This window comes from Podarcis gaigeae, assembly GCF_964106915.1.
Source record: "Podarcis gaigeae genome assembly, chromosome: 5".
Taxonomy (NCBI): domain Eukaryota; kingdom Metazoa; phylum Chordata; class Lepidosauria; order Squamata; family Lacertidae; genus Podarcis; species Podarcis gaigeae.
Window position 1 is genome coordinate 51,508,554 of NC_139681.1, and position 72,089 is coordinate 51,580,642.

General features: G+C 41.8%; 1 protein-coding gene and 1 long non-coding RNA gene across 2 annotated transcripts; both read right to left on the minus strand.

Annotated features, from left to right (window-relative positions):
• Positions 1-3,606: 3,606 nt before the first annotated feature.
• Positions 3,607-32,343, minus strand: LOC310845827. The gene is made up of 3 exons (XR_014564982.1): positions 32,090-32,343; positions 8,460-10,511; positions 3,607-8,216 (listed from the first exon to the last, which is right to left on the minus strand). It is a non-coding gene; the product is annotated as an uncharacterized lncRNA (long non-coding RNA).
• Positions 28,060-31,940, minus strand: ADRB1 (adrenoceptor beta 1). The gene has a single exon (XM_083741449.1). It carries the CDS (start codon positions 31,018-31,020, stop codon positions 29,734-29,736), a length of 1,287 nt encoding a protein of 428 aa, XP_083597575.1. The 5' UTR covers positions 31,021-31,940; the 3' UTR covers positions 28,060-29,733.
• Positions 32,344-72,089: the final 39,746 nt, after the last annotated feature.

Consider the following 72,089-nt stretch of genomic DNA (forward strand, 5'->3'; position numbering starts at 1 on the left):
CTTTGCAAAAAGAAAGAAAAATGACTCCGACTTCTTAGAATCTTAAGTCAGTCTCTGAAATCCTTTGCTTTTCTTATATGAAGCTACTTGCAGTTAGATTCAGGGTTTCAAACTTTGGGCTTGTCCACATTTGAGCATTGTTTTGAGCTACGTTATATTAACACATACTTAATATATACTACTTGAATGGGACTTCAGAAATTCTAATACACGCATGGAAGTCTGGAACAAATTGCCGTACTCTCAGTGCCACAAACCGTTGCTGGAAATGGGGGCGTGTTCAATCCAAACACGTTTTACCTATTACTAATTTTAGAGCAAAATTCTGCTGTGAAATTTGATGAGGATATTAGAATTTTCCAGCATATTGCCCACTGACTTTCCCAAATAATATTCTAGTTGGGAGTTCTCATGTGGTCATTAGAGAAGAATTCTAGAAGCAAATTGCCACATTCTCAAAGAAAGGGGAAAGGAAGTTCCCGTGAGAGTTCAAAATCAATTCAGATTCTGAAACTCACTTTATAAAGAAAGTTACATAAAAAGAACAGGGAGAGAATCCATAAGATGTCCCTTTATTTAATTGTTTCTAATCAGTCTTAGCTCAATAAATGACTAACTTGGCCTATATGATGACTCCCATCAGTATGTTATTTTCCATATACTCTATTGAAATCTTGCAGGATGGAGATGTAAATTGGAGGACCCTGGTTTTTTTGAAGTACCTCCAGCCCTTTGGCATTATTGCCATTCTAGATGGCTACTGGCGGTCAGCTTTGTCTCTGTTCAGGGCTGCAGAACGACTGAAGCACCAGCAACCAAAATCCAGAAATTTGGCTGGGGTAGTTGAGACTGGCTCACATGTAATTTTATATAGGTGGTTCTACTTAGTTATGGGGGAGGCCTTTTTATTTTCATATGCTGTATGAAATTTTGATGTTTTATATTTATTTTTATCTGTTCCCTCCTCGTGGTATTAATAATTGTATTATATTATTAATAATAAATCTGTTAATCTACTTTCCCCATGCACATATTAATATTTATATATTAAGAGCAACTGCGGTCTTTCCCATGCATATCAATAGGTATTACTTTCTGTGTTTGCCCCCACTTTCTTATTTGTTTATTCTATTATGCTGATTAAATACTAATAGGACATGTGCACAGATAGCCTGCGTGCACACTTTGTTATTTATTTATTTCACCACCCAGTAAGTTCCCCAAAGCACAAAGACAGTTGTGAAAACTCAGCACACACTTTTGCAATTTTCTGGTTTTGTGCAAATCTGAAGAATCAAAATATATAATAATATATATACGGTAAAAATATAAGACTATGCTCTGCCTTTCAGGAGCACACCAGCTGGAAAAGAAATGAAAATGAAACTGTAAATTTTCAGCATACACTTTTCAGATTGCTTTGCAGTATTTGGTGTAGACATTTTTAATGTGGCTTGCTTCTGCAATTTTCTGGTTTTGAGAGATCCAGATGACATGATTGGCCAAGTTGCAGAAGAGCTAGGAGGGATGAAAAAGAATATTATCATCACTGTCAGTAATGAAAGCACTGGACATGGAAGGAGGAGTAGCAGGAAATGACAACTGATCCACCCACCCAAAAACACAGAAACAAATGATCTGCAACTCCAAGTGGAGCAATTTGGAGGCCAGTTCCTTCTACCTTGTTGGATTATCCTATATCAAACTAAGTAACAGGGGCAAAGCATCGATATTGTTGTTGCTTGAGGGTATTCTCATGCGGACTACACAAATTAAATGAAAATGCAAACAGCTGCAAACACATAGTAAACTCTGGTGTGGACAAGCCCCAAATCTGTGTTTTGGGCAACAGGACAGTGGTGACAAACCATATATCTGGTGAATGCCCCCACAGTAATGAACAGAGCATGTGCTGTTGGGACAATTTAAAGACCAGGCTGTCAATTAAGGTTGTTGACCTCTGAAAAAGGCAATTCTGCTGCCTCAGTATTGGGAAAGTTTCTAGGAAATGCTTTATCAGCTAGTGCACAAGAAGCCTGAAGGGAAGAGAACAAGCTCTCCTGGACAATGCCCTTTCCTTCTCCCCTCCCATTCTAGGCTGCCAATTTTGCAATCATGTGAAAACAAATTAGCCGTGTCCAGGAAGCTTCACTTCTATACCCCGCCTCCCTGCTACTTCCCGATTGTCTCCTGCAATTAGGGAGAATTAGCAGCCGTATAATCATTCTGTGCCTAATTTCTCTAGTAAATAATCTGGATTGTGAAACAATACAGAAGCACTTCACGCAAGTCCGTTACTTCCAGTGTAAGCAGGCGATGTTACTCTCCGACTTTACGCTTCTTCTGTTGTCTCTCGGGACAGACAGGTGTCAACAACTAGTTGGTAAAAAGCCAGGATTGGCTTAAGAAGGCCTCTGTGCAAGTCCTATGTTTGTCATGGGATTATTCTATAGTCTTTGGCAAATTTTTCTGTTGCAGAATGGGAATCAGGAACGACCCAAGACATTTTGCTGCCTGAGGTGGAGCAACACACAGCTCCCCTCCCCCTTCCCAAGCCAAGCCATATAATATTGGATAAGTTATTTTGGCAGAAAATTCCCCAGCGTTTTCCCCTCTCACTGGCAGTAAAAATACAATGGTTATAAATTAAGTATCAATTGTTGCGCTCTCATGAATCCCCAAACCAGCCACCTCACTCTGCCTACTGGAAATAATGGTAACGGAAGCGTATTGTGAGGGGAAATATCACAATAACAATAGGAAAACATGTTGTATATTAAAACTACTATAGAACCAAAGAATAGCATTTATTTATTTGGAGGTTTGTACCCCATTCTTCAGCCAAAAAGGCTCAGAGAGTGGCTTACATACAAGGAATTAAAACAAGACAGCCCCTGCCCGCAGGCTTACAATATAAAGAAACATGGCACACAAGGGGAAAGAGACATTGGTGAAATGTATTGTTTGGGGAAATTGCTTGCAAAAGGGGAAAATTATGGCCAAAATAGACAACCAACTCATCCAGTAGAAAGGCTTTATTTTCACCATGAATTTGCTCAGGGGTCAATACTGATGCAAATGTTGTTTGAGGTTTGCCTGCCATAGATTTATCATGTATCCTAAACATTTGGGGGGGGGAAGGGGCCATGAAGCTCACTGGGTGACCTTGGGCCAGTCATGTACCTCACAGGGTTGTTGTGAGGATAAAATGGGCAGAACTATGTAAGCCACCTTGAGTTCCATGAAGGAAAGGTGTAAATTTGGTATTGTTTTCCAAGGTATCCAAGTTGGGAAGGATTTATAAAGTCATTCTGGAGATTACAGTATGGGTAGACTATTTAACCACTTAGACTTAAGCAAATTTTGGAGTAAAAGCATTTCTGTTTGGTCTGTGTATTTCATTTTTCTAATCTTTCCTGCATCTTGTATGCTTCTGTGGTTAGATCTGGGTAGAATATTGTAATAGCTATAGAATCTAATTTCAGTTTGGGAATGTAACATTACTCCAAACAGCAATGTATGCATGACAAGATTTGAGCAAAAGCAAAAAGGGAGGAACTGCATGTGAATATTTCAAAACATTTACAGAATTTGATTTTACTAGAGCAGAACATATTTTTGTCATGTCTGCCAATATTTATTAATTTGATTCGATCCAGGCATTTGTATCTCAAAATAATGCAAACAGAAGCAGTCCATTTATAATATAGCTATACCGGTTTTATTTTTTCTAGTTTACCCCTCACAGATCTAGAGTCCAGCAACTCTTAACAAACCACAGTGCCTAGAATTCTTTGAGGGAAATAATGTGATTTAAAGGTATAGTGCCTGCAATGTGCTCGCTTTGTTCACATCTGGTCTTCCTTAGCTTCTTCTGTTTATATTTTAAGAGAATCCTTTGGAGGAGTCTTTATTTGAGGACAAGCGCCACTGGTTGAATCTGGCATGGCTGAATCATTTTTCCTCTCTGCTTAGAATGTTATTTATTGATTTTCTTATATATATCGTGCTCCAAATAGGTATTTCGAAGGCAGTGTTCATATAAAATAATAAATACTTAAGAAAATGGCAAAGAATCCTGGAAGCTAGTTCTCTACTGCCAACCTACAATTTCCTGCACTCTTAACAAACTAGTTCTTGGGATCCTTTGGGGGAAGTCGGGTGCTTTGAATGTACGGTTCCCATATTCCAAAGAGCAAAAAACAGGACACATTTGTAGGAAGAGGTGGGGAGGAAGAAAAATAGTAGTAATAGTGTGTATGCAGGTGTATTGAAATATTTAATAATGGTAATTAAAAATGAAAATGACATACCCTCTAACATTTTGTGAGCAAAATTCGAGGCTTCCATCGCTCGCCCCTTCCCTGGCGCTGAGCCCTTCCTCGCCTGCCAGCCTGTCCCCTCCTTACCTCCCCTCTCTTACCTTTGCTGTCTTCAGCCTCCTGCTCACAAAACACTGAGTCTCCAGACGATGCGAGGCTGAGCAGTCCCAGAAAGGCCATGCCAGGCCTGGTGGCCGCTGGAAATAACACAAAGCCTAGAGTGGCCCCAGGAAGGTTGTGCCAGGTCTGACAGCCACCAGAAACCACACAAAGCCTGGTATGGCCTCCAGAACCAACACAAGGCTTAGAGCGGCCCACAGAAGGCCACATGAGGCCTCACCAACACGAGTCCTAGAGTGGCCCTAGTAATAATGGTTCATATAATTGCAAAATATTAAACATCTACCCAGATGGTGATTTTACCTGTGGAAAAGAGGACATGTTCAGGGTAATCCGGATGTATGGCAACCCTGTTTGAATGTGAGTTGGTTATGCTTTCAATGTATGGTGTGGATTTGCCCTTTAAAAATAAAAAAAAAATGCATCCAGTTTGGAGCCTGCTAGATGCAGTGTTCAGTTACTATCACACCTAAACTACAAACCCCAGTGGCTGTGTTTCTATGCTTAGCTACTCAAGGAGGCCAGCAATCCTATTGTGCAACTCTAATATCCTGACGGGAACCTTTGCGTGCTGTAAATCATGTTGCAAGCCAGACCCTCTGATTGCCTGTACATTCAGAAGCTGTCACTAAGGTGGCAGAAGACCAAGCAGATGACCTTGAATTAATGAATCTAGACAGAGTGAGATGGATGGAGGAACACAGCTAGTTGCTTAGATGGTCCCAGTTGCACACGTACTATCACATGTGGGATAGATTAAGCCTGCAGTGGTGAAGAGTCTTTTGGTAACTTGCTTGAGATAAGGCGAGTGATGGATGAACTTCAAGAATGTTTGAAGATTATGTGTATGTTATGTGTACACACACACACACAATCTTCACTAGCTAGGCAACCCAAAATTTAGAAACGCCACTGAGGTTTATCCCAGTGATCTGATGCTCTTGGATGTGGAAATGTGAAACATAACTTGTGCAAGAACATGGATTGTTCTGTGTCTGCTGCCCATTGGGACAAAGACAAAACACATGAGTCTTATCCAGGCAATCAGTGACACATTTTATCCTTGCCGGGAAAGTCTACAAGTCCCATTTCAAAGGCAATAGCGCAACATCCGGTGTATGTTAAGGATGGGCAGAATTGCAACATAGTGAAAACAACAAAGCACCTTAATTTATTATAAGCTTTCCTGACATATCATCCACGTCAACAGATACATGGAAATGCCTTGTGCTGAGTCAGATGGTCATTGGTTTATCTAGCTCAGCTTTATCTAAATTCTTTCCTAGCTGTATTGAGAGATGTCATGAATTGAAATCGGGGCCTTCTTTGCATTTACCCTGACTTTGCAGATATATTTCAGCTTGCACACACACACACACACGAGAAAATGTTATAAACACTGGGGTAAAATAGAAAGAGAATGCAACAAATACAATCTGAATTAATTAAATTAAAATATGAAAAATAAGCCTAGTGACCATTCACAACATCAGCCATGATATTTCTTGTTAATGATTGGACCACAGACTTTTAAAAAAAGGCTGTGGACTCTCCTTCCTTGGGGGTTGTAAAGCAGAGGTTGGATGGCCATCTGCCATAAATTCTTTAGTTGAGATTCCTGCATTGCAGGGGGCTGGACTAGATGACCCTCAGTGACTCTTCCAATTCTACAATTCTATGATTCTTCCTAGCGCGTAGTATGAGGAACATGCAAGCTCCAATGGCAAGACTGACAAGAGATGTGCAACAGGGCCACAACACCAATGGGCAATGAGAGAGTAGTGAGTAGTTGTTTTTATAAACAATGTTTTTATATGCAACGGCAGCAGCAAGAATATTATTGGCACAAAAATGGAAGCAAGAAGAATTACCGACGAAAGAAGAATGGCAAATGAAATTAATGGACTATGCAGAATTAGATAAATTAACAGGAAGGATTCAAAACCTATGGGATCAGAGATTCTTAGAAGATTGGAGCAAATATTTGAACTATTTGAAAAGCAACTGTAATAAACAGATTATGCTAGTAGGATTGCAAGAAGTTCTGTAAGGAGGACTATTTGAAAGACTGCAAGAAAGACTATGATGAGAATTATTAGTTAAGGACAATTAAAAGTAATAGAGAAATTAAGAAATGCAGAGCAAGCGATAAAGAATGGAAAATCTTCAGAAGAAGTTGATGGAAAATATTGTATAAGATAAGAAGTTATCATTTCCAACAATCATTTAACATATGTTTAAAAAACCAATAGAAATGTATTAAAGAGAGAGAGAGAGAGAGAGAGAGAGAGTAGTGAGTAGGGTTGAGGTAAATGGGTTGAGAGGCAAAGTTCCTCTCTATGTAAGCTATTTCTGGGGCCCTCGTTTGAGTAGCACAGCACAAGGGAATCAAAATAAGTGGATACTGTTCTCCAGAGCAAAATAGGGCTTCATGTAGAGCAGGTGCAGCCAGAGTGCTACTGGAATGACTCGGAGTAGTGTAGTAGGGCTGAGGATAGAATGGAATAGGATAACAGGTCAAGACAAATCCCTCCTTTTATGTGTTATTCCAATTGTTTTTTAAGCCTTGGGATGGGGAATCAGACAAAGGAGGTTTTGTTCAGCTGCTACTTCCTTCTGGTAGGAGGGGGTGGCTATCAGTTATTTATTTATTTATTTATTTATTTATTTATTTATTTATACATACATACATACATACATACATACATATATACATACATACATGCATACTTACTTACAAATATATATACATTTAAAATACAAAATGCCTTAAAATAAGTATTTCAGTTTACTTGGGTGCTTTGTTTCATTTGGGGATAAAGTAGCAAGCCTTTTTTTTACATAAAAAAAGTATCTTATTAAGTAACAATTGAATAGAGATCCTGCGTGGTACAAGTTAATAATCATATTTTGCTACTTTTGTAGAAAACGCTAAAGAAAATACCATCAACACATGACAGCAAAGGTTGCGTGAACTTTTGAAATTTCATTTAGGTTTTGTGAACAGGATCAGGACAGAAGTTAATTACTCATTTAATACACCTTTGTGTGATGTGGAGAAGTTAAATAGACATTTGTGTGCTGGTAAACAAACCACCATTTATTTTCCGTTCTTTGCAGAACAAAGGCAGCTGCTTTGTGCCAAGTCAGACCTTTGGTCCATGTTACTTTGTGCTCTGCAGAAAGGCGGGTCTCAGCTCTACAGAGTTTTAGACAGGGACCTTTCTCCGCCGTACCTGGAGATGGCAGGACCTGAGCCTGGGAGGAGACCTTCTGTATGCAAAACATGGGTTCTCCTACTGAACTATTGCCCTGCTATGCCACATGTTGTTGTGATCTTGTGTGTTCCCCCCACAAAAGCAAAAAGCAGAGGAATAGGTGCAGAAGCAAGAACTAAGGCAGCAGCAGAAACAGTGTCCCTGGAAACTCGATTGCTACCTTCCAATCCTGACAATACCCTCACATTGCATGAAAGGCACCAGGAGATCAGCTCATGGGGACCACAGCACCCACCGTCATCTTCCTGCCTCATCCTGTCATGCAGCCCCGAAAATGTACAATTGTTCTGCTCGCCACACATCTACAAATTTTGAATCTTAAACAGGTTCAGAAAAAGTCACTGGTTCATTTTTTCTCTACTTTTTAAATCACAGTTATATGATTAGCAATGAGCAGCATGTTAGTTGCTCCTTGGTCTTGAGCGTGCAATGTCACTTTCCCTTTTTGCAATGAGGTGGTAGTGGTAGTGAGAGATTCCTTTACTTAAATTTCCTTCTACAGTGGTACCTTGGGTTTAGTACTTAATTCGTTCCAGAGGTCCGTTCTTAACCTGAAACTGTTCTTAACCTGAAGCACCACTTTAGCTAATGGGGCCTCCCGCTGCTGCCACGCCGCCGGAGCACAATTTCTGTTCTCATCCTGATGCAAAGTTCTTAACCTGAAGCACTATGTCTGGGTTAGCGGAGTCTGTAACCTGAAGCGTATGTAACCTGAAGCGTATGTAACCCGAGGTACCACTGTATTATATTCTGTTTTCAGTTTTGAATAGCAAAATGACACTTTTTTTATTAGGAAAAGAAACGAATGGAAAATCAGTAACTTAAATCCTTATAGTAATAGGGACACTGGAGACATTAAAAGAGGCTATTCAAGTGGCATTTATCACACATCACCTTAGCCAAGACCAACAGGAAGAAATAAAATGAGCTGAAATGTGTATATTAGGGAAAATGTTCTCTAAAATGGAGGTGAATTTTCGTAAGGATTTTTTTAAATTGCACTTCACTGCAAAAATGTGGAGAACTGAATTTAAGATTTGAAAAAGGAAAACACAGAGAAACCTAAACTGAAAGTTTCCTCCCTAGCTTAGGGTAAGATTCCCCCCCCCCCCAAAGCTGCCCCGGAGTGCCACACTTCATTATCACAACCATCACATGTGAATGGGCCATCTTCACTGGTGGTTCTTTCATCTGGCATACTGGGAGGTAGGCCACAGTGGTGTACATGCAGCAGAGTGGCATTGTAGCACAATTTTCTATGGCTCCTCAGCCAACCTTCTGCTGACTGTAGTACTGCACCCTAATAAAGTATTGAATTTTGCTGTCTGATCAAATTGCTTCTTTTACTGGAGAGAGAGAAAAACATGCCTTTCTTTCTTCAGAGAGTCTTTTCAAAGCCTTGCTTTATGTGAATAAAAATGGCAAAAGTCTGAAATTTAGGAAGAAAAATGGCATCTCAAAATGAGCCAGTACATTAAGAGATAATGGTTGCCTTCCTTCTTCCACATAAAACCTCAAAACTGAAGGAAAGAGGTCATAATAAGTTCAGAGCATCATTGTTCTCCTTCCAGAGGTTTTATCTAAGGAGCCAGGCATTCTGCAGAAGTCACCCGAAAGATTATCGACGATGAGTGTTAATGACATGAATGTGACAGTATCAAACCTTTAATTTATGAGGCGCCTCCTAACATAAAGACAAAGAAATGGCCCGACCTATGACAGTCTGTGCTTTGAAAATGAATCGTGTATTCAGATTTTCAGATATCATAGCTTGCAGAGGAAATTCAGTTTGCACTGTAGCATAAGCGAAAACAAGGAGGGGAAAGTAAATTAATTTCCTTTTCATTACTGTTAAACTTCCACAATATTACACAGAATACAACAGAAAAATCCACAATTATTTTCAAGTAATTTTTTAAAAGAAAAATCATGGTCTGATCTAGCAAACAGGTTTATGCACGGACATCCCTAGATAAATAGGGAACTGCCTAAACAAAGGGGAGCTGCTTGTACAGTTCCATTGCCTGGTTCAGTGATGTGTAGCCACATTATTCACAAAGGGATATGGGAGGCTGGAGTAAGTCCCCTGTTCTTTCCCTTTCAGTTGATCATCATGATTGCAACATACTTGACAAACAGTAGACATACGTGACTGGGGCCACCAAAACACAACCAGTTGTATTCAGACTTAACTGTGCTTAGAGCAGATCCTCGACCAATTCAAGTCCCATTGAATTCAACGGATCTGTGCTAAGCGTAACTAAATAAACTGTGGATCAAACCCAATGTTTTAATTTGCAACTGATTCAAGGGCAGAAGTGAATTCTGTCAACTTATTTATACCTGGATGCTTTCGTAAGCAGAGGAATGTTCCCCACCCTGGTCCAATTTACACTGAAGCCAGGAGTGGCAGCACATTGCTTTTGTCAATGTTTGGAAACTGTTACAAGCTAGAAAAGGGTAGACATATGGGATGGAGGGTATTACCTGCTCTTGATGGAGTTACACTCTCTCTGAAGGGGTCCTTCTGGTTCCCTTGCTGTCGCTTGAGGTTCAGATGGCCTGAGTGTCATGAAGTACCTTTAATCAGCTTCAGTTGGTGACCCAGCTGTGCCCCTGTCTGATAACCTCTAGCTTAGATTGCTGCAACATGTTATACACGGAGCTGCCTCTGAAGATGGCTTGGAAACTTCAGCTAATGCAGAAATTGGTGCTCAGGTTTCCTGTGGGCTTTCGTTTTGTTTGCTGGTTTTTACTGTATGCTTTTGATTCTCATATTAGCTGTCTTAGACTGTGCAAAGAAAGGTGGGTGAGGAATATTTTATATAAGTAAATAAATAAGTCCTGGTGGCTAGTAGCCCTTCCAATTTTGAGTTGGAATGCTTCGATTACTTGTTTTATATGGGATTATGCCTCTTTCTCTAAAGGAACAGGTAGACAGTTTAGGAGCTTAGCCTTCACATGATGACAAGGAGTACCATTGCCACTTTCAGCTGCAACGCCATGGCGAGAAAAGTCAACCTGTCAACCATTTAACATACCGGTAGCTGTTGCTGGCAAATGAAGGCATCAGAGGCCCTTTCCAAGATATTGGCAGTTCTGTGCTGAATTCGGATATGCTACACCTCTTGCTTATTCTTCCCTGCTTTGTACACTTCAAGCATTCTTTCATATTGCCAATTTGCCCTCTTACACACTCATTGTTTTGAATAGTAGGTTCATACCTGGCTGTTGCTATAACCTAATTGGTTGGTTTATAGGCATAGCCATGTGCATATTCATGAAGCTAGTTGTGATATCAGCCTATGGACTCTATCTTTCACTCTGTGCATTGATTTTTGCACTGGCTTGCAATGGCTGAGTTTCCCCATTCTTCTTTGAGTTTCTGCATTGTTGCTTCCTTAGAGAATCTGGATGTGGGCTAGGGATCTTTCATAATGCATGTCCCGGACAGATTATCACTAAAATGCCTTCCCATTCCATCTTTCTCCATCCAATCCCATCTCTAAGAATTGTTTACTAAAGGCACATCTCTTTGCTGCATTAGTTCCCAGTTCCCTGGCTGATTGTAATGACTCTTTTAGATTGTGGTAGAAACTGTCTGCTTGCTTGTCTGTCTGTCTGTCTGTCTGTCTCTGTTTATTGCATAATATACTTACTGTACTTAAACACACTCCCCTACTCTAGACATCCTTTCTCTGTTTGTCCCTAGCTGACACAACTCTGTGACACTGAAATTGCTCAAGCTTATTATCTCCACATTCCTCAGTTGTGAGTGTTAATAGCAGGCAGGGCTTTGCTCTACTATGCAGAAATACACAAATCTTGCAATAACACCTGCCTGTTTTTCAGTTGATTTGACCTCTCCTATTTCATAAAAAAAAAAACTTAGCTCCATTGCCATACAATTAGCAATTGAAAAAATGCATGAATTAACATGTTCAAATACTCAACACCCAAATCTGAATGACTTTTGGTTAGATTAGAATCTTGGTCATGTATTCTAGTCTAAAGGAAATATTCTGTGGAAAATAAAATGACAGGAGACAACTCTTCAAACCTATATAGCATTCAGGGTATGAATGGTAGGATATGGCCAACTAGAAATGCAATTATGAAATGAAAACTGAAAGGCAAAGTGATTATATTATATGAACAAAAGGATGCCTGAAGTACTCTGAGTTAACTAATCTGTGTTGACTGATCTCAGTGACAGAGCCTAATGTCTGAAGTAGTGGTTCTTATCCGTATTAGAGATTGTAACAAAGGAATGAGAGTACATTCATTAGAGATTAATTAATCAGAAATCACAGAACGTGTCTTTTTGAATGCCTTTGAGCAATTCGCCCAAATTCCCAGAAGAATTGAAGTGAACCTACTCTTCAAGGCATAGCTACACAGTGATTTGGAAAAGGGGCATGAAGTGGCTTTTATCTGAAGAGAGATACTAAGTGGATGTAACTGATTTGGCCACAGTGGCACACACCTCAGTTACATCACATTTGGATCATTGTAACATGCTCTATGGTGGACTGCCTTTGAAAAGTACTCAGAAACTTCAACTGGCTCAAAAAGCTGCAACCAGATTGCTGACCAGGGCTGGTTATAGGGCTCACATGACTCTTTTACTAGAACAGCTCCACTGACTGCTGGTCTGTTTGTGGGCACAATTCAAAGTGCTGATTATGACCTAAAAAGCCCCATGTGGCTTCGGTCTAGGCTATCTGAAAGACCATATTTGTTCTTATAAATCTGCCTAGGTTTTAAGATGTTTTGGGGAGGTCCTTATCTCTGTCCTGCCACCCTCACAGGCACACTTGGTAGGGATGCAGGACAGGGCCTTCTCAATGGCTGCTCCTAGATTTTGGAACTCCCTCCGTAGAGAAGTTAGACTGGTTCCCACCTTGTTATCCTTCTGCTGGCAGGTCCAACAGGTTTGATCCAACAGGCTTTCGGAAGCTGACTGCTTTTATTGAGGGGGCTGGTGCAGTGCTGTTTTTGTTGAGAAAGATATAGTTTTAATTCTATAAAAGTTTAATTGTTTTTTAATTATTGGGATTTTTTTCTAGGTTTTTAGTTGTTCTTATTCATGTGACCCAGATCATATTGTTAAAACTAAGCAACATCCTTTTTATAATTTTGATTAGCCTGGTTGAATAATCATAGTGGGAGAAGGATTGACACATAAAGATGTTCAAAAGCAAAGGGAGAATTAGGGGGCAGGGTGGACAATGTGGTGGTTCTGAACGTCAGGCAGATGCTGTGCAGCCACTCAATTCAGAAATGACTTCCAGATATTATAGCAGCAGTCAAACTGATTACAGGATCCATTAATCCTGTAATCCTGGTGAAACATTGGAATTTGGCTGCATCAGAAGCAGAAAGCAGAAGAACTGGGATTAAAACGCAGGAAGGGTCTCAATGGCAGAAGATCTGTTTTGCATGCAGAAGGTCTCAGATCCAATTCCAAAAATCTTCAGTAGGGCTAGGAGAGACCCATGTCTGATACTCTGAAGAGCTTGTGTCAGTCAATATAGACAAAACCATGCCAGAAGTCCATCTAACCATCTAACTCTTTTAGACTTGGGTACCCAAAGATGCAATTGGGATATCTTGTTATGCCTAACACACAACTGCAGCTACATGTTTATTCATGTGTGAAAATAATGCAATTTTCTTGTGTGCAGGATAATGACCCCCACCTATTCTGCTGTTGGATGCTCTGGGAAGATCATTTGGGGTTCATGGGGATGATGACTTCTAGCCTGCTCTGGGAATTCAAGTCCTTATTTATAGCTCAATTTTAACAGTAGATTGCATATTCTGTGCTACACATTACATATGAGAGCTAGTGTGGGTGAAGTGTTGAGGCTGTGAGGACTGTGTGAGCTCATGTAAAGACTGAAATAAGTTGTTAAAGGAAGCTGCATTTTCAGATTCAGCAGAGATGTGCATTAATAAGAAGTATGGTAATGGTCATTTCCACATGCTGCTGAGGTTCTTTGCCCAGAGAGCACTATGAAAGAACTTGTAGGGTAGCTTCACATACAGCTGTTGAAGTTTGTGTGTGTAAAAACATGGAGATCGTCTCCATGGAGGGAGAAAAGTAGCAGTACACTGACATTTGTGAAGTGGGATGCAAATGTTTATTTTGCAAGAAGCACCTGGGTCAGGAAACTGATTTGCACAATCCAAGTCCTCGTACTAAAATAAACAGTTGCAGCACACTTTGCAAATGACAGAGTGTGTATTTTTCATGGAGTTATAGCTATGTTGGGGGGCGGGAATGTGTGTGAAGTACTCCTTAGGTAAACTGGTTTCTAGAGAATCAAATCAAGAGTGAGAATAGTAAACTTGTTGACTAGCCTTGATCATTTCACAATAAAGATAAGGTTCTTTATAAGATTCGTAAAATACTACACTCTTTTGGTTTTGGTGGTCACCTGAACTTTTTCATGGAATAATAAGTCTTGAAAGAAGCCATTTCCATTTACCTTACCGCCTCAGCAGTACCTGTTTATCTACTTGCACTGGTATGCTTTCGAACTGCTGGGTTGGCAGGAGCTGGGACAAAGCAACAGGAGCTCACTCCATCATGTGGACTTGAACTGCCGACCTTCTGATTGGCAAGCCCAAGAGGCTCCAGTGCTTTATGCCACAGCACCACCCGTGTCCCTCCTCTGGAATGAACATCATTGGTTCAGGGGTTTGTGATTATGGAGAATCCAGATGACTGTGCTGACAAACTGTTGCATTCCAGTGTTTCCCCGATGTTCTTTTTAGAGATGCAGCATGCCACAAGCTATTTCACTTCAAATGCAATTGTAATACTAGTGTGTCCAGTGTAGACAGGCAGTACTGATGGGAGACATACCTTCTCAAAAGCAGATCCAGTTTATTCACCCGCTCCTCCACCCTTACTGATATGCTTCCTAAAGACTCTCTTCTTTGATCTGTTTATAGAATTTTATTGCAGAAATTTATTTACTTTCAGTATTTATCTATCACCCAGGAACAAAACATTTTCTGGGCATTTATGGGTGATAAAGTTTGCCAAAACAGACCTGACAGGGCTGGTTCTATGACTGAATCTCTCTAAGAAGCCTAACAACAACAATAACAACCACCACCACCACCTTAAATGCACTTAAATGCAACCAGGGAAAATGGAGCGGGGTAATTACAACAGTGACACTAGGGAAGGTGGGAAAAATCCACTCCCCTCTTTGCTGTTTTCTAGAATCCCCACCATTGTGGGGGTATAGGAGGGGGAAAATGCAGGTACCTGTATTGGCTCTGCATTTTAGCAGCTTCAGGGGGTCTAATAGATTTAAAGGCAGAAAATTGTAAAATGAGGAAAGGTTGACACCTTTTCGCCAGCACCACTGTTCCAATCACAAACAGAGCCTTGCAGGACTGCTGCTTCTATGAACAGAAACAGACACACACAGAGAGTGAGAAAGATCCCACATAACATCTGTTTCAGCCCTTAGTGACATTTCATAGATTGGAAGACCAGTAAGGCGGAGGGCAGTCTCATCTCCAGGCTGATAAACAGGTCATTTGTAGTTCTTCTGATGTTGCTCTTTGTTCGCTTGGAGGGATATCCTCCAGCTTTGGCAGTTGCTGTGATCAAAGTCGTGCTCTTTCTCTTTCTCCTTTTCAGTTCAATCTCTCTGGCTTTGTTGGGCACCAAGGGGTTATTGAATTAGGTAACCAACTCTGCTGCTGTTACTGTGGCTGTTTCTTTTGGAGGGATAGGCAGAGGTCATCTGTTTTAACAAAACCATATTGATTTCTTGTGCAAGGCAATCATAACAATCCTGCCGTTAGGTCTTAAAAGAGCCACATGATTATTTACACAAAGGCAAGTGTGCTTACTTCCTCCTTAGCCCTTTAAGATTTGGCAGCTTCTGAATGCAAAGCAGTGAGGCATGCTAACAGTCATTCTATTGGGAGAAAGTGCCTAACACCATTTGGGCAGATCACATTACTATATTTTTTTGACACACTCAAAGAGAGGCGTTTACTAACCTATGGCTTTTTCAGAGTGAAACTGAAATAATTCTGTCTGTGTGTGTGTGGTGGGACTGCGTGAATGAATTTCATATCATTTCACTTGCTGATGTGGCTATGGCAGAACTATTTTTAGCTGTCTAATCCTTCCAGCAGAACATGTCTTCTCCTTTCTGATTAGTACAAAGCTGGCTGCTAGTCAAACGACAATTACATCCCAACCCATCACCTACCACAGGCCAACAAACAAGACGCCAAGTTATTTTAACAGTTTCATCCCAGCTCACCTTTTTAATGATTTTGAACTGAACCACAGCAGTGCCCTGAACCTCTTAGAGATGACCAAGATATGACGAAGTCATCTACAGGCATTCAGGCACTGATCTGGCAAAGGTAGCACCTTCTCCATGAGAAGACAATGTTGGGATATCTTTTAACTTGCTTAAATTTAAAGATTTTTACACATGAACAATGAGTGGTAAAGGGTGGATGAGTCTTTGAGATTCAAGAAACAAATAAGAGGGTAATTGTTGAAATTAGAAACAAATTCCTTTCACATTGTATTTGCAAATCTGTGCTGATAAAAGTGTGCTTATTTAGTGCCATTTGGAGGATCTGGTGAAATATTAGAGCCAAATTAAGCCTCCATCAAGATTGTGCAATAAAAACTCAGCAAAGGATTTGTTTGTGTCTGTGTAGCTAGCTCAGGGCTCCTATCCATGCAATTTGATATATTACTAGAGAGAGAAAGGAAGTCAACACATTCTACCAGATAGGAAATTACAATAAATTAGGAAAGGGTGCAGAACAAAGCCACATTGCACACTAGCTCCTTAGAAGTTATTAATAAAAACTGAGCTTCTAATTAGGCAGAGAGAGAGAGAATATGAAGAATTTGGCCTTTGAATCTTAAAACACTGCTGTTCCCGATGAAAGAGAGAGCTAGCAACAAAAATAGCACATGCTGCTGGAAACAAACGGTTGACTGGATTGCATGTCCTGGACAACACAAAGACCAGGTTGCCAGCATTTTCAGATCTATGTGTGTGGCTTGGCTAGTTGAAGTTACCACTCACTGATGACTTTTCCAGGTACTGCCCCCGCACAGTTTATGAATGGCAGCCCACATAGGGGCACATTTTCCATTCATCTCAGAGGTCTCTGGTCCTGACATGCTCTGGAAACAAGCCACTCTATGCTACCATCTGGAGCAAAGCAATTCGATATTTTCAAAGCTTCTTATCTAAACAGAAGTGAATTAGCATGTCTAAAACTCCAGAAATTATAATTCTGAATGGGATAGTTGACATGTGAGAATTATATTTCATTCCTTAGAATGCTTTATATTTCTCATGTGGCTTTGAGTAAGTTAATTAACTTAACCAATGACTTGGTTTTGTCCTTCTGTAAAATGGAAATAGTCAATAGCTACCTCTGTTATGACAATCCAATCCACTGTTATGAAAATCCATTCCACTAATAACTAATGAATGCTTCTATAAATAAGCTCTATGGAAGTACCTAACTAGATCACCTCACTGGAGAACAACTGCATGGACTGACTTCTAGTGGCTACTGAAATTCAAGCCAATATTATGACATCAAAATCCTAACTTTGGATACCTTAATTTATTGTGTGCATGGATTATTTGTGAGAAGAATATTTTCATGTGATAAATCTTGCATCAATGCAATGATTTGGACTAGAACAGTAACCGTCAAACTTTATGAACCAGGACCTTCCATTAATTGTAAACTCCAAATGGAAAAATGGGACCAAATTTTATAAAATCAAATATGTTTACCTTTCTCTTTTCCCTCTCTGTCCTATGGTGTCTGCTAGTTTTTCTCTTCTCATCTTAAAAAACAAGCCCTAATCCAGGAGTAACTAATGTTGGTATCCTCTACGTGTTATTGGAGTACTGTACAACTCTCATAATCCTTGAATGCTAGCCATGCTGGGGGGGGGCACTGCATCCCCCCCATGCACCAAACATATGAAACAAGAGAAAAGGGTGGTGGGGTGATCAGATGGCAACCTTTTTATGAATCTCTGTCCACCAGTTAAATCAATGCATTAGATGATATCTTTCCAGTATACAACAGTTCATAAACTTCAAACAGGGCATGTCTCATAAATATACTCTGAATATACCGGTATTTTAAATCAGGGGTAGGCAACCTAAGGCCCAGGGGCCAGATACGGCCCAATTGCCTTCTCTTTTTTTCTTTTTTTTAAAAAATAATTTTTATTAAGATTTTCCAAATTAAAACAAATTAAATCCAATTTATACACTTCTTCCAATAACCAGGACTTCCCCCTCCCCCCCTCTTGTGTTCCACATCTTCTAAATAAACAATTAAATTCAACAAGTTCTTATCCCCAAATTACACTCATCATCAATAACCCAGTTTTTTCAAATTCCCATCCCCTAAGATCTGTCTTCCCTTCCACGAGTTCCCCCTTTTCAGATATAGTGCAGATGAAAAGAAAATACAAAAAAAAAAAAGAAAAAATAATTTTACAGCCTTTGGATTCTAAATTTCCCTCCCCTCTTTCCCTGTTGCGTTCCTTATATCCCTCCAATTCTAATATCTTCCTGGTGTTCCCACATTTCACTAGACCCATATCTCTCTGATTCTTTACCAGTCATTTTTAATCACAAGTGTCCAATCTTAGAAGGAGTCTATCTCAAAAAGGGGCTCATTTCTTCTATCCAGATTTTTGTATCCAGGAGTAAAAACTCCAATTTTATTTCCATAAGCTTGTCAAATCTGGATATCCCAAATGTCCCCACTACCAGTTCTGTCCAGTTCTTGTTGTTTCCTTATTCTTGTCGGTCACTCTCCTCCTTTTTGTTTCCCTGTTCTCCCGCAGAAAGGTTCTTTTTCCAAAAGCTTCTAATTCCTCTGCAGAGGCTTGTTATTCAGGAGCAAAACATTACGTCATGTCCCTTTCATTTTCCAACAGATAAATCCATTGTTTCTTGTAGTATGTAGACCTCTGTAGACAAAATAATGTTCCATTTCTGCAGTTTCCCAGGAGGTTGAAAGTTCTGTTCAACTGTTCAAGTTTCCTAGCAAAAACACATGCAATATCCCTCAGCTCCTCTAGATGGATTACAGTAACTGAGTTCCCTTCCAGATCACATCCACCAGTCCAAATAGCTTGTTAATCCTTATTTGAAACAATTTGTATCCAATTTATATCCAAATGTAACTGGCAAAGTCCTCAAAACACCATCTCTATTTTGTTCTTCCGTTTTGACAGCTCTTTGACAGCTGTCAAAACCTCCATTACTCTTCTCCAGGTATTCTCGCAAATCGCTCCAGGGGTTCCGGGGGGGGGGTTGCTTTTTAATGCAAATTCTCCTTTTCTCCTCCAGCTCAAACTTATAATTTTCCCTCGCGAAGTTGTTAGTTCATCAAGATAGGGTTACACTCGATCTTAGTTGTCAAGTCCTTTGTTTTGTCTTTTCTACAATAAAGGGGGGGCTGACTTCCTTTTTCCACCTCCCCCGTTCACATCAAATTTTAAAAATTTATCCCTCTTTTTAATCCATAGTCCAATTACTCACGGGTTTTTCTTTTGAATCCAAATTTTCAATAGAAGAAGCTAGCGCTCTCCACCGAATGGCATGCGGCTTCGCTCAGCAGGGGAAGCGGCGGACTCAAAGCACCCCCCCCCCCAGGCGCCCGTTCCTTAGCCTTTAAAAAGGCTCTTTCGCGGGCCGGGGAGGGGCGCAAAGGTGCCAGCCGAGTCACCATGTCCATGGGGCTCCGTGCCCATGGCTTTTGAGGGTCCCCGCGTCGCCGGCGCGGTAGAACCCAACCCCTGCCGAGCCGGCTCCCTCCGGAGCACGGAGGGAGCCCGCCATTCGGCGATGGCGCCAACCCGGAAGTCCCAATTGCCTTCTCAATCCAGCCCGCGGACAGTCCAGGAATCAGCGTGATTTTACATGAGCAGAATGTGTCCTTTTATTTAAAATGCATCTCTGGGTTATTTGTAGGGCATAGGAATTCGTTCATTTCCCCCCCCCCCCAAAATATAGTCCAGCCCACCACATGGTCTGAGGGACGGTGGACCGGCCCACAGCTAAAAAAGGTTGCTGACCCATTTTAAATGTTTGAAATATAGGATCTTGAGAGGACGGTTTGAAGGAACTGGACATTGTTCTCACCGAAAAGGGAGAGCACATAATAACAGTGCTTGAATAGATCCCAAGACTGCTATAAATAGGACAACCAATGAGAGTAAGCCAAGAGATAATGAGTTCAAACAGGAGGGCGGCGGAATAGTCTGAGCATCGGGAGGTGATTTCTAACACTAAACATAGTTGAATAGTAGAATAAACTCATAGTACACAGTGAATCTTGAATATCTGACATTTTTTCAAAAAAGATTTGATAAATATCTATTAAAGATCCTTTGGGTATTACTTTGGAGGAGAATGGACGGGATGACCTATTAAGGTCAACATGTCTGTGCTGCTGTGATCATAGGCTGTGATTTATTTCTTTGTTCCTTTGCTCCTTTGGTTACCCAAACTGCTCAGCACAAGTGTGTGTGATATTTGTGATCTTTTGACTACAGCTCCCATTCTTAATCCACGTCTGGTTTGCTTCAAATAAATATCCATCATGGATGTTTGGACTCGCTGCCTTGCAATATTTCAGTTGTCCTGTAACTCTTCCCTTTGCATGCTCTTTCGGTCCTTAAGAACACACTGTACTGGGAGAATAATCCAGAGTAAAGCGCTCGCCAGTACTCTTCCCATTGTTTTCCTGGGCACATGGAGACCACATGTCTGTTGGAATCTATATGTTTGCTTTTTCTAATACTATGTTAAATGAAAACTGTATCAGCAGCACACATCGCACAGTGTATGACTTTTATTAAATAACTGTTGTTAAAAACGTCACGCCCCTCTTCTGACTTACCCAAGCACTTCTCAGAACAGGAGCAAGGGGCTAATACATAAGTAGAATATTAGTATTAGTATTAGTATCTATTACTATGTTATACTAGTAATACATATCAATATGCATTATTGTGAGTATACATGCATAGAGAAGGGCTGCAAACCATCTTAAGTGCAAAAGTGCCAGTTTAATCAGTTTGTGGATTGCATGACAGAGGCAACATAGCTGGGTCCAAGTGCAGTACTAGAGCTTTGACTTTAGTAGTGCTGCTATCCTATAGTAAACTATTCTTGCACCATTTGCGTTGAAGTACCATCATCAAGGGACACGGGTGGTGCTGTGGTGTAAACCACAGAGCCTAGGGCTTGCCGATCAGAACGTCAGAGGTTCGAATCCCTGCGACGGGGTGAGCTCCCGTTGTTGGGTCCCTGCTCCTGCCCACCTAGCAGTTTAAAAGCACGTCAAAGTACAAGTAGATAAATAGGTACCGCTCCAGCGGGAAGGTAAATGGCGTTTCCGTGCATTGCTCTGGTTTGCCAGAAGCAGCTTAGTAATGCTGGCCACATGACCCAGAAGCTGTACGCCGGCTCCCTCGGCCAATAAAGCGAGATGAGCGCCGCAACCCCAGAGTCGTCCGCGACTGGACCTAATGGTCAGGGGTCACTTTACCTTTACCTTGCCATCATCAAAACAAAGATATTAGGGGTGGCTTTCAACTAAATAAATGCACAACTGGAATGACATCTGCTTGTGCAACAGGACTGCCTGCCCTCCTCCTGCCGTCCCCAAATCTGCTTAGGAGGGAATCCCCAGGACAGATGTGGAGAAGTCAAGAGGGCAAAAAAGTCCCATTGTGCTGTCGGAACTTTTCAGGACAGATCCTAGTAAGAATTTAGCATCTTATGTTAGCACCTTCCATGTGAACTGCACAATAATCATTCAAAGCCTTCCTGTCAATAAATGCTTTGTCCTTTCTACTCCCCTAGTTAGCATATGGTATGCCTTGGCTATAGATATGTTTCGGGTTCAAGGTGACATTGTAGGATGTTGCTTCGCCCATTCTCAATCGCAGAATAGTGCTGTACTTCATCTGGCAATGGTTACATGATGATGATGAGTATTTATATAGGCTTGAATCCTGAGTTGTCCATTTATGACTAGAATAGCTCCATCTGTTCACAGAAGGGGCTCCAGTCGGGAGGGGGTCCACTGACATAGGTAGAAGAAGGTGACCTTTGCCAACTCTTTATTCCCCCTGCAGCCTCCTGTGTCACCTTCTATATTGTTCTGGAGGTCTCCCAACCAGGAGGGAAGAGAACTCTGTTTAAAATAAGTTTATACATGGAAATAGGCAATTCTGACCTAATTCAGCCCTGTCTGCATTGGACTGCGTCTCACATTGTGTGCTTATCTCCAAACTGCTTGTGTGTTCCTTTTTCTTTTTGTAAGAAAAGCCCAAACATATGGAAAAATTATACACCAAAAATATGTGTATTAAGCATATAGAAGGGTCAAGCCCTATGTGGGACTATATTTAAGAATTTAAAGAGAGTCCTGCTGGATCAGGCCCATAACCCACATAGCTGAGCATCTGTTTCACAGTGGCCAACCAGATGCCTATGGGAAGCCAAAAGCAGGACACATAATTTTATAAATATTCATACCTATGCAAGCATGTTTATATGCTTTGTTGTATGTGTGTGCTTTTGCACTGGTTACTTTAGGATACCTGGAATGTACCGTAAATGCATGTAATATTTGCACATAATAATGTATGCAATATGTGAGAATTCCTCATATTTTTAGCAGATCCAAAAAAGAAAAGAAAAATAAGCTTCTTTTTGAGATGAAGGAAAGAGATGGGAATTTGAAAAAATAAATAAAAGTCCCTGTGGATAAACTTGCCATTGAGATTTTCAGAAAATTCCATCCTTACCCCCAACCCTCCAGACCAGGATTTCAGGATAAAAGGTGATCAGATACAGGACTTTCCAATGATGCTGGAAAATTGGTATCAATGTGGTAAACAAACATTTGGTATTTATTATATAAAGCAATTTGAAGCCAGGCTGGGGCCATATGTTTATAGAAGCAGATTTCCATGCGGGTATTCCTTGCTGGACCGGAAGCTGTGCACACAAACAGGTGCCATGGGTACAATTCTCCAGTCTGATAATCAGAGAAGCACCAATTGGCTGCTCAGTGGGTAGAAGCCAGAATGATTATTTCCCACTGCTCTCCATGGCTTGCCAAACAGCTGCTCAGTGAAACTGCTACTTCGCAAACAGTTCTATGCAGGCACCTAAGTAGACCAGTGGCATTATATTCTTCATTGCTGCATCTTTTATTTTATCAGTGGGTTATTCAAGTTTTGATTGGCTAAAAAAAATGGTCCCCTCAATTAATAGGGTAGCATTTTTCATTTTAAACTGAAATGTAAGTAAGTAGGTACAAATCTATGGGTGGCAGCCACCTTCTTAGAGGAAACTTTTCCTCCCTTTATTTTATGTGAAGGAGGCCACTTGCAAGATGCAGCTTCCTGCGGTACATGAGCATCACCCAAAAATAAAGAAAGGATGCCTTTTCTCTACTTCTGGATTCTTGTTTTCATAGTTTTTGTAAACTCTGAGTGTAATTGTATACACACGAACCTGAAATCAGCGAGGTTTACTTTTGAGTAGGCACCCATAAGTTGATGCTGTTTACTGATTAGTCAAAACAATTAACAGCCTAAATTGTTTGACTGACAGCCATAACGTTTCTTTACTTAGTAATCTGAGTGCTAAATTCTACCTCCACGGAATCTAGATCTACTCCAGAGAATTGTAAACACCCCAGTATTTAAACAATTCTCCATCACACTGTAAGACAGCAAGACGCATATTTTTATTTCGGTGACAACTGACCTAGCTTCACCTTGGAGGCAGTTTCCTATGGGGATCTTGATCTGCTACTGGTAGGAGGAGAAATATTAACTGCAGACAAATAAATCAGGAGGAGAATGCAAACTGTCACCCTAATTTCAAAGAAATGCTGCAAGACCTTCATACTTTCTGATGCAATTTATAACATGGTCCTGCATGGAAATTAGTTTTCTATTGTTTTATGCTCCACACCCCCACCCAGATAATGTTTGATATCAGAGCTATGAAATCAGGGTTGGAGCTGTACTGCTAGATGGATTTTGAAAACTTGTTCCCTGTCAGGACTATGGTTCTGATTAAGCATCACATCTAGGGTGCTTTAAAAAAGAGAAGACCACAAAGAGATTCACAAAGAATTTGGGCCAGATGGAGAGAACATGACGCTCAACTATTTGAACCCTCAATAGGAACCCCCAACCCCTGCTCAGTATGCAGCATTTCCATTAAGAAGCTGAGAATTGGCTAACAGCCAATCCATGTATAAAAGGTGACTATTAGAATGGAGATGGGAAGTTGCTTATTTGAAAATACTCCCATACTCCACTAACCCCTGCATGCAGAAAGCTCTTTCATCAAGGAGAAGATTAGGCTATAAACCATCTCCCTGACGTGGATGAAGGTCTGTAACATAATTTTCATGCAGAAATCCTCAGGTTCAATCCCTGGTATCTTTAGGTAGGGCTGATTAAAAACTTTGCCTGAAAGACTGGAGAGTTGCCGCTAGTCTGAGTAGACAAGAAGAAGTTAGACGGCATAAGGCAATTCTCTATGTTCCTACTCCCTATACAGAGAAGTTTTGGTGTGCATGTGTGCTTTCCAAGAGACTACATGCGCATCCTGTGTTGGTACCAGAGGGGTGTACCTTACTCCCTCCCCACACATCTGAATTTGCTCTTAAGGAAGGTGCGATTATACAGTGTGGAGCAGTGACATAAAGGAACAAAAATAAGCAAGGAACCCTATACCAGGCGGAATGACTGTAGGAGAGGAACTATTTTGGCATAAGTATGGTAATTGAGTCGGCACGGGAAAGAGAGCAAGCTTGTGTGCAAGGTGAAACCCTTCTCACTGTTGCTCATGTGCAGATACATTATCTCAGGAAATTAATTTACCCTGCCCACAAAACTGTTTGTGGATCTTTCTGCAGCAGAAAAAGTACAAAAGGTTTTGATTCAGAGAAGTGTAAAGTTACTTCCATTTAAAATTGGAATTGTAGAGTTGGTAGGGACCGCAAGCGTCATCTAGTCCAACCCCCTGCAAGGCAGGAATATTTTGCCCAACATGAGATTCAAACCCACAATCAGCTTCCTACTTCTGGTGATCTCTCCCCCTTGCATCCACTGAAAAGCCACATCCCATGTGACGTGTGATGCTGCCACAGGGTCACAAACTGGATGAGCACATCAGCATCTTTGAATCAACGCTTCAGCAGAAGATGCGGCCATCAAGAGATGAATATGAAAAGTTCTGTTGTGGTAAGTTCTACCTCATAAACTACCTACACCTCTCTCAGCAGCTTTGCTGACTATCTATATACCAATCTACCTACCTATGCTGTTCTCAAAGCATTTAGTCTGATTAAATACTCATACTCAGTATGAGTATTAGACATACTCAGAAATGAGACAAAAGCACTCTTCGCAACTCAAACACATTATTCTATCACATATTCTGTAGGCAGTTATATTTTTAATTTATGCATCAAAGTCTGTTTTATATGCACAGTGCTTCTTGCCATGAATAAAAGCATGCGTGACAACAGGGTAATTTCACTTATCTCAGATTACGATCTACAGATATCATGGCAGCCAAAAGCACCCTCACATCTGCTTTTAGCTGGTGCGGTATCCATAGATACCAAGGTCAATCTTTTGCACACGGACCTGTAAGAGTAGCGGGGAGCATCACAGATTTAAAAAAAACACCTTTGGTGCATATCATGAACATGTGATTCCAACCTGACAAGACAAACTCCAGGACTAAACTTTGGTACACATGAAGCTCTGTTCATGGCATTGTGTCAGGAGGGCCAGCTCACACTGAACACTGAAGCACACTATCCAAAGCAACTAATGATCATGGTATTATAACACCGGACCGTGCGGATTGGTGTGCCAGCCCTAAATCTGTCAAAATGAATCTTAATGACTCCACTTAACGATATATTGCTGCATCACCACTGAAAAATATTTTGGGGCTTTACTGCTATCAATAAAATCCACTCAGCTCCCAAAGCCTACTTTTCCTGTATGGTAACATTCCATTATTAAATGGGGGTGGAGTGGTGGTGGGAAGCGGGAGGGATACACTGCTATAACTGAAAAGAAGCCATACCCATGCCAAAAAGCAGGGCCCATAATATATTGTTGGCCCACATATCCAATGCTACTTAATGCTAAGTACAGTATGTTCCTATTAAAAAGGAATAACTGATGCAGGTAGGGTTCCTAAGAGCAAGAGCGGGACAATGCAATAAATAGAAAACAGAATCAATTGTAAGAGATGGGCAGCACGCTCTATGTCCCTCATGGCCATTAGACTAACAACACAATACTGTGTGCGTTGACTCAGAACTAAGAACCATTAACTTCAGTGGGACTTGTGCTTTGGGAAGCAAGCTTTGATTAGCTGTACTTAGTTCCCACTGAAATCAATTGGTCAAGTCATGACTAAGTTATCCTACTGATTTCAATGGGATCTAAGGGACACGGGTGGTGCTGTGGGTTAAACCACAGAGCCTAGGACTTGCCGATCAGAAGGTCGGCGGTTCGAATCCCTGCGACAGGGTGAGCTCCCGTTGCTTGGTCCCTGCTCCTGCCAACCTAGCAGTTTGAAAGCACGCCAGTGCAAGTAGATAAATAGGTACCGCTCCGGTGGGAAGGTAAACGGCATTTCCGTGCGCTGCTCTGGTTCACCAGAAGCGGCTGAGTCATGCTGGCCACGTGACCGAGAAACTGTACGCCGGCTCCCTCGGCCAGTAAAGCGAGATGAGCGCTGCAACCCCAGAGTCGGCCACGACTGGACCTAATAGTCAGGGGTCCCTTTACCTTTACCTTTAAGCTAGACCTAAGCCAACATTTTGCTCTAATAAAAGCAGGTTCTCTCTTTAGTAATCTTTTGAATGAAATACACTGCACAAAATGCTTTTTTAAAAAATCTGCAGCTTTGTATCCATAAGGTTTATGATATCTCTCCCAACCTGCACTTTGACACAGAATTCCATCCAAAACCAAATGCAGAGAGCAATTAGTTAAAAGGAGCAACCATTTCCTTTATTTCAACAGGATTGCTTCATCGCCTTGCACTCCGTATTGATCATCAATATCCCAAACCTAATTAGTTCAGATCATGGATATAAGATTGCCTCAAGTAGGGTTGATCAACAGGGTTAATACTGGATTTTGTCTGGTGGAGGTTCTTCTGTGCCCTTAACGGCAGTGTGGCTAGCACAGATTGAGCTTGCAGGATTTTATGCCTGCCCGACTATAAAAAGGTAGCAACTCTAACTGCTAACATCCCACAAGCTGGGAACTGAATTGACCAAGACTGTCGAATTTCCCAAGAGCAAAGCATATAAAACAATTCAAAATGATCATCAAACACAGCAACAACAATCCCGTTAATGACTTCAGCATTCACTGCATGGATGAATGTAGTTTCAAGTTCTGATAAATTTCCTTTTCCTGATTGCTTTGTATCATCAAGAGATCACAGTAAGCAACACTATCTAATTATCACCAGCTTCTCTATTTAAGAAATGACAATGCTGACAAGGTTCCCGCAGGAACACATTAAGAATCTACCTACCAGCTAGCGTGGAGTGATCCATGTAAGTAAGCAGAGCGTAGTAAACGGCCTGAAGATTAACACTAGTGTGTTTTTTTAATGGTGTTCTCTCATACATGACTTAAACATCGCCAGAGATAATTGAAGTTAAGTGGATAGAAGAGACTAGCCTTTAATTCTCAGAATCTCTCATCTCAGTAGCCTGAGTAACCTGGTGACTTCAATGAAATTAATCATGTGTAAGAGATTTATGGCTTCTGCATCCCAGCGAACAGTTGGTTTTTCCTTCCTAATTTTCAGTTCTCAAATGAGCCCAGACACAGCCCTGTCACTTTCAATATTAGGTCTCTAGCCACCTGGCCTGGCATTCTTATTATCAGAGCAGATTCAAACAGATGATAAGATCCATCTATCAAAGGAAAGTAGCCAATGTATTTATAGCCAGCCAGGAAACAACTTGCCTTTGGCTCTGGAATTTCAGGGCAAGTCAGCAGCCTTCAGTCTAGCAGGAACGCTACCTTATTTGGTACAGCAAGCACATTTTTTAAAAAAAATGATTGTTGTGTCAGGAAAAGCCATTAAGTTGAACAGTATTGGTAATGCAATCCATATTTTCAGCAAAACAGACTCTGCTTTTTTCATCAGAACTGGTTATAGTTTCTGTACCTACAGAGACACACCGTAAATAGGTTTGCTTGTGCTGCAGTGGCATTTATTGCACATAGACCGATGACTTATACAGTAGTAAACTGCACCAGAGTATATAAATACATTATAAAATGCATACACACTCACACATGCACGAACACACACACACACACACAAAATGGGAAATGACAATGAAGTGTTGAAGTCTCAACAGGTTCACATGGGCTCTTGGGAATAAAAAATATAACTTATAAAATCTCTTAGAACAGATTCTTTTATAGTATGAATACACTTACAGTACCTCCATTAAATAATATAAAACACTTTTTTTTAATAGAATGGCAACGTATCAGACAACAACAAATATCGGGATGGGATTTGATGCTTTTAAAAAACAACAACACCCTTCTTTGTTTTCCAGTGGATCTGTGTGTGTGTGTGTGCGCGCACGCGTATGTGTGTGTATGTAAGAGACAGAGAGCATGCATCAAACTACGATTGCTAACACTGTGCAAAAGAAAAACCTGTCTCATTCTTTTTAAATGTGCAGTAACATTTCTGGTTCCCCCAGCCAACCCCCCCCTTTAAATTTTCAATGTGAACAAATTGTCTACAGAGGATCAATGCTCCTGCCTCTCTCTATATATATAAAAAACAAAGACAAAACCCTAACTAATTATACATAAATAAGCTGTTTAATATAAACACATTTGTTTTCTGTACAATATGCACAGCTTGAGGTAGACGTTTTATAGCCTGATTGCTGTTGTCTCATAGGACAAGAAAATTGCACACACACACCCCAGAAAGTCAATGGGATGAAAAAATCAAAAACAGGAGAGATTTGTTCAGAACACAAACATGACAGTGAACAATATTACTGATGTATCTTTACCTTCTAGATGTTTAAGAAGAGTGTGGCCACTAAGTTATTAAGGCTACAAGCTAACACACACTTACTTGCAAGTAAGTTCCATCAAACTCATAGGATCAGACTGCATGGTAAAACTCGCAGGAATAGTTTTTCAATGGCTTATTAAAGAGACTTTTAGCACGGTTTGCAAAGGTGCTGAGTGCCTGAAATTTGCACTGGGTGACCAGCACTTCTTTTTTAAAAAATAAATAAATAACCAGGCTACTTTTTCTGCTACTGAATGCCTGGGATTAGTACAAACAACGAAAAAAATACTCTATGTAGCTCTGCGGTCAAGCCAACAAGGGCTTGATCCTGTTTCCCTCAATATCAGGAGAAGAATCCCCCGCCCTTTTCAACGCCTGTCAGTCTAAATGCCTGCCACGACTTCAGCTCTTCCTGAAACACTTCTTGTGCAAAGTCCTTCCAACTTATTTCTACCCTCTTCCTGGCTCACCAACAGCCCCTCCATTAAAATATTATTATCCTTAATAATAATAATCCAAATATCTTGGGGAAATGGGCCGTTTATCTCTTTTGTTCAATGGTCAGTTGCTCTCTGTTTGCTTCGGTTTCTGATGAGTCAGAAGTGGTCCGATGCATACACGTTCACCTGCTTTTCACCCTAAGTAAATAAAATCTCCCCCCCCCCCCCCCGCAAGTGAGACAGCTCAGTCTGGTGTTTGTATATTAGCCAGTCCCCTGGTGGGGGTGTTTTCTTCCCTTGCCTGTTTCTTTGGTTCCCCTTCTTGAACTGAGGTGCCCACCTAATCCATGGCTTTGATGCTCCCCACCATCTGCCCTTATACCTTGGATTCTGAATAGGAGGTTTTACTGTTCCTGTCCTCTAAGCTGGAGTCACTTCCATCCTGCGTCCCACCATTGTAAGCAGACCAGGTCCCTCCCAGAGTGCATGGAGGGCTGTTACCCAGAGTACTGATGAAGCCCCCAGGGTAACGAGAGAGCTCCGTAGTGGTAGCATGCAGCCTTCGGTCGGCTTTCCTAGGGCAGCACAGCAGCCTCTTGAAAGCTTTGCGGAAATCGGGGCTCCTGCAATAGATGATGGGATTGAAGGCAGAGTTGGCATAGCCCAGCCAGTTGAAGAAGACAAAGAGCTGGTCAGGTACGAGGCCTCTGTTGAAAACTTTGACCACGTTGACCAAGAAGAAGGGTAACCAGCAGAGAGTAAAGACTCCCATGATGATGCCCAAAGTCTTGAGGGCCTTCTGTTCCCTTACAGCCAAAATGCGAGAGGTTTTCCTTCTATTGGCTTGACCATTGCCCAAAATCGGCAGGTCCTGGTGGACTGGCTGATGTTGCTGCTGGTGATTGTTGTAGAACCTGCCCTCGCACTTGTCAATTTTCTTCATCTGCTCTTTCGCTTCTCTGTAGACCCTCAGGTAGACAAAAATCATAACAAAGAGGGGGATGTAGAAGGAGATGACGGAGGAGGCGATGGCATAGGCCCTGTTGGTGACGAAGTCGCAGCAGCTGGGGTTTTCGTAGCACTCCATAGCATCATGGCCCGTGTCTCTCCACCAATGCATCATAATGGGCAAGAAGGACACCAACGCGGAAATTGCCCAAACGACGCAGACAATGATCTTGGCCCGTCTCTTCGTCATGAGGCTCTGGTAGTGGAAGGGCGAGATAATGGCCAGGTAGCGGTCAATGGCGATGACGCACAGGGTCTCAATGCTGGCCGTCACACACAGGACGTCCACCGAAGTCCAGCACTCGCACAAGAAGGAGCCCCACAGCCACGAGTCGCGCACCACCAGCGTGGCCCCAAAGGGCACCACCACGGAGCCCATGACCAAGTCGGCGCAAGCCAGGGAGGTGATGAAGACATTGGTGAGGGTCTGCAGCCGCTGCGTCCGCCCGATGGCCGCGATCACCAGCCCATTGCCCACCACGATGAATGCCACCATCAAGGACATCAGCAGGCTCATGCCCACCACCCACTGCTGGGACAGCTCCTGGGGGGCCAGCTGCCTGCTGCCGCCGGAGGCGTCGCTCCCGTTGCTGTCGCTGGAGGCGTTGGACCTGTTGTGAGCGCTGTTCTCCAGGAAGCCCCATCCATCGCCCATGGCTGTCCAAGTGAGGCTCACGTCAGGGCAGCCCGGCCGGAGGCATGAAGGCGAAAAGAGGACCTGCCCTCTCGCAAGCGCCCGAGGAACAGCGGCGGCGGCGGCGGCGATCGACTTCCCGCAGCTGCTGCAAGCGCCGCCACTTGCTCGGGGGCTTTCAGCATGTTTGGGAGTGATCCTCCGGCGGCCCGCGCCCGCGACGCCTCCCCACAGCCTCGACGTCAGGCGCCGGGCAGCCAATGGCGAGCCGAGGCGCCCGCGGCCGCTCCTCCGGAGATCAGAAGAGGAGCTCGAGAGAGCGCGAGAGGGCCAGAGCCGCCCCGGGTCCCGGCGGAGGGGAAGCCGCGGGCTGGGCTGGGGGTCAGGCGCCGCGCGCCCAGCCGCACCCCCTGCCGAGCTGGTGGGGATTCCCCTCGCCAGGGAAGGCGCCGGAGCCCGCAGAGAACACTTTCCTTCCTTCTTGGCGAAGGCGCCCACCAAAGCTGCGGCTCGAAGGGACGAGCGAGGTCTCGGGGCTGCGGGAGGCGCTTCTCCAGCGGCTGCCGGCCAAGTGTCCTTGCGGCGCCCTTTCCTCCTCCTCGCCGCTCCTCCACCGCGGGGCGGACGAACCTCCCTGGCCAGAGCGAGCAAGGGAGGCTGAAGGAAGCCTCGAAGCAGAGCGCCGGCGCCGCAAAGAGCAGCCCTGGCCCCTTGCCACTGTCCCGGCTGCGTCTCTCCGAGGAAACACCCCCCCAACCGGTCGCGGGGGTCCCTCCTGAGCGCGGCCAGCGGCCGCTCCCGCTCCGCGCAATGGGCTTGGCGCCCCCTCTCGCCCGGCTGTGGGGCGGCGGCATGAGGGGAAGTGGGCTCAAGTCTGCGCTGGAATTGAGGGCGAGGCCACCTTGCACTTCATTCACAGCGTGGGCCAACCTGCTATTTCCTCGGGTTCTCAGTATTTAACCTGTTATTTTTATTAAGTTATCAACTCCCCCCCCCCACTTTGATTTACAGAAAACAGAAATATTTGGAAAGTTAACTCACTAAAAAAAAGAAAAAGTATAGACAAACAGACATATACAGAAACACTCACCTAAAATAAACCACACCAGGCTCTGGAACCCCTCAGTTTTGGGGTTTGTGGCTTGGCCTGGTTGCTTCACACTGCATGACAGGCTGTGAGGACCTACAGTTTTGTGCAGTGTGTTGGTTGCCTCATACAGTGTTCTTTTTTTCTAAAAAAAAATGTTTAGGGGCACTCTCATTTTGACTCAAGAAAATTGGGAAAGAAAAATACAGTAAATAGACAAAAGATTCACAAAATGTTTAGGAGTATGCGTGCCCCTGTGTCCCCCCAGAAAAAGCACAGGCCTCATATATTTGTCAGGGAGCCTACCTGCAAGAGCAGTCTTCTCCAACCTGGTGCTCTCCAGTTTGTGTTAAGCCTACAAGTCCCATCATCTCAAGTCGTTCTGGCCAGGGCAGATGGGAGTTGTAGTGCAACAACACAGAGCGCGCCGGCAGTGAGTGGTGGAAGCAGTTAATGCTTCTCATCTTTCCTCCCTCTCTGCTACCTAAGGACCAGTTCTCTAATGCAGAAGAAGCAGGAAACCCCAGCTGCTTCTTGCAGCCTCTGCTGCTTGCTTTTCCATCCGAGCATCCCTTCCACTGCAGCTCCATCTGCAAGAAGCAGTGTCATCCAGATGGAGATGGTGAACGATCATATGGAAGCAGCAGCTGCTCCTCATCACCATCACTTGCTAGCTGATCCACTAAAGGACCACCCAGTGTGGGAGGGCAGGCTAGTATATACAGAGGTGACTGCTCTTTTGAACCTCCACTTGGTTTTCATGGGGATGAGTGTTGCTGTGTCAGCACAAGAAGTGGGGCCAACCTCTCAAAGGCTCCTGCCTCTGGTAGTTCTGGCTGTTGCTCTAACCAGGCATGGCCAAACTTGGCCCTCCAGCTGTTTGGGGACTACAGTTCCCATCATCCCTGAACACTGGTCCTGTTAGCTAGGGATGATGGGAGTTGTAGTCCCAAAAATAGCTGGAGGGCCACGTTTGGCCATGCCTGCGTCTAAGCAGCGGCTTGTCGCAAGCCCATTCCTTCCTATGGCACTGCATTCTCTAGGGATGCTCGGTGATGCCATCTTCCTGCCATAGGGGGCAGCTGTGTGTTGGGGGCATGAGCAAAGGGAGGTTTGTGGGCTCACCCCTAATTTACAGGGGAGTAACTCCTATGGGACGTAGGTGGCACTGTGGGTTAAACCACAGAGCCTAGGGCTTGCTGATCAGAAGGTCGGTGGTTCGAATCACTGTGATGGGGTGAGCTCCCATTGCTCGGTCCCAGCTCCTGCCAACCTAGCAGTTCGAAAGCACGTCAAAGTGCAAGTAGATAAATAGGTACGGCTCTGGCGGGAAGGTAAACGGCGTTTCCGTGCACTGCTCTGGTTTGCCAGAAGCGGCTTAGTCATGCTGGCCACATGACCCGGAAGTTGTACGCCGGCTCCCTCAGCCAATAAAGCGAGAAGAGCACTGCAACCCCAGAGTCATCCACGACTGGACTTAATGGTCAGGGGTCCCTTTACCTTTACTAACTCCTATTAATATAAGAAGAGCCCTGCGGGATCCAACCAAAGGCCATCATGACCATGAGCCATAGAAGCATAGAATTGTAGAGTTGGAAGGGACCCCATGAGTCACTCTCTGCAATGCAGGAATCACAGCTAAAGAAGTCCTGGCAGATGGCTATCCAAACTCTTTAAAAACCTCAAATGAAGGAGAGGCAGCCCATTCTGAGGTAGCCCATTTCGCTGTTCAACAGCTCTTACCATCAGAAAGTTCTTCCTAATGTGTAGTTGGAGCCTCCTTTCTTGTAAATTAATCCACTGTTTCAGGTCCTACCCTACCAGCGGGGGGGGGGGGGGACTTGTGACAGCCCTTCAGAAATTTGATGATGACTCTTGTATCACCTCTTTGTCTTCTCCATGCCAAACATTTTTTTGTTACCCATTCCTCACCTTATTTTTGAATAAACATGCATATGATCAAGCTACCCGATGTATATGAGAAAATCAGTTGTGGGAATAACTGTAGTGTGCATGTGTGCTTTGAGAGAAAGATGTTTCTGTATGTTTTTGTGTCTCTGCAGTTTTGTTTGCTTGCAAGTTTCTTGCGATGATGTGTTGCAAGGAAGTGGAAGGTTAGTCTTTCTGAGCTTCTTGAATTCTGTGCCAGCCATTGTTACTTCTTATGTCAGTCCAGTGGTTACATAAATGGGTGAATGACATAACTTGCAGATAGTGTTACTCTATGTAAATATGGCAAGTGAAAGAGTGAATCTGTATAGGCAGAATTATGAGCTAATGGTATGTTTAATCAGATCAGGGGGGCTGCAAAGCAAGGGATGGCATTAAGAAAGAAAAAGAAAGAAAGAAAGAAAGAAAGAAAGAAAGAAAGAAAGAAGAAATTACATTTAATTGCTGCTTTTATTTACTTCAAACTCAACTGTGTCAATTGCATGAATCAGAGGAATAACATCCGCATTGTATTTCCCCCTTCTTTGCATGCAACCAGACTAACAGAAATATGGTGGTACTCTATTCTATATGCTTAACATAAAGAGGGCAGCTTGTGCTATTGTTTTTTTTTTTTTTTTACAGCTATGGGGCTATTCAAAAGTTTACAGGTGCCATATAAAGTTTGCTTGCCAAGCTTCAAGAGTTTTCATGTCCTCTGTTATCTTCTAACCCTAGACATGGTCAAGGCAAATAGAACTGGGTGGATGCTGTAATACTGTAATAGATTTCATGCACTAGCAGGAAGTTGGATTAGCTAAGACTGATCCTGTAACCTCGAGCCTGCAGTTCTACTTCCTAGCCTCATAAAGTGAACCCATACTGGTTCATATGGACAGCGACGTGGGTGGCACTGTGGTCTAAACCACTGAACCTCTTGGGCTTGCCGATTGGAAGGTCGGCAGTTTGAATTCCCGTGACAGGGTGAGCCCCCATTGCTCTGTCCCAGCTCCTGCCAACCTAGCAGTTCGAAAGCACACCAGTGGAAGTAGATAAATAGGTACTGTGGCAGGAAGTTAAACGGTATTTACGTGTGCTCTGGCTTCCATCACAGTGTTCCGTTGCATCAGTAACAGTTTAGTCATGCTGACCACACGACCTGGAAAGCTTTCTGTGGACAAACTCCGGCTCCCTCAGCCTGAAATAGAGATGAGTGCCACAGCCCCATGGTCGCCTTTGACTGGACTTAACCATCCAGGGGTCCTTTACTTTACCTTTACAGTAAAGGTAAAGGTAAAGGTACCCCTGCCCGTACGGGCCAGTCGTGTCCGACTCTAGGGTTGTGCGCCCATCTCACTTAAGAGGCCGAGGGCCAGCGCTGTCCGGAGACACTTCCGGGTCACGTGGCCAGCGTGATGAAGCTGCTCTGGCGAGCCAGCACCAGCGCAGCACACGGAAACGCCGTTTACCTTCCCGCTGTAAAGCAGTACCTATTTATCTACTTGCACTTAGGGGTGCTTTCGAACTGCTAGGTGGGCAGGAGCTGGGACTGAAAGACGGGAGCTCACCCCGCCGTGGGGATTCGAACCGCCAACCATGCGATCGGCAAGCCCTAGGCACTGAGGTTTTACCCACAGCGCCACCCGCGTCCTGGTACTTACAGTACTTATGAATAAAAAGTGATGGCACCAGGTGAATGCAGATGACTGTGAAGGATAATGGCAGTAGCTGCAACATTCCAGTTCCTGGTGGCCCAGTCCCATGCTGTGCACACAATGGTGGTGGTGGGAGAGGAATCTGAAAGGAGAAAATATGCTGAATGCACATGGTCCTGTCTCCGTTGAGGTGCAACCCTGATGATGCACTGCTGCAGCTCACACTGACATCTTATCTGTGTTCACCAGAATAGCTTATTTTAAAATTGTATTTGTTTGAATAGTATTATATAAATAGGTATATTGCATTAAAAATAATACACTTCATGGCTGATAAGGCACTTGGGTTTCCTTGACTCATAACACTAGCTCTCAGATCACTGTGATGACAAATTAGGCAATTAATATGATACAGCACATATTTGTCATACGCACATCATACAATATTTGGGTAACAGCTTAGACAGGACTCTGATCTTCTTCCAAGTTAACTCCCAGAAGCCTCTAAAAACTGCAATACTAGCAGCCATGGAGTATAAGACCCTGGAGTATAAAAGATCCTCAATGTGTACTACACTGTTTTTGCGGAACATTAATTCAACATTCAGCAAAAGCATCAAAAGAAAGAATTGGTGTCCATTTCATCTCTATGGTAGAAAATGGTCCCATTGCCCAGGAGTGGTATAGAATGTTGCAAATTAGTAGTGAATTATTTCTCTATTTATACTCACTGTTTGTTTAACCCTGGCTAAAGGCCAGCGACCTCTTGCTGCTTGGCAGTCTTTGTCTCCCAGAGAGCCCATGAACTTTGGCTCCCTGTTCCATCTACCCGCTTGAGATTCTCAGCGGCAAACCTCACAGTGTACAGAAGGGAGTGGAGGAGAATGACGTACTCTGCACCTTTACGGAAGCAGTTGGCATTTATGTTAGGCTTTCTCAAATAGAAAGCCTGCACTGATGATTTGTTCGGGAACAGCTTTCCATATCACTCTTTCTCAATCACCAATATTCTAAATGAGCTGTAAAAGTGGCATGCAACTAAACAGTTACATGAGCACAATAACTTTTAGCTGCACAATGTAACTTCCTTGCGCTCTCCTCTCTCTGTGTGCCCCTGATCGGCTGCAGAGGGTTGGGGGAAGCCCTGGAGCAGATTTAGAGAGTGCTCAAGCTGTAGAAAGGTGAGCAAACCACATGGCACAACTACAAGTCACTGTTTCGTTGGATCCTGCTAGTCACTGCTAGTCTATTTTGTTGGATCCCACCCTATGTCTCCAGTGCTTTGTTCTCCAAAGGAAAATGACTCTGCTGAAGCCATCTTGGATACAAAACGATAATGCTATCCAGCAGCTAATCAGGAGGCAGCAGGAACTGAGAAATTGTTGTTCCCACATGCAGAAAGAAGACTCAAGACATGTCCATTTGTCAAATAATTAACTGTGGGCAGGAGAATCAATGATTGCAAATGAGGCTAGCCACATCTCACCCACTGGGCATGTCAGCCAGTGCATTATTTGCTCCCCAGGCAAGGACTGGGAGAAGTATATCCTGCCTTGCTAAGTGGGCCTTGCAGAAGAAAAGCCCATCCTGTAAACCTGAGCCTAATTAGGGTGCCATCAAAATGCATTTTGCTATTTAAAATAAACTACTGCATTTATTTGTTTTTAAAAAGCTAAGCCAACTTGGCTAGGGAAATACCGTGTGCTCTAGTGGGGAGGGGGATCAAGGAGTGGGGGATATTATGTTTGATGGCAAAACTGATACTTTGTTTTGATGGATTTTTAATCACAGTGAATTTGGTTATTGCAATCATAGTGATTCCGGAGAGGGACGTTGAAGTAAATAAAAGTACCGTACTTGTTTTTCCCTTGGCTATTGTGAGTTTTGCCTAGGAAAGCACAGTGGCTTTCAGAAAAACCCTGGACTTTTGGTATCCTTGCTAATTGCCTTCTCTTTCTTTCTTTCTTTCTGACTGACTGACATAATTTGGGGCTGTGACTTCAGAGACAAAGGTGATCAAGGACTCTGCCTTTAGGGGCTCTTTGCAATATATTTCAATGGAGACATTTTACACAATCATCCATTGCTTAAAGACCAAGTGATGAACATTAGTATGTGAAGTGACCCTTTGAAAACCATCTTAGACCTGTGTCATTTCTGCTAGGAGAAGTTGGCACTATATCCTTCCATCTGACTCCAACACAAAATATACCTACTACAGGAAGGACAATATTTGTGCCTTTGTGAGTAAAGCAGAACTTCCTCTTGAGAACATTAAAATGTTCTCTTAGGAAGTTCTAATTGCTGATTAAAACAGAGTCCCGTGGCACCTTCAGGACTAACAAATTCATTGCGGCATCGGCTTTCATGAGTTCATTTCATCAGATGACTCCAGTCTACCAAAGGTTATGCCATAATAAATGTAGGGTGTCTCAAGACTCTTTGTTTTTGCTACAACAAATTAACACAGCTACCCCTATAGAAATTATGTATAGGAAGTTCATAATGTTTGTCTTTTATGTAGTGCACAGGTTTTGGGGGCCATAAGTTACTCCATGTGTTCTAATCTCCAGATAAGTAGCCATGCTAGTCTTTTGCAGAAAAACAAAACCAAAACAACCAAAACAAAAACAGCAAAAAGACTTGCAGCACCTTAAAGACTAAAACAAATTAATCAAGTTATAAACTTTAATAGATGCACCTAGTGAAGTGAACTGTAGTCCACAAAAGCTTACACCATAATAAATGTGTCAGTCTTTAAGGTGCTACAAGACTTTTTGTTCCATAAGTAACCTTTAAATAAACAACTTATAGACCCTCTACTTTGGGGCGAATAAGGCAAACAAACATTGCTAATTTCATCAACCATAATTACTTGCTTGTTAGATCCATCTGGAAACCTTTTGTCATCTCAGCTAGACATCAAATGTGCAACATTAACCTGTCACATTGCATAATAAAGAGAAAAACAGATACCACCTTTCGCAAGTGAGGAAGAAAATCATAGTGCTTTGAAGTCATGTCATGAGAGATGTTTCCTTCTGTTAAGGGTGTGAGAAGGAACACAGAGAATTAATCCATCTAGTGTGAATTATAGTAGGCAAAAAAAAAGCAGTAGGAGCATGAGCATTAAAATAAAGGACCACTTTGTTCTCACAGTGGCATTGATATTAATCGATCTAAAATGAAGTTGTTGGGCAGTTCAAACAAGGAGTTTTATCACCATGAGAATACATGATTAGGCTTGTCACTCAATGGTTTATTTCACAGAAACTTCTGTTTGTGGAAATTGTCTTTGTGCAAAGTAGTTTGTGCAAAGTACATTGTTTACAAAGTGCAGAGGGGAGGTGGGTAGGAATATGTAGTGGCAGAGCAAATTCAGGAAGTGGTGGCATGCGAAAGGGGTTTATATAACCATGTGGTGAAACTACAGGCAAGGGGGTCATTAGAAAAGGGGTCCCTGTGCCAGGCATGCTCAGACGCCACGTTGAGGGTGGACCACACCCCTGCTGGCAATGTGTTTGGTGGCTGTTGCGATTGGCTCAATGTAAATGCCAAGGTGGAAGTCCTCCATGCAAAGAGGAACCAAGATAAATCATGATTCCCACTGCCAAATGTATGGTAGGCGAGACTAGTCAATACAACTCCATGGTTGCCTCACATCTGCTTTCTATGTGTGTGTGTGGGGGGGGGGGTTGTGTGAAACCCCATTTGAGTCCAGTACTAGTCCTATAGGGACGCAGGTGGCGCTGTGGGTTAAAGCCTCAGCGCCTAGGACTTGCCGATTGAAAGGTCGGCGGTTCGAATCCCTGCGGCGGGGTGCGCTCCCGCTGCTCGGTCCCAGCGCCTGCCAACCTAGCAGTTCGAAAGCACCTCCGGGTGCAAGTAGATAAATAGGGACCGCTTACTAGCGGGAAGGTAAACGGCGTTTCCGTGTGCGGCTCTGGCTCTCCAGATGCAGCTTTGTCACGCTGGCCACGTGACCCGGAAGTGTCTCCGGACAGCGCTGGCCCCTGGCCTCTTGAGTGAGATGGGCGCACAACCCCAGAGTCTGGCAAGACTGGCCTGTACGGGCAGGGGTACCTTTACCTTTACCTTTACCTTTACTAGTCCTATTCAGAGTTAGTCCCACTGAAGTTAATATACAAAACTAATGTTGGTTCATTCATTTCAACCGGTCTCCTGTTAGCAGAACTTGGTTTGATACAACCCATTCTTCTTACTAAGAGCTCATTGATTGTGTATATATGCCCAGGGCATATATAAAAATGAGACTTAACTGGGCCTGTTTCAAGTATCAGATGGAGCATTAATGTATAAAATGGGAGATGATGGGGCATAAAACTCTTAAAGTCATACCTTCTGACTTGGAATAACTTAATCCCTGGTGTGTATGGTGGGCTTGTTGTGGTTAGTCAGTGGTGAGAAAAAAGCACTCTGCTCATGCTCAGAGGTGTTGTGTTAAAATTCCTCAAGGCTCAGAACTGGCACTGAAAATAAACCCTGCTTCTTCTTCTGCTTCTGCTTCTGCTTCTTCTTAATTGAATTTATAATCCGCCCTATACCCAGAGGTTTCAGGGTGGTTCACAGAACTTGTTCAAATTAAGCCTTGAGACAAATGCTGAATTCTGTAATCGGAGTAGCAGAAGCAAAAGAAAGTAACTCTGAAGATACTTTCCGTTTACTAGTGAGTAACCAGACACCAGAGGTGGGGAACTTGAGGGCTCTCTGGATGCTGAACCCACATTGTTATCAGTCCCAGTCAGCATTGTCAGGGATGAGGAAGTTGGAGTCCAGCAACATGTGTTTCCAAAATGGTCAAAGGCCTGGAAACGATGCCTTATGAGGAACGGCTAAGGGAGCTGGGCATGTTTAGCCTGGAGAAGAGGAGGTTAAGGGGCGATATGATAGCCATGTTCAAATATATAAAAGGATGTCACATAGAGGAGGGAGAAAGGTTGTTTTCTGCTGCTCCAGAGAAGCGGACACAGAGCAATGGATCCAAACTACAAGAAAGAAGATTCCACCTAAACATTAGGAAGAACTTCCTGACAGTAAGAGCTGTTCGACAGTGGAATTTGCTGCCAAGGAGTGTGGTGGAGTCTCCTTCTTTGGAGGTCTTTAAGCAGAGGCTTGACAACCATATGTCAGGAGTGCTCTGATGGTGTTTCCTGCTTGGCAGGGGGTTGGACTCGATGGCCCTTGTGGTCTCTTCCAACTCTATGATTCTATGATTCTAACATCTGGGGGTCTGCTAAACTGGCCATGTGTCCCATAGCCAGGAGGGGACACTCTCCTCACTTTGAGGAGTCCTTTATATAACAGGCTGTCTAGTCTTTGGTCTGACATGCTGCTCTTGGACTAGGTAGGTCTAGGTTCAGTCCCTTTCCTCCTCCTCAGTTAAGCCACTAGCTCTCAATCTAACCTCCTCACAGAGTTGGTGTAAGAGAAGCCTCGTACATCCCAATCTAAGCTTCTTCAAGGAAGGGTTGGATTAAAATGTGATAAACAAATTAAAAGTTGGTTTAAGAATTCAGAGATAGTTCTGAATGAGAAGACAGTGTGTTACTGGCAGGCCCCCTTTGTAACTCACCCATTTTAGAACCACTAGTCTGTTCCTTATAAGCCTGCTTTAAATCTCCTCAAAATGATGACAATCTACAAGTGGATGCTGAAATTCCGAAGAGCAGAGAGAAAAAGAGAGAGAGAGAGAGAGAGAGAGAGAGAGAGAGAGAGAGAGAGAGAGAACACAGGAGGAAACTGAGAGATTTATCACAATTGACTAACAAACTCCCAAACTTAGGAAAAGTGAAATACTCTAGCTTGGGAGAAAAAAGTCCTCTACAGTGACTGATTAACTTATCAAAATTTCACTTGTTTGTCCAAAGCTGAAACCACCTCAGTAACAGAAAGAAAGCTTGAAGAGTAGGAGAGGAATAATTGTTACTCAAATTAAGGCAGCTGCTCCGATAAGCCTTTGTTTTTCCGGAGCTTTAAAAAGTCTCCTTTTCCATGTCTATGTTTTGTGTCTTTTCATAGTATTATGACCTTCAGCCACAAATCTGTCATGAGGCCACTTGGCGTAAACCAATCAGAAATGGCATCAATCCTGCTCAGTCTGTTTATGTATTTATAACCATAATAGTGTCATTCAGAGTATTGCAAAGTTCATGTTGGCAATGTGAATGACAACAATAGTGATCCGATCCCTCGCTTTGCATATTAGACCCATGATCATTCAAGGATCACACACCATTCGAGGTATGGAAGCATCAATTTTCTTTGATGGGACACATTTTCTTTTTAAGAGTTCCTTTACTAGAACCACAGTTTAGAAAAAGAAAAGGAAGAAGTAGGAGGGTGGTAGGGCTCAGTGGTAGGGCATATGAAAAAGGTTCTGGGTTCCATCCCTGGTGCAGGAAGGACTAGGAAAGACTTCTGTCTGAAAGCCTGGTGAGCCAAGGGCTTGAGTTAGATGGGCAAGTGTTCTAACTGGGAATAACAGCTTACTCTTTAAGTTGCTGCTATTTGTTATAATTAAAATAGAGAGCTGAGGTCTATTTCAGCAACACTGTTTCAGTTAACATTTAACTGGACCTCAGCCTTTCAAAAGACCAAAGCAAAAGTGAGTACAAAATGCAATGAAACCCCCAAGAGTGTTTAATTGACAGTAGATTGTGAAAGGTGTAGAATAATGATACAAACTGAATAAATATAGTGGAACCTCGGGTTGCGAACGTGATCCGTGTGGGAGGCACGTTCGCAACCCGCAGTGTTCGCAACCCGCAGCGCCGCGTCTGTGCACGCGTGGGTCACAATTCAGTACTTCTGCGTATGTGCAAAGCGCGATTTAGCGCTTCTGCGCATGTGTGAGTGCTGAAACCCGGAAGTAAGCCGTTCTGGTCCTTCTGGGTTTGGCGCGGTGCACAACCTGAAAATGCATAACCTGAAGCGTTTGTAACCCAAGGTACCACTGTACCAGACAGGACTGGAACACAGAAAAAGCATGCAGTAGAGTTGATTCATCTACTGTGCTTTAATTGAAAGCTTAACAAGTGGATTCTCCTCTCAAATCACTCCACTTGTAAGCCGCGCTTTATGAGGACTAGATTCAATATAGAAATATATATGTACAGTGCGACCCCAGACAGTTTACTCTGGATTGTATTCCCCTTTGTTCAATGGAACTTCCTTCCAGCCCATGCAGTGCTTGTCTGAGGTCCAGGATGGGAGTTTTTCTAGAATAAACTTATAAACTCAATCAAGACTTAGTCCTCCAAGGCCCAGGTCATCCTTCAAAATCCATCCTTCTTCAAATTTTGCAATGTAGTTCTTAAGTAATGCATGCAAAAAAATTATATATTGTGGTAAAGTACCCAAAAAATGCATATATTGGTGAAAATAACATGCAGAAATATATTATTTTAGGGTGAATCATATTGCAAAAATGTGTATTTTTAAATACATTTTTTTCTAGTTGTAGAAGGGAAGGGAAGGGACCTTTTTTAAAAAAAAAAATGAAAGACATTAGTGACTTCTAATATAACACCCTCCTTATTTAGGATGCAAAAGATCTCTAAGTGGTTCCTTAAAGGCAATCTAAAATATTCATTAAAAATAATAAACCTGAAAATAAATATTAAAATAAAATCAGTAACTTTAAAACAATTATATTTAGTAAAATGGCATGGGAGGTAAGAGAGCAGGTGTGAATCTCTACACTGGAGACTTCAAATAAATATAATTGTTGTTTCTGAATTTCCCCCCAGGTGTTTTACAAAAAGTAATTGGCACAGAAATAAAATTCACCTTTGTAATTGGCAAACATCAGAGGACAAGGAATCGTGATCAGGTTTTTGTTTCATACACACAGATTTCAGCAGTTCATGGCATGAATCTCATATTCCAGAGATTACTATGGCTCACTCTAGAAATTTCACTTACGTTTATTGGGAGTGAACACACAGGCTGAACTGATCAGCTTGTCTCCAAATATGGCAACCATGACAGTCAGCTTGCAGTGTGTGTTGCTTTTAGGCCAGACTTTGGAATGGACAAAGCATTTGTAAACAATACTCACCCAGTGGATAGATTAAGAGCAGGAATAAGAATTTAAGGTTTGGATGTGCACCATGATGGTCTAGTATAGGATGTCTTCCCCAAAAGCAGATGACTAGACCAATCAAAAGAACGTTGATGTAGAGTTGCCATACGTCCAGAATTTCCCAGATATAGCTGGGATCTGGCCGCTGGGAACAGTGTCCGGGTGGAAATCACTGAAACATCCAGGAAAATATGGATGTATGGCAACCCATGTCGGCTGTGTCATTTTGGCGATTTCCCCTAAAAATAGCTCCGAAAGCTCAACAGCTTTCTCCAAAAAACCCTTTGGTGTCCAGATTTTCACTTTTTGAAATATGGCAAGCCTAGTTATGATTGATTCAGTTCTGGAGGGTAACGATATCAGTTTGCATCTCTAAAATGGAAACGTGAAAATTAGACATTAATACTATGTTTTTAAATATGATTAAAATGAGTTATATTATTCACAAACAGTGTGCTCATTGTCAAAAACCACATAAACACCACCACACAGATCTCTAATGTGGTAGGCTGTTTTAAATACAAAAAGCACTGACCAAAGTTTTTACAGTTACCATTTTGGAGGCTATTCATTCTCCAAGATGGCTCCTTACCAGAAATTTACTGCAAAACTGAAATTTACATTTTGAGTGAAACCCAAGTATGAAAATGCATACATGTAGAAAAATCTATTTTTTGTGATTTATTATATGGAAAAGACATTAGCTCAGGTCCAGAGCAAATGTTTTTTTCACTGCTGTAGGACATAGGCTTCATTCTCTGGTGTTTTCAGGTCTTAGGGTTGGGAATGGTCTCTTCCAGCAGTGTTGGAGAATGATTGAAAACGTAGTAATTAGTGGGCTCAATGGCTCTGTTTTCTGTATCAGTGCAAAGCAGTATCATATGTTCATATTTCTAACTGAAAGGGACTCACAGCGGCTTATTCTATTCTAACAAATTGTAAAATGGCATCAGAATCATTTCCTACAAATGGAGTGTGTAATGGAATGGTAGCAAACATAAATTAACCAGAGGTTCTATGGAAACATAGACAGTAAGACACATTGGGAATTGAGAGCCTCATGTGGGAAGTATTAGCATCCCAAGAATCTATTTGTACTTGTTTCACAACAACATATTTTATTTTAAAAAGTGATAGTGGTAAGAAAATATCGGAGAAGAAACGACACCTTGATGTCTCATGTTCTTCACCACAATTTCCTCTGTACCCATGGCTTTGTGTACTGTTCAGAGCAAGCATGTTTTTCTTTCCCAGTTGCTTCCTCCACCTAGTATCTGAAAAGCCAGCTATGTATTTTCTGCTTCGTAAACCCTTCATTACAGTAAATCTTTCAGAATCACTGAGAGGAGAGCTTTGCGAAGTGATTGTTGCCACAGCAAGAGAAATGCCTGGACTTCATCAGAGCACAACTTGCTATTACAGCCAAACCTAGTGGTCTTAGTTTGTATTGGCAAAGTGATAAAACCAGATTCAAGGTCTTATCCAAAGTTGGCTTAGATACAATATAGGGAGAGCAGATTTAACTCTGTTTGGTGATATTCTGTCATCTAATTACAATGTATGTAAAGCAGCTGAAATTGTTAAACACTCACATAATGAGGAGTAGAATTTCAGTGGAGAGCAGTGGCTTATTATGTCACAAAGAGTCAGGAATCTGAAAGAGAAATTTACATTCCATTTTTCTCTGTATTTTTCTGTTGTGAACTGCCCTAGGACCTCCAGATGAAGGGTGGTATAGAAATGTAATAAATATATATTAGTGAAATTCATGATCACTGTATGGCCAAAGTTAAGCATTTTTATGTGCTTAAAAGCAAAATTCCTATACACACGGGTCCCACTATCCAAACACTCATTATAAGAAAATTCACTTATCCAAACTTGGGTAATTAATACCCAAAGTTCCCTGTACTCAGATTCAGATATCCAAATAGCTGGACCTGTGTGTGGTGCTGTAAACAAATAAGGTGACTTAAACAAGCCTTACTTTTTGTGTTTTGCTAGTCCATGGCAGCTGTTTTGCCAGAAACCATGGTGGGAGGGAGGGAGAAGTAAGGAGGCAGAGATTGGGCAAATAAAATAACAGTTTTTTCCTCCCTTGTTTGCAAGATTTCAGTGTTCGGAAATGCATTAAAAATTTTCCCACAGGAATCCATGGAAATTTTCAACTCATTATGCAAACACTCACCTAAGAAGCGATTTCCTGAGAAAGCATTGTGTTGGGATAGCAGGAACTGGGTGTACATCATAGCTGTCAACGTTTCCCCTTTTTAAAGGGAAATTCCCTTATTCTGAATAGGATTCCTCGCAAGAAAAGGGAAAAGTTGACAGCTATGGTGTACATATCTTAGAGGTAAATTCTATTATGTTAAAATAGGCTTACTCCCAAGTAAGTGGGTACAGCATTGCAACATATCCCACTGAAATCAGTTGGACTAAAATGTGCAAGGCTCTCAAGGCTACAAGGAAAAAATTGTCAAGAGTAATGCCTCCATGAGAAGGACTCACAGCTATGCATGCTAGTCTGCCCTCAGTGTTATCAGGTGCATTGGCACTGCTTAGAACTTCCCCATGATGAGAGGGAATATCAAGGAGGATTCTAAACAGGTTTGGGTGAACACATTTAAGATTCTTTTTGTGATTAGGAACCCTAAAAATGGCAGGCTTCCTGATCAGAGGGAAGATTTAAGCACGTTCTGTTGAATACCCTCAGAATCTCCCTTCCGACCTTCCATCTCATGTGGGAAGGTCTGCAGAGGACAAGCAGGTGTGGGATAGGAGGGGGCATGGCCTACAAATGCATCCCTGCCTGCTCCCCACTTTTAGCCCCTTTGCCCTTAGATGAAAGTCCGAATGAGAGTTCAAGCCATTTAGGCAAATGGTACTGTGCTACACTTTATCTCTTCCCAATTCTATTTCGGAGGCTTAGGAAAACAGATTTATCGTATATGAATTCATTTTATCTTCAAAACAACTCTGTAAATTAAGTTGGACAGAGAGGCTGTGGCATTGTTCCCATTACTCCCCCAGGCAGACTGTAATGACTTGCCATTTTTGTATTTTTGATTTTAATTCTTGAGGAGCCTTATTGGGTCATGTGGAATGAACATTTGTTTGAGGAAACTCTGTGAGGTTTAGGGTAGACCAAGCAGATTCTTGAAACCCATTCCTGTTCAGCAAATTTATGTATTTGTGACTGTATTTAGATTTTTAGGTCTTGATGGAGGGAGGCCTCCCAGTTTTCTAAGGCCTAACTCACGCTGTTCTGAAACATTGGTCTTTTAGTATGAAGAACTAAACTGCTTGCTATCAACACAGTGGTCTAGCACCATGACAAAACATTGGTCTTTTAGTTCTAAGATGCAAGTGGTCTAGTATCATGATAAAACCATTTCCTTTGTATATACTTCTCTGAGTGTTGAGACATTTCCAAGCCTGTGCTACCTTGGTTTCCTTTGAATGCAATAAAGTGCTGGAAACTGAAGGTATAATAACTTTACAAATAAACAAGCAGATCATAAAAGGAGACAAGGAAGCACTCCTACAAGGCAGCAGATTCACTACTCTGCCTCAGAGCCTCTAGACTGGTTGTTCCCAAACTTTTTTTGGCTATGCCCCACCTAAGCATCTCTAAAATCCTGATACCCCCCCCCCCCCCACGTGGAGGAAGCCTAAAAGACCATTCACTGTTAATAAGTCATTCATGAATTGCCCCTGTTAAAAATCAAATTGCCCCCCTGTGCCCCAAGTTGGGAACCATGGCCCTAGACAGACGATCAAAGGTGCTTCACTTTCAGCCGTCATTTCCTCTTTGTCCTTCTCTATTTGCTTTGACTGAAGATACAAAACTGTTGTTTCTCAGATGGTTTCACAATCCGGCAAACACTCATTACAGACACTACTTCAGGTGAACTGCCCACTCACCATCCACATTAAGAAGTGGGGTGTAAGACTGCAAACTCTGTAGTCCCTGCTGGACTACTTTAACTCATTTCATCCCTATTGACCACGAAGACCAGAGCTGATAGGACCTAAAGTCCAACAACATTTGGAGAGCCACAGATCCCCCAGTGCTGCATTAAATGAACTACAATCCTTTTGTTAAATCCCAAACTCTAATCAGTTGACACATTAGGACAAACCAAAAGTGACTGATCCAGTCACACACGTGAGAAAGCAAACTCATAGCACTATTTATTTATGGCATTTCCTCCATTCAAAGTTACAGGTGAGCCTTTTGTTTCCATTACAAGACATTTTGTCTAGATCCCCCAGCCTGACATAGTTTACATCTGCAGGGGTAACACTGATTTGCTATTGTGGTTTACGTCACCTTTCTGTTTTCATGTCCACTTGGATTTTATGCCCTCACTCATTTTCTAGAGCATTAAACATGACCCCATTCTCTGATGCTGACCCTTGCTGTCATGACAACTGAGTCAGGTTTTGTTGCATGCCCACTTTACCAAGCCCTTGAAACGGAGGCAGCTGAACTGTAATTCATGTTATTTCAAATATTATGTGAATGGGAGCATGGTGCTCCTCTGACCTGAGGTATTTGCTGCGATTCAAATGGCTAATTGTCCCATTTCAGTCCATTTCCCAGTTGCTACATTGTGGGAAAGAGGTGAAGTGGTCACATAGTCAAAACACACAACGCTAAGAAAGGCCAAAGAGGGCCCAGAACAAAACAGGAAATAGCAAAGAAGGGACAAAGGTTGGGGTTGCCCTCAGAAACAGGGCAAATCTACCTAACCTTTTTTTATTTATCTCAGCTCTCCTCTGCCCTCAATTTCGTGGTATGTTTTGTTGACTCTGCCTTTTAACAATTTTCTTCCAGAGTATTCTGCATATCAATGGTGCCTATTCAAGCAGAGGGTACTAAGAATCCCAGAATCCTTTTCTTTTTTATCTTTCATAGATCAAAGATTCTATATGTATAGATCAAAGATTACACACACACACACACACACACACACACACACACACACACACTTCACACTGATTTCTATGGAACTTCCTCCCACTGAAGTGTGATTAGAGAGAAGCAACAGACTGAGCTGAAAAGTAGACGCTTGGGGTTTACATATAGATCAAAGATTCTATATGTATAGAATTCATAGATTCTATATGTATAGAAAAACTATACATATTATACAGGTCATGTCCATTTGGAAATCAGAGAAAGAGTGGCTAGTTCTTTCACTGCATTCTACACTGCTCCAGGTGCATTCCTACCAGAGCCCTCAAATTCCATATTTTTTCCATATGCTTTTCTTGGACTGTGGGAGAAATCGGTTCAAGAAGTACAAATAGAGGGCTCATCCACACTTCACTTACCCTGCACCCAGAAAGCTTGGGTTCAGTGCCGGCTTCCTCAAACTCGGCCCTCCAGATCTTTCGAGACTACAATTCCCATCATCCCTGACCCTAATCCTGCTAGCTAGGGATCATGGGAGTTGTAGGCCAAAAACATCTTGGAGAAATTAGCAGTACAATGCTGACATATTTTAATGAGGATTTTAATGAGGATTTTTTAAAAAAACAAATAGCACATAACAACAACAATAGTTATGAGCAAATGTAGAAAAATGAATTCAAGTTTGGAAAAATAAGTAATGGAGAGAGACTGAAATTGACAAAGTTGCTACATTTAATGTATGCTACTTGGTATCACAACACTTGATGAATATGGGTGGTAGTCAACAGAGGTTTACTCAGAGTAGACATGATGAAATTAATACACATGCTAAGGGTGATTAATTTATTTGGGTCCACCTCAACATAACTTCATTGATTATTACCCTTACAGCTGGACTTGTGAACTGTTTCCATATATTTGTGTTCATTGTTATGTTTTGTGTGCTGACTGTTTTGTAGATGGAAGCTGAAGTCATTGAGTGATGGGCATGAATGCATGAGCTCACCCTGAGCCACATAATCGTCACTGCAGATTAATGGAGTCACTGGTGTGCTTGTGGTGTCAGGATCTTCTGTTCTGGGACATACCATGCAATAATGTTCCTGATTTAAGAATCATAAATCTGGACCTTGGAATGTCTTCATCTTTTTGCTTCACCCAAGTATGCCAACATTCTTTTGAGGATATTGCTGTCACATATTTAAGCAGATATATGAAATAGGTATACTCCAGAGAAATAGCCATTTTAGCTTGCAGTAACACAAAGATTAAATGTGCTACAGCCTATTTAGAAGGTCTTGTGCACAGCTGATATGTCTTGCATCATGTTCTTTTTTTTTTTAACTAGACACCCTGTGTTTTTGATTTACAAATCAAGAAAGCTTATTCAGGATAATGTAATAGTTAAGGCAGAACTAATCTCTTTTAAGTCATGCTGGCCACACGACCTGGAAGCTATACGCTGGCTCCCTCGGCCAATAAAGCGAGATGAGCACCACAACCCCAGAGTCGGTCATGACTGGACCTAATGGTCAGGGGCCCCTTTACCTTTTTAATCTCTTTTAAGTGATCCACGGTATACAGTCTTCCTTATAAATAAAAGAAGTGTCTTGCAGGATTATAGAATCATAGAACTGGAGAATTGGAAGGGACCACAAGGGCCATCTAGTCCAATCCCCTTTTCACCCAGTGTGGGACTTGAACCCACAAACCTGAGATTGAGAGTCTCATGCTTTACTGCCTGAGCTATCCCAGCTCTTGCAAACTAGAATTATTTGCAAAATTCCAAGTAGCCCACAGGAACTAGTTGATCTGCCTGAAATTGGCCAATGACTCACTCAAATTTGTGTCCACCCCAATTTATGGTACACGGATATTTTAAAAAATAATAATAATCATTGCTGTTATAGCATGAGCAGTGTTGATGCCAGTCAAGAGTGTAAACATGACTATGGCACTGATCATTTTGCCTAGCTATTACATCACTAAAGTTGTAAAAACTGGTCTATTTGGCACTTTCTGTTGTGGAACTTTTCCTAGAGGTATTTGCATGTCACTTGTAGAAACACTTCACACTGATTTCTATGGAACTTCCTTCCACTGAAGTGTGATTAGAGAGAAGCAACAGACTGAGCTGAAAAGTAGACACTTGGGGTTTACATATAGTAAACGGGATAAGATGACCAGTGAATTAATAGATTACCGTAACTTCCCTCAGCTATTGTTCCATATTTCCCTGGACGTAATTAATTTATCAATTGTAAGTGTTTACAGACTTCAAGAAACAAAACAAAACAAAACAAAGTTGAATGCTTAGTATGTCTGAAAATGGCTGGTACTCCCCAACAACTAATGCATTTCACATGTTGGATAATGAGTAGAAAATAGAAAGGCAGATAACACCACAAAGTCCAGATGCAAAAAGCCTGTAACAGTGCAAATAGAAAAACAAATTATTCTATGTCTTTAGGCTGTCCAAGTAGCAATATATTGTGACCTATGGCCAGTAACAAAAGTAGCAACCCCACCTGCAAAATATTTTTTTTAAAGTCACATTTCCTTGGCTTTTGACTCCCACAAGCCCATTATCGGTTTTTTCAACCTAAAACATACTGCACTACAAAGTAAACAGATGTATTTAATTTCACTTAATTAAAATTAATCCTATATTTCTTTTATAATGAGAGTGAAAACTGTACAGATTTAATTTGAACCCCATTAAGGGTCAAACTATGCTATCCAGTCTGTGATTGGCTGTTTTCCATCAGTTTTGACATGTTTTATTCAGTGTTCCTTCTCTGTCAGATCAGATATATTTGCAATATAACCTTTGCTCTCAGAATGACCAGCTTCACAGCCATCCATGATGGTGGTGGGGAGAGAATGAAACAGATCACATATTATATCTTATGCTTTCTTTTTTTCCAGCTAAACATAACTGTATAATTCTCAGGTGTTTAAAAGAGGAACACCACTAAGGTCTGTAGAGCACTGGGCTAAAGTACACATTTTGTATCCATTCTTCCACTAAAATACATGTTTTGCATGCATTTTCACCTAAAATATGCATTGTTCTGCACATTTTGTGAACTGAAATTTGGAGGCTTGCCTAATCCAGTTGCATTCTGGTCCATATATAGATACAGGTGAAAGTGCATGCTAAAATATGTATTTTAGTGGAATAGATACAAAATGTGTACTTTAGGGGAAAGTGCATACCATTTAAAAACAAAGTTTTCAGAAAAAATGTGATGGAACAAACCTATGATTTAGCACAGGTGTGTGGAACCTTTGGACCTCCAGATGTTGCTGGACTATAGCACCCACCGTCTCTGGCCATTGGCCATGCTGGCTGGAGCTGATGGGAGTTGTAGTTCAGCAACATCTGGAGGGCCAAACTTTGCAAAACTGACCTACAATAAAAATAGATTGATCCATCCATGCATCCCTCCTTCATACATGACTCTGACTTTCTTCCATTCCAAACCAAGTGATGTGAACTACACTGGCTGTCTGTATGCATGTTCCAAAAATTCAGCTGATAGCTTTGTAGTATTGCATATATGTAGCAAAAATTAAAACAAGGTCCTATTTGAGATAAAAATATGGAAAGAATGGTCTCCAAAGTCTGGAAACTATTAAATTTTCACCTTTGAGGTATTGCCTTTGATCCCCTATTGTAGGAAATTCACAACACAAATTTCTGTATGTTTCTCATGAATAAGTCTCCCATATAAGTGGGTCTGGAACTGCAGTTACAGTTCTACTTGCCCCACTGAAATCAGTGAGCTAGTTTACTTCCAAGCAGCTCAAGTCCTACTGATCTTAATGGATTAAGAATAATGAAATACGAATCTGTGCATTAGGCTCATGAAGAGACTTTACTAAATTAATCCTTGAACAATTCAGGACCCATCTCAGTGTAAAACACCAGAATCCCTCAATCAAGGTACTGAAATTTCTGTCTTGGGCAAAAGCCTCTGATACTGGCAAATATGATTTTCCTTTCCTTCATAACCAGAACAACCAGGTAAGCTTGCTATCTGGTGCACGGTGAGTCAAACCTCACATAGCAGGAACCCAAGAATCAGTTTTGAATGCCAAGGCTGGGAAATATAAATTAAGAAGGGTGTGCCTATAATAATACACAAAAAAGTATTTATTTCACAACAGTAATCTATAAACCTATCAATATGCTTGTTTGGAGATCTTCTTTGAAGAAACTGCTTTCTACCAGCTAGCTTGTTGTATAACCTTTGGCAGTAAGAGCAAAGACACGGAATAATTAGTGAAGCAATGTGCAGATTAATTTCCACATCACTGCTGAAATGTAAGACATTACTCAGTGTTAGACCATATGTGTTGTATACAGAAAGTACTTAACAATGCACCTTGGAATGCTGGGTTGGAAAGACCTCTGAGTGACTCTTGGAAAAGCAGCTGCCACACACCTTTTGACTTTGTAATACTAGGAAACATCTGTAGAGACCCCTACACAAGTGCCTCCTCTGAACAGCTTTGGCAGATGACTTTAGGAGAGAGGGCTTCTTCAGTGATGGCACCCTGGCTATGGAAAACCTTCCCCAGTGAGGCTTGCCTGGTGCACTCCTTGATGTCAGTTCAGAATCAGGCAAATATATGTTTTATTTCCCCAGGGCTTTTGATTGGCTATAGGCAGGACCAGCTTTAGATGAAGAGAGTCCCTAGGCTACTCCACTTGTGAGGCCCCTCTCTATCACCCACCCTCACAACTAGAAGAAAATGGAAGAGTGTTATAAACAAAATTGAGTGAAGCCAAGGATGATGACGGGTATTTAAAATTCTACAATTCGCAATTTCTCCTCTAAAGGACATAAGATATTATTGTTAAAGGGCAGGGCAAAGGCCTCTTATATACCTGCTGGGATTGACAAGGCATCTGACCCTCACCTGAATCTCATAACTCTCCTGACAGGTGATTTGGTCTGAAGCCACAGTGTGGAAATAAAGGATGAGATTGCCCACCAGATACCAGGCACTCTACTATTCAAATTAGGCCCCAGTGTTTTTGTTAAAATCCCCTTCTCAATTAAGTAATCCATTTTAATCTAGAATTAAAATTATCAAAACTTTCTTATTTCTTAATTCGAGCAAGTAACCTACTGCTCTCACTTCATTACAAACAGTATTTCTACCTGCAACACACTTGAGCAAACCTGCTCCTCTTCCTTTCACAGATATTTTGTTGCCATTTGCAACTGTAGCTGCCTCTGATTAGTTATCATTTAACTCTTGGGAGAAATAATTAGCATCACACGTCATTTGCATGGAAGTTGCTGAACCAATTACCAACCAACTAGAAGGATTACTGTTAACAGCACCAGTTTTGCTATAACTTGATATTGCTGGATAGTTTTGACGAACTGCAAAAGCATTTTTAGTTTGCTTTCTGTTGCCACCTTGGAACTTTTCTTTATTATTGCCACTAATATTAAGCATTTGTTCTGATGTGTTTACAGGGTGGTTATATGACAAGGAGTATTTTTCTTGCATTCACCCTGATATGCTTGTGGGGTGTTTACACATCTTCCCAATAATCATTTGCTCATACTATAATGTTTTACAATTTTTATTTTTGTTATATGAATAACTAAATAAAGCATTACAAAGGTAGAAAACACAGAGGACAAAGAAAACATTCAAAAACACATTTCAAAAGCATAGATCTGTACCTAAAATTAAAACTCAAAAGTACAATGAAACAAGTATTCCCGACCTCAATTGTAGATTGTTGCTGTTAATATATGTAATAAAGTTCCACCCAATTGCATAAAAAAGTTCCAATGCATTTCTGCATCACTTTCCAACACAAAGTCTATTTTTTTGAAAAGTGGATTTGTTGCACAAAGGTAACAGAGCCCTGTAATCCTTTAAAAATGTGCACACCTGAAGTGCACACCTCGAATCCTTACTGCAAAATAGTGGCTGTCTGGAGGCACCCTTAATTTTTATGCTGTTTTTCCTCTGGAATGCTGTATTTATACTTTTATTGTTATTGACTGATAATTGTCTTCTGTCTTGCTAACAACTGCCTTGAGAACTCTGGTACAGGGTGGCCTATAAAATACTGCAAACAGATAAGCAGACAAACCAATGCTCTGACTTTAGAATACAGCACATTCCTAACTACCTACAATAGTGGCTAATGTGGTTGGACAGAGCCACAGAGATGCTTTCCCAACACTGGCATCATTACAGCTCACCTGGATGGGGTCAGGGCCTCAGTACAGCCAGCCTGGCACTTGTGCTGGTGTCAGTTGCAGAGCTTATCTGTAGCATCTGGAGGGCAGCTCTGTGACTGTCCCAACACATTGTCCAATACTGACTGTCGGGTCGTTTCCGAGCACAATTCAAAGTATTGGTGCTGACCTTTAAAGCCCTAAACGGCCTTGGTCCAGTATATCTGAAGGAGCGTCTCCACCCCCATCGTTCTACCTGGACACTGAGGTCCAGCGCCGAGGGCCTTCTGGCGGTTCCCTCACTGTGAGAAGCCAAGTTACAGGGAACCAGGCAGAGGGCCTTCTTGGTAGTGGCGTCCTCCCCGTGGAACGCCCTCCCACCAGATGTCAAAGAGAACAACAACTACCAGACTTTTAGAAGACATCTGAAGGCAGCCCTATTTAGGGAAGCTTTTAATGTTTAATGTATTACAGTATTTTAATATATATATTTTTGAAGCCGCCCAGAGTGGCTAGGAAAGCCCAGCCAGATGGGCGGGGTATAAATAAATAATAATAATAATAATAATAATAATAATAATAATTATTATTATGCTTCACATATCAAGAAACACCATTTGCTGTTATGTTCTTATCATTCAATTCAAAAAGTTCCTCCTTGCCATTTTTTTTTTGCAGGGAACTGTATTTCTTTCCAAAGTGCAAGTGTTTCATGGATGTTTTGATTAAGCCAGGGTACATGAGTGTCAGAAATTTATGGCCCAAACAGATGGGATGTTAAATTGGTGAATGTGTCACCTCCCTGTGCACTTTTAACAATAGCAGTGTTGGAGGAGGAAATGATTCCCTCAGGCTTCTACAAAAAGTTCCCTGGAATTAAATGCCACTGAAATCAGTGCAACTTCTCAGTTAACATGCATAAGGCTCTTAATCAATATTATGGTGATAAATTCCTCTGGAAAAGGAAGCTTAATCCTAGGTTTCACTTTTTCCAAAGAATCTGTGATCCTGTAATGGGGTCACTGGTGTGCTGCTACATTGCAGGATATGATCTCTGAGGTGGAAAAGTGGAGATGGAAGTGTAGAACGGAACGGACAGTCTTCAAAATCAGAAGTGTGAAATTGAACCTGAAGAGAGATAACGGGTAGTAGAAAAGAAGGAATTCCAGTATTTATAGTGTTGGAACTAGAAGGTTGGGATAACAAGCCCACATTATTTTGTTCAGTGCCCTGATATTCAGGAAATGTGAAACAGTCTCCATAATAAAGCACTCAAGATTGTGGACATTCAGGAAAGTGAAATCAATGTTTTGAAACTTCACACTCTGAAATTCTAGGTATGACGCTTGGGTATGTCTTCTCTTCTTTTTCAAGACACAACTATGACATCAATGGACCACATTGTCCAGAGCTTGTGGAATCTAAACGGCGTGGGCCAGCTTCATCAACATTCAGGACTGACATCAATAAATATAGACAAGAATGGTGTGCCATAAGTCAAGCAAACATGACACTTGCACCTTTCCAATCTGTTTGAAAAGATTCTCCAAGACAGTAACAGACTCAATCTGGAGGGCACCACATTGACTACACCCAGCTATGTTGGACTCTTAGCACATCTCAGATCTAGTCAGGAAGGCCAATGGTCAGGGATGATAGAACTATGACAACATTCTAGATGGTGACACTGGCGACCCCGTAAGCAACAGAACTCAATAGCCAAGGAATACTGCTCCCTCAGCCTCACATGCCATAATGTTTTGGGTACTATGGTAGTAAATAGTTTCTCAAATACGTTATAATAACAACAGGAATAATTATAATAATTGATAATAAAAGGTACATCTTTATAGGAATTTACATGAAGCCCCTGCATGGATTATAAAATGAGATGAACACATGTAGGATTTATATATAGATATATAGATATATTTCCAGCATATATAGCATGTTCCAGATATTAAAATCAACAAACACATTTCATGTTTATTCCTGCATACAAGTACTATCAATGGGGGATTTTATAGCATGTGAAGTGGCCAGGTGGATTTGCTCATCTTCTTGTAACACCTGTTCCAGAACTTCAGCTATGTGGCCCACCCAATTTGGCCTGAGAGGCTATTGACCTCAAACTCTGCCCACGTTTCAACTGGATCTGTCAATTATTTACTCTCTGTGGTTATACTTTCGTGTTTCCTTTAGAGCTGCGGTGTCTGAGTCCTTACCCTGACTAAGCTCCCATGAACCTTCTGAGAAGCACTTTTAATTTGGGCACCTATTTCTCTGCCCTGCTGCTTTCAGTGGGAATTGGAGGCATTCGTAGCTGTTACCATGGTGGTTGCTACCGGTGCTCTGCTGGATTCCTTGGTTACCAGGCACCCTAGAAACATCCTAACTTGTTCATCCTATGCAGCACCACCCACCTTCCACTTTTGGAGGAAGTGGGTCGTCATGGTGTCACATTGTATGTATTAGTTTTTAATCACGGTGGTTACCTGTTTTGTTCACCTGATTCTCCCACCCACCCCTGCCCCATTTGCCACTAAAGGCAGAGTGCTTCTGAGATTGGGCAGAGTCCAGTCTGCAGTAAAACCTGCTGTGAGGCGGCCAGGCCCCCTTTTCCACACCCCAACCATTAAGCCATTGGTGGGAGACCTGTAATGTACTATGCTGAAAGGAAACTTATTTTTAATTTAATTTAATTTTTTAATTTTTTCCTTTGTGTTTTGCACTACCCACTTTTTCCATGCCTGGGTAAAGAAGCAAAGCTAGTATCTGTAAGGACTAGGGCCTTTTTAGTGGTGATGCCCTTTTTTGCAGAATGCTGTTGGCCTTGTGCTGAGACCCTCATTCATTGATGGATCCCTTCTGGCCTTTAGGAAGCCTATAAAGACTTTCATTCTTCAGCCTCAGATTCAGGTTTTAATTGTTCTGTTATGCTGGCTGGTTTCAAATTATGCATGCTGGGGAGGACCTAGAATTGGATGGAAAGGCAGGAAAGAAATGTTGATGCTGTGCTGGACTGATTCACAAGCAGCTCCCTTTCCAATGCCCTGTACACTCCAAAACATCAAAGGCATTGTCAATACCTCATAGTCACAGTGCAGATTTATGGAGGAGGAAGGATCAAATTTAAATAATCCCCCTGGGAATCTTCCAGTTTTGTGGATGACTTCACAGACTGTGAACTCACGGAGTCTAAAATCGAGTGCACAGGTTGGCTGAGGAGCTGTGAGAAATTAGATCTCTTGTGTAACCAACATGTTACCTTTGGAAACCACTTAATGCTCATTTAACTAAACATTTTCTTTGGAGGTTTTTAAACAGACGGTTGCAAATTGGTGTGGTTTGACAGCTACTTAAATGACACCAGGCCATTTCCTCATACAGATCATAGCGGGGGGGGGGGGGGAGAGGGAATCTTAATGCTATAAACAACATTGTGTAAGACAGGCATTGCCTGGAGACAGAATCCAACTTTCCTGGGAGTTGCTTTTGTATCCAGGCACTCCACTTTTTAAACCCAGTGGCAAAAGCCAGTGTTTGTAGGTAGGAGCTGCACACAAATGTCACTAAGCTCTGCATGCTTAATAGCTCTGAATGGGAACATTTTGCCAGATGTTCATTATTTACAGGAAGACGTAATCATCCTTTGCTGAGTTATTCATTCTGGGTCAAATTAGCTGCCGGTGTCACAGTACAGAAATTGCTTGAGAGCGATGGGGCCACGTGTCCTTTACGCCGATGCAGGATTTGACCCTCCATGTTTGTTTCCTTGCAGCTTGGTAAACATCGCAAAGGTAGGAGCTAATGAAGCTGAATGACTTGGAACAGCCACCGGGAAGCGTAACTGCAGCATATAAAATTTGCACCGTCTTGGAATGATACTTGAGAGGAGACGCCGATGAACGCTCCAAATGCTTTTGTCTAGTGGAATGACAGCATTGTGTATATCTAGGCTCCAAAACTCTGGCATCCTGGTTTTTGTGTCATGAAGGTCATTATAAAGCTATGAAGCAAACACAAGTCTTAATCTCTTTGTTTGGAGAAAGCTGAAAGTCAAGGAAGGAAAAAACCAGACATTGTTCTTGCGTTTGTGCACTGCAGATTTTTGAACAACCCCCACCACCTCAAGTTAGATATAAACTCATAATGCTGGTCAGGGTGTCCATTACCAATTATGGGGAAAAGAGTTTTCTTCCTGATGCTGCTCCCACTGCAGCCCCTTCTCTGACGTTGCTTTTCAGAAGCACACAACTGAGTGTGTTTTATCAATTGTGATGTGTTAAATGAATGAGGGGATTTGCTTTCGCAGGAAGAGATACTGGAGGTGTAACATTTTTTTGATTTTTGTGGGGGGCTTTATGTCACATGTACCTGAATAGGTTTAAGGTCTGTAAGAGCTGTGTCAGCAAAGACATACTGCCTAAAAAAACGAAAATCATTTATTTCACAGATTAAACTACTGCAATAGGGGATTAGGCCTCAGGTAGGAACTTCTGTACAGACCAGCAAACAATGGAAGGAGATGATCTTGCCCTAAATACCTAACAGACTAGGTGATACAACTGATAGCTGAATTGAGATAATGGGGGGTAATAGATGGAGTTGAGAGGATGAGGCCTTAAGAAAAGAAAGAGATTACCATGGTGTTTGCTGCAAAAACTGCAGAAGTCTCAGCTTTTGCTCATTAACCAACATTAGATCAGAACATTTTAAAGGCATCATTACAGATAATTAAGAAGAAGATGTGTAGGAGTTAAGAAGGTGAGATGGTGTCCTTGTTTCAAGTAAATGTAGAAATAAGTTTGATTCTCTTTTCAATATATGAGGTTATTTAAAAAAGCCAAAAACCCAAATCTCCCTTAACTAGGATTTGAAATCAGAGTAAGAAGCGGGTGAACAGAAATCCTTGGTTAAGAGGGAACCTGGACAGCCATGTGGGAAGGAAAAGGAGCGCGGTAAAATTTGTATGTAAAAGAGATGGGGCTATGGGTAGATTGTAGAGTGCCTCGTGTCACCCTTCATGTAAGATGAGTTCCTTTGTGTTTTTCTCTTATAAACTTGCCTGACAAATGAATGATAGTACGTAAGGAAGAAAAATCACACAAACAACTGGGAAAGCACCAGTGAATAGAGTTGGGGCAAAAGTTTTAAAACAGAGCCAAGCTAAATCTTCTAAATTTAAAGGCCCTTTTCAAAAGTTGCACAGGTTGTGTAAGTGAGAGTCCTTGCAAATCATGCTGTATTTCCCTTCATGGTGAAGCTGGAGGGGGGAGGAAATCTTTAAAAATAGATGTTTGACTTCCTGCTTTCGTTGAGTTTCTTTACAGTTTCTGGACCCATGCCCCCAAACACCTTTATCTTCTTTGACAAGTAAGAGGATTAAAGATGTTTGGCACATGCTGGAGCATTTTCTAATCTCTTTGTCAACTGACCTGTGATTTATAAAAGAAGATGTTAGTATCAGTGCAGAATAGCACAACCAAAATATTAGCCCATCACCAGGCTGCTGGTGATCAGGGACAATGATATTTTAAATATGCAGTCCTTGAAAATTACAGTTTGTTCCCAGCAGTAATCAAGCTCTTCCATTCTCCCCATTAATCTTTATACTTTTTAAAAAATAAAAATAAAGGGAGGCTCTTTAATCTCTTACACACTATTCTTAAATGGAAATAAAAGTAAGGCAGGGTAACATCAAGATGAAAGTGAGGGCGAGGCTGCAACATCAAGTCGTGACTTGTAGGCATGAAAGAAACATCACAGACATCATGTTCACCACATTGCCTGATATATATATATATGTTCTACAGTTTCGTGAGAGATCATGACTTGCCCCAAACCATCAGGTAAATACTCTATATGAGATCATATATATTCCCATATCCATATCCATATCAATTATTCTATTCACTGCACCACACTGTCACCCCAATGCTATGTCCATTGCTATATTGCTGTTATATATCATTGCATGTTTGTGGGTAACATATATTTAATCCAGTAACTTTTTAAAACTTCTCTGAAATGTTTTCTGTTTTCTGATACTTAATGTTTAGACACAGGTTTAAAATACCTCCCATACTGAATTTAGAAATTTATTCCTCCCCCTCTACACAGACAGGGGAAGAGAGAGAGAGAGAGAGAAAGAGAGAGGGAGGGAGGGAGAGATTTTTATGGATTGATCCTCAATATTGCAATTTTTGGATTTCTCCCCCTGAGTTGGCAGCTTGATAATAGCTGAGGAGACAATGGTTGTGTATCTGGCTGAATGTTTTTAGAGATAGCATATCATCTGATTTTCTATCAAAAAGCTTATTATTAGTAAGAAAGATGGCAAGGGTCTGTAAAAACTGATCCAGAAAACTAGATCAAGTTCTTTTTAGATATGACATAGGAGATCAGTTGTGTAGCCAAACAGTTGCTTTTGAAACCTGTCGCACTACAGTTTAGAACTGCCAGGATTTATTTATTTTTGAAAAACATATTATTGCAATTAACTTTCAATCAGGAAGTCACATGAGAAAACCTCACTGCTGATTCCTGCAGACTTAAAATAATCTAGCCTGGGTTTAATTCTGTAGGAACTGAATTGAACAAACTGCATGGTACTCTTCAAAATCCCCTTGTTACACAAGTTGTTACACCAGGGAACCTAGAAGATAAGGGACAGAGGAGGCTGTTGTTGTTTAGTCGTTTAGTCGTGTCCGACTCTTCGTGACCCCATGGACCAGAGCACGCCAGGCACTTCTGTCTTCCACTGCCTCCCGCAGTTTGGTCAGACTCATGTTTGTAGCTTCGAGAACACTGTCCAACCATCTCGTCCTCTGTCGAGGAGGCTAGACCTTCCTACAATAAGCCAGCTATGCTAAGCCCACCCTGCTTCAGGTGTCAGGCATAAAATACTGATGTTGTAGCCAAGGTTAATTGATTAACAAGAGAAAGAGATACACCCTGTTTTATGAAGTAGATAATTGCAATGGTATGTTTGCTGCTACTTGAGTAGAACTTGATGTGGAAGGAACAGCAGAGCTGAGTAAGCTGATACCCAATAGCCCAGTTTGCATGTAACTCTAAGCTAAACCCTGGGTTAATGCAAACAAGCGAATGTGCAGGTTGCAGAAAGAATTGCAGCTGCAGTATGCCTCCCTCAGCCCTCTTGCTACTGCCCTATGGGGGGCAGAGCAATGGCTTGCCTTGGCATTACATTGAAACCCAGGTTCATTGTTTGTGTCACTCAACCAAGCAAAATGTTCTTGGTTTTTCTGGGACAGGCAAACCGCAAGACTGGATTCAGACGTTATGGCAAGCCAAACCATAATTTAGCCCTGAGTGGGTCAGCAGCAGAAGGATCAAGGAAAGAGTGCTGCAACTGCAATCTCTGGGAACCTGCATGTTTGCTTGTTTAGTTGTTCTTTTTCAAACATTTGCATCTTTTTTTAAAGATTAAAATGAAAGAGGAAAGAAACACTGCAGGCATGTGGTTTTTGGTTTATTTACAAATGCAGAAGTTGAGCTGACTTTAGTAGAGTGCAGAAATAAACATGCATGCGAGCAGTGCTAAATCCTTCTGCCACACCAGTCCTTTCTTTCAAAATCCAAACAGCTTGCCATTCAACTTAAGACTTATAGCCCAACCTTATGGACGTTTGCTCAGAGTTCTGCATGACTCATTTCCAATAAGTGGGCAAGTCAAATGTTGACCCCTACAGCAGAAGGATGTGATTCGCATTCAAGAGACTTACGAGAACTAACTGCCTTTTGTTGTGCATAGTTGCACATCATAATCACCAACAATAAATTTCCCAGCTCAGGAGAAAGCCATTTCCCCCACTGCTTTGTTCAACCCAGTAGCATTATTCACAACAGGTAGTGTGTGCATATTAAAAGCAGAGTGAAGCACAGCACAATTTTGGGAGTTCGCCTTCAAACTGAACTGACGGAATCACATGATGGTATAATACATAGATTGGGGACAGACAAGATCTGTTTTGGACTACAACTCTCATCAGCCCCATGATGATGGGAATTGTAATCCGTAACATCTGGAGGGCACATGATAGACACACTATATAGCTTGGGTGAGGGAGCTCAGGCTTGGGATGAAAGGTGGTCCTCCAGTTCTCTCTAACTGTCCCTCAGGTACTCTCCCAAGGCTATACCCACATCTCTACATGCCCCATTGTCCCTGATGAGCCTGGCCAGAATGTGTCATTGAACTCAGATAATGCCTCTTGCTTGGCTGGCGATAAGATAGAGGGGGCTGTGGGAGTGTGTGTGTAGAAAGCGTCCTCGTGTGCAAAGGTACCATTTACATTTTGCCACCCAATCTTTGTCTCTGGCCCTGCCCATGACATGACTCTGGAGAGGCTGCAAAGAACAGAATGTAGACCTCGAGAGCTGAGAAATGTCCCTCACCTCTGCTATATAGGGTTGCCAAAACAATAGCAACAAATAAAAGCAAAATCCAGAGGTGAATCTTTAATTGGAACAGGCCAGGGGGTGATGTGTGAAATGGTATTTGTGGTGCCATCACACACACACACACACACACACACACACACACACACACACACACCTGGAGAGCATACCTTAGAATCTTTTCCCTTTCCTTCCCAGACTCAGCTACCCTTAGTACCAGTCTGGAAAGTTGAACAATACTTTCATTCACGCTGTGCCGGATGCCAAATGTTTAAGAAAAATGTGGTGGCAAAGATGGAGAGGCAGACAGGACTTCAATGCTCTTTTTTCCTTTTCCTTTTCACATCCCGTTTTCAACAGCTTCTCCTTTGTTTACAGAAGGCATGCTGAAACAAGTTTGGCTTTGTTTCTGTTGGCTATCGTTGTAAAATAAACCTTTGCATTAAAACTGAAACAAAGGGAAAGAAATGCACTTTCCTAATAGGTGGGTGACAATAAACTTATCCCAAGAGGAGAAAGGAAGGAAGGGAGCTGTTATTTATTTTCCGAGGCATTAAATTCCTTGCTGTTTGATTGAAGAGCTAATTCAATATCAGCACAATCCCATTGTTTGCAGGCACCAAGGTGCAGATTGCTGTGAAATCGACTTGCGCTGTAGGAAACCAGAGATGTGCTGGTGTGAAGGATCCTCGTTAGTTTTAGCTCAGAATTGCACTGGCCTCACCATGGCATTAGCAGAACTCTGTTGGTACAAAGATTAAAGCTAGGCAGTGGCTGGAGTGTGGAAGAACTGGCTGCATACAGACCAAATATTTAAAGCACACCTCAATAATCTTGGGAACTGTAGTTTACCCCAGCACCCTTACACTACAATTCTCAGGATTCTTTGAGGCAAAAAAGTGCTAAATCATATGCCGCCTGCTTTGGGCAGCTCTCTCCCCCTTTGCCTCTACAGTGGGATAGATTCTGACTAACTCTGAAGCCAACTGGGGCTCTCTGTGCCCTGGCTTACTTAGCAAAATGCTTAATCCGGCCCTGCAGTTTAATTTGAGTTAATTCCTTCTTCCATGAGTAGGCTTATTTTAAAAAATTAATAAATCCAGTTACACATTATTTCTATTTTAAAAGCAGAAGTGCTAGGAAGAAACACTGGTTCTTCTTGCATGGGTGTGGCACCACAGCCTTCAAATTCTCCCTCTTACTAACTATGCCCTAGTGAATATCTTCAAAACAAAGGGTAGCAATAGTTCCCAAAGAGACGAAGATCAGAGGGAACTGACTTTTGTTTATGGAAAGCCTGCTTATGGTGTTGGATATAAAAGTGCATTGTATCCAGCCAATTACTCCCAAGAATTGCCAAAAATCCTACCCAATTATCTTCTAGCTATTCATTTTTGTATTGCGTCCAAAAACAGAATGTGTGAACCCCACTCCCTCAGCTATAACACAGTTGACAGGGCTGACCCAGGACATTTTGCTACCTGAGTCAAGGGATGAGATGTGTCAATCATTTTATGTACAAAAGCCAACTGGCCTGACTGTTAAATTTACTTAACACTGATGTTCACCTCTGCAGCTAAGGGCATCTGGCTATTGCGGGGCTGAATGTAGGGTTGGTAGGTCAGCCTTCCACTGTCTTGGTGCTGCTTGCCCAGCAACTGCCTCTTGAGGCAGCTAATTCACTGTGCCTAATGGTAGGACTGGCCATGATTGCGGAATCCAAAATTGCTGTAGCCATTTCAAATCATATTCCGGATTTGGATTGGGGAAAGTGGATTTCATGATGGGATACTGGGTGGGCATTTACATGTGCAAAGAAGCATGGTCAGGCTGCAGGCTTATACACATTTAACCTGTGGAACAAGGCCCATTGAACTTAATGGCCTTACTTCTGTGTAGGATTGTGCTGTCAGTATCAAAGTATTAATCTGCCACCAGATTTTGAAAAAATCATCTGAATACTGCCATAATCTTACCAGATGGTGTTAGGGATTTGGTTCCAAAGCCATTTTACAAACTCTCACTCACTCACACCCCTTCATCATTATTTCCTTTTTATCGTGTGCATTTTGTCCCTGCTTGAGAAACAGTGGGTTTGTTCTTCTTATGCCGAGAGCCAGAGTATCAAAACAAAAAGTACTGCAGTGATTTTTATATTTAGAAATGTGCTAAGCATCAACAGTTATTTTTCACAATTGAAATCCTCACATCCAAAACAATGCAAAACTGCCCTGTTCTTTGATTCTAATTAATGCCTTTGTTCTTGGCTTTTTATAAATCTATTGAACAAGGATTAAAGACATTGCTGAAATATGTCTGTACGTCATTTACATTCAATTCACAAATACCATCTTCTCTCCTTCTTGATTACCTCCATGCAGAGTTGTTTATCGTTTGTGCCAGCAAGTGGGAGCAGGGCAAGGACAGAGGAAAACAACATACACATGACACAAGTGAAGATCACGTCCCAGGTGCTGTGAGAAAAAAGTTTGACCGGGTCTATCTGCTGGGTTGTGCTGGAAAGGTGAACAGGAGGCCACCTTTCTGAAAGTGGATGGCACTCTCAGGGCTGTTGTCCCTGAGACCTCTCACAATGGAGGGATTATGAAGCCCATCCTTACTCCTTCTTTACTAAAGATTCTGCCTGCATCTGAGTAGGATAGCTATAGAAGAATCCACCACCCTGCAGGGGCAACAGAGTAACTATATATGCCCACAAAAATACTATAAGGAAGGCAACCTCACCCCTGCAAATCCCAACCACCAGTTGGGATCTCAGGTAACATCCTTTCCTGGCCCTGAGAAGTGGGGCCCATCTCTGCATTCATAGCAACCACACCATAACAAGGCAATCTGAGTAACACATTGTGGCAAAAAGGGCAGTCAGGATTGAACCAAATGCTGGAAAACATTGGTCTGGTCTATGTTGGACAGGCCCCTAGATTTCTATAGGTTGCAGCAGAAGAAAGAGAATTTCCCACCATTCAACCCAGTTCAAAACCCACCCCTGCTCCCCAGCTGCTTCTTGATGGGGCAGGCAGGACTAGCCAGATACATCCTGTAACTTGTAGAAATGATGAACATTATAGGTTTGCTTTCTTCTTCCTCCTCCCTCATTTGCCAATGCATCTATTAAGGGAGAACCCATGACCCTTGGATCTTTGGAATTGCAACTAAACAACTAAAAATTAGGTTAAGATGTTTAATTTTAAGGACAAATTGATTAAGGAGGATCACCCAAACAAATACTGCTAACTGTTGCAGGAACAGAGTTCTCTTTCCCAAAGGTGGTCTTGCTAACCAGCCCAGTGCTGTTGGATGAACTGAACCCTACTCAAGATATTTCCCTGGAAATATTTCAATCAATATAGGACTCAGAAGCTCAAGATCTCACTCCAAAAGATATCATTACTCATCTTATGACAGCAACAAGACTAACCATAGCTAAGGTTTGGAGATAGTTAAATACTAACTTGATGGAAACATGGTTTCAACAATTGTGGGATTTAATTCTTATGGGAAAACTGACAATGAAAATATGAAAATAAAAAAACCAGTAAGAGATCAGACAAATTTCATGCAGTTTTGACAAAAGAAGAGTTCCAGCTTCTCAAAGTGACTTGTGGAAATAAACTTTTATTTGTTGGGCAACAGGACTTGACAAGCTTTTAACTCACCCCTTTTCAAGAACGGAGTGCTGTACTCATCTGTCGGCAGGGAGAGGGGATTCCTATGTTGTGTTTGTCTGAAAATCAATATAAAAATAAAAAGGAAATTGAGAAGTTGAAAAAGGACAAATCTGGGTCTTAGACTGTCCAAGACAACTGAAACTAGAGGTTTTGTGCTTCCTGTGCTTTGAAAACCCCACATTTTGCAAACAGGATGTGTGCTAAGCCAGCCCAGCTTGATGTTGTTTTCTGGTTTGCCATGCCAAAGTACCAACAAAACTTGTTGACAGCTTTCAGGAAATCATGAAAATAATCTCCTCCTCCCCTGCGCCCAGGTTCTCATTTTCTATAAACAGGAAGCAGACAGTATTGCTTCTTCCATATGTAGGCACAAGAAACTAGTACCATTTTGAGATCTGCCTCTCCATTGCTTCACATTGCTTCATGGTAAGTGTGGCAGCTGCAGCCTAGTAGCAGAGCAGCTGCATCCCAGTAGAATTCAGGAGCACAGAGCTCCCTCTGCTTCCCTCTTTTTGGATGGTTTGCACCATACTTCTTAGTACTCATAGTATTTAACCTAGGCACTTGCTCTTCTGTTCTAAGTACAGTATCCTTACTGGTATCCACTGACACTTTCCTTCCTGTGTTGCAAGATGATGTACCTGGATCTTTCACAGGTTTTCTTAAACAATATTTTCTCTTAAGCCAGATGTATGCACGCATATATGCACCTAAGGTCGTACACATGCATATTCTTGACAACTTTGATGCTGTGCTTTGAGAATATCTATCACTCCAAGAGGAAACCAACAAATAACATTACGCACACTTCTTAAAAAGCATGGTTAATGCTACTACTTTTATTTTGAAGGAGAAGTAGCCCCACAGGGACCTGATCCAGATCGGGAGCATGATGCATGGGTGCCAGTTTCCTGCTGAAAATCACTTCTTCTTCAAGGTTTTTTTGGAAGGAGACCAGCAACTACACGCCATACTCTGAATCTGGACCGCGTTCTAATTTTAAATCTGATTAATATCAACTGGTTTTGGCCCCTGACATAAGACTGAAAGTGGTTAAAAACAACCCACCCCCCAAAATGCATCCGATTGTGTCCAGCAAATCAGATATTGCAAATAATGAAACTGCATCAATACTGCCTTCCTTTCCTCCTGGTATAATGGAGGCCTGCAATAAAGTCCTGCAATAAAGGAAGCAATCTGCTTTTACCACACAAGAGAACCAACTGCAGTTTGTGGCTTGCAGAAAATCAATCTTGATACAGCCACTTATTAATTGCAAAAAATAAAAAAATATAAAAAAGCAAATGCCAAGAGGACAAAACTTAGCAACTTGCAGAAAATTAAGGCAATTGCTAATTGTCTTTTCTTCCAGAAAGTTGCTTAGGATTTGAGGTGCTTTATGAAAGAGTTTGAGATGCTACAAATGGTCAGTGGACCATACATCAAGCATTGTTTAAACTGGATGTTGCATCTGGATACTGTATGAACATAAAAGCAGATCTATTGTTTACAGAAACCTGCAGACTCCTGCTAAGAATCTTCTTGGAGGAACTGAGTTTCAAATGCATACAGTGCAAAATGGTTCATTTTATACTAGGCTGTAGGATCCCAACCCTCTTGTAGGTACAATAGATGCTTGGTTTCAAAAACAATCAAAGATATGCACATTGAACTTTAATAGTGATTAGACCAAAGGATGGGAACGTATTTATGACAAAAAGGAGAAAATGCATTACAAAGAGGACAAAAGAGGCTGCAAATTGAGATGCAAATTTAGAAATTGCTTTAATTCAAACAGAAATATATCTCACCGGTGTGAAACTATGTGACCAGACTATGTGCCTGCTCAGTCTGTTGTCTGAGTGCCAGCTGTGAAAGGTACTCCTAGCCACAGATCACCTGAGCTTCTAGTGCCAGTGATGGATCCAGTAGCACTCCCAGACTATGAACCCACTCCTTCAAGGAAGGATAACCCCTCAAAGCAGGCAACTGATCACTCAGGAACTGGCCATCTACAACACTTCCATCTGGACATGATTCAGGGTCAGTTTATTGGCTGTCATCCAACCCACCACCAAGTCAAGGCAGTGGCCTTGCTTGATTCATATATTGCAGAGTGATAGAGTGTACTGATGACACCTCACCCCACATTTCCTAATAATTGCTCCCAATAGCTTCATAAGAAGCTAAATAGCATTGGGGACTAGATAGTCCCTGCAGCACACAACAGCCGAATCTCTAGATGGCCAACAGATCATCATCCAATGCTATTATCTGAAACCAATCCTCAAATTGGGATCAAAATCACACTAAAATAGGGCCTCCAATGTCCATCTCACCAAGCTGATTCTTGCTAGCCAACTCCAAGCGTTTTACCTTTGGTTTATTTTATTAGAAAGAGAGCAATATTTTCAACAGTACTTTCAGATCTAACTTCCCTAACTTTTGTTGCCCTTAGAAAAGCTTTTACTTCCCTTTGTTTCCAAACAATGCCTCAACCTATTTGGAGGAAAAGTATAAAAGGATCCTCTATACTCAGCAGACATGTGTTTGTGGTACTGGGGAGGTGGAAGACGTAATGCACTATCATTGGCATTGTCCTTTGTATAGAGATCTCAGAGCTCTTTTGGGGGAGACCTTTTGAGAGCAAGAGCTGGCTGGACCCTGACTGGTATTATTTGTGATCTGTTGACAGACCACAATAAAACCATTACAAACAAGGTTGCCCCCTTTGCAGTAGCAGCTCAAAACATTCACTGCGATTTTCTAAAGATGTCTGCAAAGAGGACCATCTGCAATAGTATTTTGATATTGTTGATAATCTTTCTCACACATGTATGTACCTATTGCCCATTGATTTTACCGGATGATCCTCATATCTAGTGTTTTTATCTCACTCTCACACATTATCTTTTTAGTATCTTTACACCATTTTCTCTCTCTTTCAAATGCTGTAGTTTTCTTCATTACAGCCTAGCTTCCTGCAATGACTGGAAGCTGGGCTGTTGTCATTTTTGAATGTTCATTCTCATGAGGGTTACGAAATCATAGTCAAAAACCACAAGTGATTACTCACCGTAAGCACCAGAAACATACTTTGTTAAGTAAAAGAAAGGTTGCATTGGTAGAATATTTCTCAGGACTTCTAGGGACACGAAGCACTGCCTTCATATTGGCTGTATGTTTGCATGAATGGAATTTATACTATAGTGAAGATATAAGACATTGGCATGGTATGATTAAGAAATACAGCCTAGGTTTTATAACGGCTGAGATTTGCAGTACAAAGAACAGAACTTGCCCTGACTCTCAGATAGCTTGTTAACATAAAAAACAGATAGCTTGTTAACATGTTTTATTCTACGTCAGCAAGCAAGATATTCTGTGTCTAAAGTGTTTAAGGGACCTGAACATGAACCAAACTCTGTCCTAGATTGTGCCCCAAGATTAGGCAATGTTTTGAAATAGAGTTTAACGTAAGTCTTCCATCCTCTGAGGAGTAAGATATCATTAGCTTTACAAACAGAAAAGAAGATCATGAATTTCCCAGAGAAAAAAAGGTCCCCAAGTTAAAAAAAATCTTAGCAATGTCGCACTATATCTTGTTTATTTTTATTGCAAATCTCAGGCTGCTGCATTCTACAAAAAGTCAGTATTAATGTCCAGACCACCAAGTGGCAGTTGATGCTACTTGCTAGAGATGGAGAAGTTTGAATTGATTCACATTGCAATGCAGATTTACCTAATGCACAATTCCCCAAACCAATATCTGAAACATCAACAGCTACTCTCTGAAATTTGCACATCTCTGAATTTTGTCATGCAGCTTTCCAACCAAAAAAAATGTGCACAAAATGCATATATTAGTGAAAATAATATACAAAAATGCAAAAATAACATACAAAACTTTGGATATGAGGAGAAATGGGCACTAAAATGCTGATAAAATGTCATGGGGACTTAAAAATCTTACAAACTGATGTAGGAGTGTGGTGAACTGAATTTAAGATTGGGAAAAACGTGAAGCTGAGAGAAACTGAAATTAACAGATTTGTCCATCTCTGAACTTGCTATACATATCACAGATATCCAACTTGGATTATCCAATTGTCAGGGTTTCACCTAGACAGTTACAGTTTTGCCATCCTGATCGTCAATGTCATGAAGCGGCAAAGATGGCAAAAGTTTGCTTCTCAACTTTTGAAAAGCTGAAGTCACATCTGCTGAAGCTAAAAATGGCTGCATCTTCTCAGCATCCTTCCTAGTATTTTTCATTCCATTTCCCTCCATGTTTTGAACTTTGAAATACTACACTCGGATATGGCACTGTCATCACATGTCACCATTTTGTAATAATAATGTGGATTTGAATGGCTCTGTTGGACCATGTGAATTTATCCAATTTAATTTCCCTGTGCGAGAAAAAACTAAAAACAAAACAAACCGGAAAAGGACAGAGGATTGTTCTTGTCCTGTTCCACCTGCAGTGCCAGCAAGATCCCAGCAGGGTGCTGGATATGGCAGATGTACTACAACTTGGTTCCTGCCCTGCCACATCCCCTGCCGCCTTCAGATTGCTTAGTTAATAACCTTCAAAGTTTTCCAGTAATGATGGCTCAGTAACTGTGAAAATGCCAGAAGCAACCTGATCCGCTTTGCTGACAAAGTAAAACAGGACAGGACAGGTGCTGTGGATGACATTGGCAGCTTTGTACCAGTCAATGGAGAAACTGCTAGCCGGATGGTCTGAGAGGGAACTCAGGAGATATTTCCACCTGATAAGTGTTCCACAGAGGTTGTTTCTACTCTCACATGTCCGTATAAGATTATATCACAGATACAAGCGAAGAGATATGAGATAAATTGATGAATTGATTGTTGCATCAATTAAGTGTTTTAAATTTGTTGTTAGCTGCCCTGAGCTCGGTTTTCTGAACCAGGAAGGGCGGGGTATAAATAAAAAAAATATTTTACTTATTTACCTTTGGCAGATCTGTGTACTTGTCTCTAGCAGCTTGGATTATAAATTACTTCATACAGTGACAGCAAGGCAAAAGGAAGAT

Coding starts and splice junctions, on each gene's coding strand:
- ADRB1 (XM_083741449.1), bottom strand. CDS start 31,020: ATGGGCGATGGATGGGGCTTCCTGGAGAACAGCGCTCACAACAGGTCC.